The sequence below is a fragment of the Zootoca vivipara genome, chromosome 11 (genome assembly GCF_965207765.1).
Source record: "Zootoca vivipara chromosome 11, rZooViv2.hap1.1, whole genome shotgun sequence".
Classification (NCBI taxonomy): Eukaryota; Metazoa; Chordata; class Lepidosauria; order Squamata; family Lacertidae; genus Zootoca; species Zootoca vivipara.
In genome coordinates, this window is record NC_142594.1 from 47,296,992 (window position 1) to 47,369,080 (window position 72,089).

A 72,089-nucleotide genomic window follows, 5' to 3' on the forward strand; every position below is an offset into this window, starting at 1 on the left:
ATGGCCAGGTTGTAAATAAAACCAAATATCCTAAAGACAGCACAGTCTCTGCTTGACCTTCATTCCAAGGAAACCAAACCCTGGGCAAGAGCAGGCATCCCTGGAGTCTCTCACTACTTGGAGATCAGGGTAATACAAAACAGTATTTTACAGCTGATGAGCAAGACCTTTTTTTGCTTGCCACTTGCTGGAGTAGAAGTGTGTATATAACAAACAACAGCCTTGCTCAACACACGCCGGACACAAACTTCTTAGATCTGTGACTGACGCAGCGTAAGAGTTGGTCAAGTATTTTGGGAGCTCCTGGATTTGGGGGCCCTGGATGCCATCCTCGATTCCTCTACAGGACTTTATTACCTGGCTGCTAGGTAGGAAAATGTGCGTTCTAATGAGCCTCCCCACAACATGCTCTGGAAATCTTAAAACAGGGCCATGTGCCATGCAGGTGATTTCACTCACCATGGCAACTGGAATTCCATTCTCTCCCCTGTGCTACCTGCTTGGGGCAGGAAAACAGGAGCTTTCCATTGGCTACCTGGCACCTTGTTTTTCCCCACATGGTGCCCTGTGATTGGTTCACTCCTTCCCACCCCCACCCCTCTGCTTCACTTTATGATAACAGAAGTGCTGGGAGAGCAAAGAGGCTGGTGACAGCTGCATCAGTGACAGGCTCAACTGCTTTACTGAGAGAGAGAAATGAGAAGATCTTTGTGCTGAAGAGGGAGGAGGGGAAAAAAAAATCTCTGGATGAACATCAGCTTCTTAAAAGTTACCCAGTCTGAAACTTACAGCCATACATATTGCAGCTTGGGTTGAACGGAGGCTGAAATCTTGCAAAGTAGGTAAGATTTTAAAATCCAACTGATGACTCTGAATAATATTTTATGAATCAAACACAGGAGCTTTTGGCTTATCTTCAGAATGGTTTTGTTTCGTTTGAGATCAATGAAGTCCAGTCCAGTTCAGTTTGGATTAGAAATATAGGGTAGAGACTTTTTACTCTAGGGTATTTTTGCACCTCTGCAGGTTTGTTAGCCTTTTGGCCCAGAACGAAGCTCTCCTTCTGCCCCCATCCTCACAACATTTATTTAATTTTAAAATGATATTTCCTGCCAGCATGACTCCATAGAGCCTTGAGGGAAGCTATATTCAGGTTCCTGAATTATGCTGTATTTGCTAAGGGACATAGCAACAGAAAACACTAATTTATTCTGCATCCTGCTACCAGGTACCATAGCTAATTTTAAAAAACAGCTCCTCTTCCTTTTCCCTCTCAAAAACAAGGTAAAGTTTTTTAAAAAAATGTCTGAACCCCTAGGACTGTCCTGAGTTCTTTAAACAGAAAGAAACAATTACACATATATTTACAGAAGTACTAAGTGAAATCTAAGATCAAAAAATGATAGCACTTGATTTCATGGGGCATTACAAACTAGAATGCAACTCCCCCCCCCCCCCCAATGTATCTTAGTTTTGCATTTCAATGGCAAGGCAACATTTGGGCTTTTTTTATATAAGAAAAAGTTTAAAGGTGCTTCTGCAAAGGTGCTTATACAAATTGTGTATAAGTTAAAAAGTTCATCAGTCCCTGGACTGAAGTATGAAAAGCTAGGCAAAAAATATCCCAGTTTTTCTTTTCTACTAACTATGTTCGAATAGTTTACCAGCCTTTGAAAAATCTAATCTAAATTTGCAGGGCTGCGTGCACAATGTCGAGCATTTATTTCCCACCTCTTTTTACATGAGATTATGTGTGGCCCCAGCACAAAGAAGCATAATGCAGAGTGAAAAGTGGGGTGCTATGTGATCACAATGTCTCTCTCCTTTCTCCAGTGGAGGCTGGTCCATTAGGGTGAATGGGGCTTGACTCCACCAACCTGTGCTCACTTCAGCAGCGCATATACTAAAGTTGGACCCCACCAACTCACCTGCCTGCCTCCTTACTTACAAGGCACCCAAGGGGTGGTGAAGCCAGTATTATTGTCCTCTTCTTTAATCTCAGTGTTGATCTTATAGAACTCAGCAGGGAAGGGGATACAATGAGAATTAGTTGGCTCCCTCTGTCATTGGCTCTGGCTCCACCTCCTGTGTCTTCCTTGCCTTCCACCCTACCAGTCTCAATGGGCACCAGCCACCACTGCCTTCCTCAATGGGTGCTCATTGTTATCTGCCCTGACAGTGTCAATAGATGGGAAGGATTTTCCTAGACCAAGTTTAATACCTACTCTCCCCCCCCCTCGCCAACATGGTCCATACTGTTCACTATGAGGGCTCTATTCATCTGCTAGTTTATGCCGTGCGGAAGTGTTGCATGTACACACACACACATGCTACAGAGTGAGCGAAGAGGTCCCATAGCACACCACACACTTTCAAGTTAGGTCAAGCAGAAACTTTCAGTAAGTGGCTCATCAATATGTGTTGTTCTTCATCCACCACACATGCAGTTCTGTTGTGTTTTTGTCTGTGTGTTGACCATGGAATGTATTAGTGCACTGAGAGGTAGGTGGATCTGTTCAATGAAGGGGTGTGGCCCTCCAGATGTTGGGGTTGCCAGCGGAGCTAAAGGTCAGGGATGATGGAAGCTGAAGCCCAACAGCATCTGCAGGGCCACAGGTTCCCACTCCCTGATTCAATGGTTCATATCCAGTCAACACAATCAGAACTCAAGAGGAAACAGTGGAATTCTTTCAGAACCCAGTTGCCAAAGGCTGGCTATTACATGGCAAAGAGAGACCTCTTCAGTTATTGACCTGGTGGAAGAGTCACCACTTTGATTTAAGTCTTTTAAAATAGTACAGAGAAGGGAGGCAGCAGGACCTCTGATAAAGGCAGGTGAGCACCATCCAGGGAAGAAGGATTCTTCTCCAAAGGAAAATGTGAACTGTGATGAACCACCTGGGACCCAGAAGGGGAGTGAAACTATACTCACTGCTGTGCAGGAGCCGGATGAGGAGCAAGGCCTCAAAGGAGAAAGGCCACACAGAGAACCAACTGTTTCTGCTGGTGGCTGCACAGACCAGCTGAGGTCTCTTTATAGAAGAGAACAAGGAGCTGTCCATTGAGGTCTTTCAACCAATGGTGCTGAAGCTAAAGCGTGGCTTGGACTTGTTCCAAATAACTAGAACAATGATACTTTGGAGCTGCTAGTCAGGACTACTAACTTGGAACTCCATACTGTACAAGAAAGGCTTTAGGGCATGGTTATAAGGACGAGGAGAGTTGCTAACAGTTGAGAGATTAAGCAGAATCAACAGGGTTGCACTCCCCCTATCCCTCTCCCAAGAAAAGTAATCCATTAGGGCAGGCATCCCCAAACTTCGGCCCTCCAGATGTTTTGGACTACAATTCCCATGATCCCTCACCACTGGTCCTCTTAGCTAGGGATGATGGGAGTTGTAGGCCAAAACATCTGGAGGGCCGCAGCTTGGGGATGCCTGCATTAGGGCATCCAAGGTTGATTCCATCCCAAATCTGAACCAGCATCCAGTCTGGAATGGGTCCCAATAATCACTTTCCTCCAAGAGCACCTGCAACTGATGAAGCAGTAGTTATCATAAACCTCTGGGTGCAGGGTGAGTTCCCTGACCCCCAATGTCCACACTACTGACTCTGTAAAGGAGCAGGTGACACTAGATTACAGTATTGCTGGCTAGTTTGGGTGGGAAATGCTCCTTGTCTGCTGAGGAAGCAATCTGTCTGTTTTGAAACTTGGCTGAGGCCAGCATGCGGGCAACCCCACCCCCCACAAATGGGCCCATGTCTCATTGGCTTTGCAGAGTTGTTATTCTTTGGTTTATACACAGTAGAGAAACTGGTTCCTGCAATGAAATTTCGAAGGGGGAGGGGAGAACAGCTGCCAAGGTATCCTGGAGTTTGAATCTGACTCAGTTAGGAAAGCCCCCAAGAGCGGATGGGGCTTATTTGTATGTATGGGATTCAAAAACATTTTACAAATAGTTAAAAGGAACTAATTTTGATCATCTGGGGGATAGGGAACTTTTTCATTATTGAAGTCTTATAACACAACAGTGCAGGGTGGCTTTCTCTGCCCTCACCATAGGGGGCAAAATATACAGATCTGCCAACTTTCACACTTCACAAAAGATTCCGAACTGAACTCATTTATCTCCTGTTTTCAGCTCTGATGCCTCCCACTTTGCCTTTGGTTTTGATTTTATATATATATAGATGTTAATCAAAGCTGTTCGAGAGCTGAGCTTGCAAAACAGTTTGCTACATAATTCAGGTCCTTTGCAAATCCATTATCCCTTTGCACTACAGCTCAGGTTCCTTGTATGGAGCTAAGCAGGGGGGGGAAACATTGCTTTGCTGTGTGATGCAGCAACCTCAGCTCTCAAGCTTAAAAGATAGCTTAGATTTAAGTCCTTGTTGATAGATGTTGTAAGGAACATCCAACTCAGAACTCCCGACATGAGAACATAAGAAGGGCCCGGCTGGATTGGATCAAAAGCCTACCTAGCCCAATATTCAGTTTCTGGCACTGAGGCTCAAACAAGCCGTGGCAAGGCTGAAACGGTGTGCTTAGCTCTCTCCAGCAAAAGGAGAAGTCCCAGGTGCAGTCCAGGGGGCATTTAAATATCAAATAAGGATGTGTTTGTTGCTGTAACAGAAGCGCAGCACTGATACAGAGAAATCTCTCAGGCAGAGGGAAATAGATCATCGCAACGTGACAGATCGATTATGTACAACACATCTTGTTACAGGTGCATCTTACAATACATTGCATAGTGATACGGAAGGATGGGCAGACTTTTTTGCAGTGTGGTTAAAGCATGTGGCAGAAGGATAATGTCCTGGAAATTCATCTGGCACAAGAGCACTTCTCAACAGCTAGCTGGTTTGAAAACCCATTTCAATATTTGTGATAAGAACATGGCACTATTAGAAGAGGCCAACTGGATCAAACCACAATCCTGAGTTGCCAGCAAGGTGCCTTTTGGAAGCCCATTAGCAGGGCCTGAGTGCAATTTATGATTCCTAGCAACTCGTATAAAGAGGCATTCTGCCTCTTGCCATGGAGGCAGACCCTAGCTATTATGCCTAGCAGTCATTGCTATAGCCTTATCTTCCATGGATTTCTCCAATCCAAGCTGGCAGCCATCGCTACACCTTGTGTGCATGACTTTGCCTACTCTCCTTTTTATACCCTAGAGGTGTGTCAGATTTTGCACCATGTGGGGAAAGGGCCAGAGCTCAGTGGGGGAGTATCAGCCTTGCACCCAGAAAGCCCCAAGTCCAACCCCTGACATCTCCAGATAGGAGATGTCTGAAACCCTAGAAAGCCACTGTCAAACCGTGTTGTCTTTACTGAGCTGGATGGACCAATAGTCTGACTCTGTATAAGGCAGCTCCCCATGTGCCTAAATTAGAACTTGGGGCCATTCAATGAAGCTGAATGGTAGGAGATTTAGGACAATGAAGCATGCAGTTAAACTATGGAACTCACTACCACAACACCAGTACAGTACTCACTTTTTAATTTGAAAAAAAGGTGAGTTATAACGTTATAACCATAGGGGATCTGCTCCACCTCCTTGATCATTTTGTGTTTAAAAAGGGTATAGATTTGCAACTTATTTATATAGGCTTCCGCTAAATCAGCCTTCTCCTAATGTACACATTATTTGGTTGGAGAACTGCTTCGCAAAATTCAGAAGGTTGCGGATTTTGAACTCTAGTCTGCATGTGGTTTTGCAAAGTGCAAATCAGATCGGCTGGCATTGAAATTTCTCCCCATCCCTAATACCCACGGTTGTTATTTAACCCTATCTGAGTGTGCCAGGCTATAAATGGCCACCTACAAAAAGCACTTTTGTGTTTTGCTAATGCCCTGTCTATCCCCTCAGATTGGGTGCGTGGGGAATGGCTGTGTCTCCCGTGACGCTGTTGCTGCCACTGCCGCTGCTGCTGCTTGTTCTGTTCAGCGATACCACCAAAGGACAGCGAGACCCAGAGCTGTTCTGTGGAGGTTAGTAGCCCAGCTGGGTATTTCCTCATGTGCCTCATTGACTTAGCGCATCGCAGGAGCCATGGTTGCCTGGAATTAGGTCAGTTACTGCTAATCCCCCAAAGCTCTCACCTTTGCGTATTAGCTCATGACCAGCAGCATAATGGGAGACGATGGGCTGGATCCAACTGACTTGCAGCAGGCTCATTTAAATCGATGACGACGTATTGGATTTGAAATTGTTTTTATATATTTCATTGTTTTGACTGTTTTTATGTGTGCAATTGTTTTCTATTTGGTTTTATTGTATTGTGACAGTGCTCTGAGCTGCTTTATGGGAAACGACCCATAAATCAAATACCGGTAAGCCATAATACAAATAATGCTTCTGTTGATTTCGAATAGTCTGCACTGAGTATGTCTTGTTGATGGCTCTGCCTGTCCAAGGCGGTCATGCTTCTGAAAACCAGCTACTGGAAACCGCAGCACATCTTGTGCTCAAATCCTGCTTGCAGGAATCTGATTGGCCCCTGTGAGAAAAGGAGGCTGGACGAGATGGGCCACTGGCCCAATCCAGCAAGTTCTTCTTACATTCTCAATTGGATGCAACCCCATGGGCAGTATTCAATTAAGTTTTTCTCATATTAGACCCACTGAGATTAATGAACCTAATGTGCATTCATTTCAATGAGTCTTGCCTGAGTAAATCTTAGTTAAAGCTGAGTAAAATGCTGAATACCACTCCATGTTCAGGGTCCCACCCTTTGGTTTTCATGTGGCTGCTTCTCCCACTGCTCCAGCAACATAATGAGAAAGACCCTGTTTAGGAGTGCAGAATTTGGTCGTTTATTTTGCTGCCGTCTCACCTACTCTTCCCACGTAATCCCCTGTTGCATTTCCAGGGCAGTGGCATGAGATGCCCCACAGAGAAGCACCACCAATGCTGCAGAGATGCCTTAAGAGTGGCCCTTGCAGTTGATTCACACATGGAGGCGCATCACACACCATTATTATTATTATTATTATTATTATTATTATTATTATTATTTGAATTTACATACCTCCCTATACCGGGAGGTCTCAGGGCAGTTCAAAGAATAAAATCAAAATATAAAACCACAAAATGCAAATGCACAAAATCTGCAATGTCTCCGTTGCTGGGACACTGTACCATAGGAGTTCTCTGAATATGTAGATCTGTTCCTGGGATTTATTTTGCATGACCAGCCTGGGTCTTAGTAGTTATAAGGAAAGCATTGCCGATGAATAAAGCATGCAAATTTAATACTACAACCAATAGTAAGTGATGCGTTCATATTGACCCTTTTATTTGCGCAAATTAGGCTGCAATCCTATATTTATTTCTCCGAGAGCCAGGGCCATTGAACACAGTTAATGTTCCCTGTGTTTATTTATTGGATACTTCAGTTGTAAACAGCTCTTAATATCAAACCAGCTTAAAGATGTTGAAATCCTTATAGAACTTCTCCTTGCTGGCTGGTACAGTGCATTCTGCATAACCTAATAGCTCTATGCAGGGAGTCGGTCCATTCAGAAGCACCCATGTTGCCCTCTCGTCCTCCTCTGCAATTCCTCCTGGTTCCAAAACAACAAGGCTTTGTCATCTATTGACAGTTGCACGCAGGAGGGGAAAACTCTCCATCTGTGGTCGCCGAGCAGAGAGACAAGTGGTTGTGTCTTTTAACAGATGGCACAATGAGCTATAAGAAACGTGCGTTCCCCCCTGAGACGGATAACCTGACACGAAGTAGTTGCAGCAACATATTGAAATAAATCCTCCCTTATGAGTGTCGGTGGCTGCAAAAGCCGCCACTCGTCAGTCCCCGGATCCCTTGACAAAAGTCTTGTTTGGGTGATGCAAGCGCGGCAGTTTTGAGAGACAGACCACCTTGTGTTTCCTGAAAAGTAGCAGAAGGAAACAAGGTGGCAAATGATGCGACTTACAGATGCGCATTGATTTAAAGGGACCAAGAGCTGTAGCAGCCATCGTTCTCCCACCCAGAATGAGATCTACGTAAGAAACAGAGGTGTTTTCCTGCTGTTGTTGAAAGCAGGTTGCAGCATTTCTCCTTTTTCTCCCGTTAATTTCCGGACTCTACTCTGGAGTGTATTTCAGTGTTTCCTATGCCACCACCCCACGGGAATTTAACCCTCTCCTTTTGACACACACACTGGTTTTCTGCAGATGGAACTGGTGGGAAGGGAATGCTGTAGAATTCCCATCTGTTGCTATGCATAAGGAAGGATGGAAGGCAATGCTTTTGAAAAGATTGTTGTGTCAAGTTGGTTCTTTTCCATTGCTATGTAATTCCCCATTAGGATAGGGATGGATGACCCCTTTTGGCCCGAGGGCCATTTTTAAACATGGCCAATCTTCCAATGTTGGGTGTGGCCAAAGCAATCAATAACAATCCATTCAGTGAAATAAAATAAAGAAAAAACAGTGCCACCCCGTGAATAATAATAATAATAATAATAAATAAATAAATAAATTATTATTTATACCCCGCCCATCTGGCCAGGTCTCCCCAGCCACTCTGGGCGGCTTCCAACAGAAGAATAAAACACAATAATCTATTACACATTAAAAGCCTCCCTGAACAGGGCTGCCTTCAGATGTCTTCTAAAAGTCTGGTAGTTGTTTTCCTTTTTGACATCTGTTGGGAGGGCGTTCCACAGGGTAGGCGCCACCACCAAGAAGGCCCTCTGCCTAGTTCCCTGCAACTTGGCTTCTCGCAACGAGGGAACTGCCAGAAGGCCCTCGGTGCTGGACCTCAGTGTCCGGGCAGAACGATGGAGGTGGAGACGCTCCTTCAGCTATACTGGACCGAGGCCATTTAGGGCTTTAAAGGTCAGCACCAACACTTTGAATTGTGCTCGGAAACGTACTGGGAGCCAATGTAGATCTTTCAAGACCGGTGTTATGTGGTCTCGGCGGCCGCTCCCAGTCACCAGTCTAGCTGCCACATTCTGGATTAGCTGTAGTTTCCGAGTCACCTTCAAAGGTAGCCCCACATAGAGCGCATTGCAGTAGTCCAAGCGGGAGATAACTAAAGCATGCACCACTCTGGCTAGACAGTCTGCAGGCAGGTAGGGTCTCAGCCTGCATACCAGATGGAGTTGATAGACAGCTGCCCTGGACACAGAATTGACCTGCACCTCCATGGAGAGCTGTGAGTCCAAAATGACTCCCAGGCTGCGCACCTGGTCCTTCAGGGGCACAGTGACCCCATTCAGGACCAGGGAATCCTCCACACCTGCCCGCCTCCTGCCCCCCACGAACAGTACTTCTGTCTCGTCAGGATTCAATCTCTATCTGTTAACCGCCATCCATCCTCCAACCGCCTCCAGGCACTCACACAGGACTTTCACTGCCTTCACTGGTTCTGATTTGAAAGAGAGGTAGAGCTGGGTATCATCCGCATACTGATGAACACCCAGCCCAAACCCCCTGATGATCTCTCCCAGCGGCTGCATGTAGATGTTAAAAAGCATGGGGGAGAGGAAAGAACCCTGAGGCGCCCCACAAGTGAGAGTCCAGGGGTCTGAACACTCATCCCCCACCACCACTTTCTGAACACGGCCCAGGAGGAAGGAGCGGAACCACTGTATAACAGTGCCCCCAGCTCCCAACCCCTCTAGATGGTTCAGAAGGTTATGGTCGATGGTGTCAAAAGCCGCTGAGAGATCCAGCAGGACTAGGAAGCAGCTCTCACCTTTGTCTCTAGCCCGCTGGAGATCACCAACCAGTGCGACCAAGGCAGTTTCAGTCCTCCAGTTCAGAAACCTCCATGAGGAAAGACACTTCATGGATAGGGAAAGGAGGAATCACAATCCCACTTGCTGGCTCCACCCTCAAGTCTATGTTTTCATCCTAAGCTGCCAACGGAGTCTAGGCACGTAAGATCTCCTCCCATTTCTCTTTACCCTCTGACAGATCCTGGCAGGATCCTGTGGTGCTGTTCCAAGTGGGGCTCTGTGTCCATGGCAATCAGGTGAGAGGGAGCCCTGCTTGCCAAGGAACCATCTTCAAGCTCCCACTTGTTTGTTTACCTGTCCACACCTGAAGTCATGAAAGATGTCGGGGGAAAGACAGGTGGACCTGGTTTGGGGAAAACAGGCATGTGGGCCAAATTAGGACCCCTACTAGGCCTACTTAGGCCCCCATGGGCCAGAGGGTCCCCACTGCTATTTTACCCCATAGCCACATCCCCTCATTGCAGGCTTGGGTGCCTTCTCCATGGTATAATGGTTAATTTGCACGAGACCCAAGTTGCTTTAATTCAGATGACTTGGGATTGGCTATGGTTGGTAAAACCTTTACAGATTCCAGACTAGGCAGATTTCCGCCTTGTGGAGCTCAACAAGAGGGCTCTGGTTCTGTGTAATCATATTGTTAACAGCCCTGCTTTGCATGTCAGATATCAGCCTGCAAGGCTGCCTAATGAAGCTGGGCATCCCACTGATTTATTGACAAATGCCACGGCATAGAATTGATCCAACTTTTTCCTTAGCCTAAAAATGTTCCACCAAGAGGAGTATTCAGTGCTGAGCAGCAACAAAAGTGCTTAAGACCAGCCAAGGAAGTAGGCTCAAGATTTAGGTCATAATATACAATTTGAAGATTGGGAAAGGATGTGGAAGGCGAATTTAAAATTTACAGACTGTATTTTATTGAAAGAGAATTATATGAAAATGATGTATAGATGGTACATTACCCCAGAGAAAGTGGCTAAAATGTATAAGACGGGATCAAAAACTTGTTGGAGATGTAAAGAAAAAGATGGTACATTTTGTCATATCTGGTGGGAATGCAAAAAGGTCAGAAATTATTGGGAAATGATATATAATGAATTGAAAAAAATGTTTGAAAGACTTATGTTAAGAAACCAGAAGCATTCCTCCTAGGGATTATAGAACAAGAAATAAGAAAAGACAACTGGAAATTATTTATGTATGCAACAGCAGTGGCAAGAATTATACTAGCACAAGCTTGGAAGACAGAAGAAACCCCAATGGCAAGAGAAACTCATGGAATTTGCAGAATTAGCAAAATTAACAGAAAGAGACAACAAAGACTTTAAAAGAAAATGGGAACCATTAACAATATATATGAAGTGACAACATGAAGAGTTGGACTCATTGGCAGGGTTTGAGTAAACATTCACAAATGTATATATTAATATTAATATTAATAATAAATAAATAAATAAATAGATGTAAATGTATTAAGAATTAATTGGGGAAATAATAGGCAGGATGAATAAATTGAAAGTAAAACCAAGTGGAAGTACGAGGAAAGTCCAGGGGATGGGGGCAGGGGGAAATGGAAAATTGCTAGAGAGAGATTTCATAAAGGATGTATATATCGAAAAACCAATAAAAACTCTATATATAAAAAAAGACCAGCCAAGGAACACACAGGGTGGAGCAGTGTGCCGTGAAGCAGTGGAGCCAAAATGCCCCTCCAGGAACCCTCTCCAGCTGATTCCTTTGCCACGGCACCTGCGTTCATCTGGAGTGAAAGGTCTGCAGGTTACAGCCAGTTCTGCGCATTCACTTTCAGTTCATGCAAGGGGATGGTAGCCAGTTGCGGAGTCTGCAAGTGCTTCCTAGAAGGTGCCCAACACTGTCTGCACACGGCAACATGGCAGGGAAATATCCATAATGACAGTCAAGCCTCCCCTTGGGGATGCTGCGCATTGGAAGGCAGTTGTTAGGCGTTCCAGATAGGAATGGCTGGATCCAGTCCAGGAAAGAACGAGAAAGGTGAAATTAATAGCCTCTCCAATATTAAGGTGGGCAACCAGCATCTGTGATATAGGGATAGAATTTGGTTGCAGGTGATGAGAAACACTGGGGATGCAATCATACACCCACCAACTGAACTGTGTCTAGGATTGCACTGTGAATCAGGTATAATCTCTCTGTAAAAGATGATGTTTCAGGGCTGAGGATCTGCAGTGTATGTGTGAACGTCTGTACTGTGTTGCCGCTGGTGCCGAGTTTTATATGTTGGACCATCGGTTTGCCATTTTGGAATCACAGAGTTCTGCAGAGCCCTGAAAAGCACTGAAGGATGTGACCTTCCTTTAAAAAAACCAAAAAACCCCACCTCAGCTACCTAATGACGATTCCAATAGGGAAAGGTGGATAATAATAATAATAATAATAATAATAATAATAATAATAATAATAATAATAATTTATTATTTATACCCCACCCATCTGGCTGGGTTTCCCCAGCCACTCTGGGTGGCTTCCAACAGAAAAATAAAACACAATAATCTATTAAACATTAAAAGCCTCCCTGAACAGGGCTGCCTTCAGATGTCTTCTAAAAGTCTGGTAGTTGTTTTTCTCTTTTACATCTGGTGGGAGGGCGTTCCACAGGGCGGGTGCCACCACCGAGAAGGCGCTCTGCATGGTTCCCTGTAACTTGGCTTCTCGCAATGAGGGAACCGCCAGAAGGCCCTCGGTGTTGGACCTCAGTGTCCGGGCAGAATGATGGAGGTGGAGACGCTCCTTCAGGTATACTGGACCGAGGCCATTTAGGGCTATTAAAAGTAGCTTGTGGGGTAGTGGCTGAAATATCAGGCCTGGGGCCTAGGGAGATTTAAGGTTCAACACCTCCTCAAGGCTTTCTGGCCTTGTTCACACTTCACAGAAGGGAGCCTCCAGCTTGTGGCCAAATATTGGCCTGCCAGGCCATTCCCACCCCACCCCCCACCACAGCCACAACCACCTGACTCCCACCCATAGGAGCCAATTCCTAGGAGCTGAGGTCCCTTCGCCCCCCAATAAAATATTTGAGGGGCCGCCCCCCAAAAAAAATTAAATAAGCATTGCCGTTCAAATGGTTTGTGATAGATTATGCGGGGTAGGGCTTACCTGAACCCCCCATATTTTATTCAAGTTGGCACCCCTGCCCCCACCTGATGGCAAGTGTGGGGCAGGTAAAGCTGTGGCTGCAAGGGAACAATGGTGTTCCTGATTGCTCTTCCGCAAGTGGGATTTGTGCCTGCTGCCCTTTAAATGTTGTGAACTACCCTGTGATCTTCGAACGAAAGGAAGTATACAAATTTAATAAATAAAATAATGGATCGAATAATGCAAAGCCCCGCTGGGAATTTTATTGTGTTCTTAATATTTTGTTGGGAACTGCCCAGAACGGCTGGGGCAACCCAGTCAAGATGGGCAGCATATACTGTAAATAATAAACTTTTTATTATTAAAAAATTATAATGGTTCTGCTTGGAAGTTCCTGATCAGAGCTGAGTGGGCCCAATCCCTGCCCAAGCAGAGCTGATCCCTGTCCAAAGTGGGGCAGGAATCTTTGGCACTGTAGCTGGAATTTAAGCCAGGCTCAGCAGCAGATTTAGGGGAACTGAGCCAAGAGGGCACCTCAACAATAATGCAGAAAAGAAGGCGAGAGGAGGGGGATTGCTGAATTTTGGTGTCGCATAGGGTGCCACTGGTATTTGAAAGCCCAAAGTCCGCCACTGCAGGGTTGCAAAAGAAGACTCAAATGGGGACTTGAACCATGTGACTTGTACCATGTGACCCACCCACCAGCCGAAAAAGCCTTACCTTTCTGTGCCTCAGCCCTGCAGTAAATCACAGGTAATGATTTGTTGTGATTGCGTCTTTCCAGTCTGGAGGGATGAAAACACCGAATCCTGGCTTAGCATTATGCCCGAAAAAAGGGATTGCGGGGTTTTCACTGCCAAGAAAATGCAATGTGCAGCTAAGGTTTGTTCTCAGCTTACTGGTTGTGGGTTTCGGGAGCAAAAGTCTTGGAGCTCTGCCCCCCGCCCCCCCCCCGCCCCGGCTCCGTGTGTGCCTCTTTGCTGCATCACCAGGTACCTCCGGAATTTGCATTTGCAATATGATGCCTTTGTGTGGATATTTGCTTTGGCAAATTCAAGGCAACTGCTTTATTTATCAAAGGAATTGCTGGCCAGTGAAGAAATGTGTGACAGCAGGTTACACGCTGCATATTTGGTCCTGGGAGTGAGTCAGGCATCCAGGCAATTATCTTCCATTCAGGATGACAACTGAGAGACGTGCTCATTCTGTCTTGAGGAATAACCCTGTTATTTTAGTATTTATTTCCAGGCTTCTGAACCAGTGCTAACTTGTCAGGATACAGAAGCCCCCTTTGCTTCTGCTTTGGTTTCCTATCTGGGCTGGATTATTCAATTACTGGCTGTTTGGCCTCCTCTCAACCTTTCTAAATCATTTCCAGCTCCCACACAAGGCCTTGGCAGGAGTTGAAAGATGGTTTCAACTGAAAATTTCACAGCTTCATCAGCCCTTCCCGGCCGCCTGATCTCCGGACTTAATTAATTTTAGAGGAGGACTGGAACAAGCGTTCAGACGGAATGGGACTCATCTGTCTTCTGGGGGCACTGAGGCAGTGGGGCAAAAGAAACATGCAGAGCGCCCTCTGCTGTAGGTGCAAGGGAGTACCAGAAACACAGTCCCAGTTCTGCATCAAGCACCACTGATGGGCCCCAGTCTGTGCCAGGATCCTGTCCATCTCAGACCCTGAGCAGTTTTTCTTTGGAGGCAGTGATATGGGACCCCACAGAGACATTTGACACAACTGGAGGGCCCAGAACAGCCTTCTCCAGCTTGGTACCCTCCAAGAACTACAGTTCCCATCCCGTGCTGGCTGGGGCTGATGGGAGCTGTAGTCCAAAATGTCCAAAGGGCACCTGGTTGACTAGGAGTGCCAACTTGACTAAAATATTTGGGGGCCCAAGTAAGCCCCACCCTGCATAATTGATCATAATGTGGTGCTCATACACCATTTGAATGGCAATGCCCATCAACACTGGGGGGCCCTCGTCCCCCTCAAGTATTTTGTTGTGGGGGTGAAGACCCCTTGGCCCCTAGGAGTTTGCTCCTACATGGTTGACAAAGGCTGACCTCCAAGAACCAGCCAACATCTCAAGGTAGCCTGGAAGGACTCTGCGCATGGATGCTATGCCTGAACACCCCAGTGTCTCATCTGAGCACAGCCTTGATTCTCAACTCTTCCCCTTCACCACCCAGGCCTCAAAGGCGACAGTGGCAGCAGACCCAAAGCACAGAGTTCTGCAGGACTTGAACCCCAAACCCTGAGATTGAGTGTCTTGGCCCCATCTTCTTTCCTGTTTCCTGCTGAGCTCCAGAAGGGCAACACCAGGACAATAAGATACAGGATGCTGACTGCCAGGACCACCCTCTGAACCACTTGTCACTAGGAAAGGCTGGTGTTGCCACTGAAGGCTGGCTGGGGACAGATTGATGTGGGCTGGGCACAGCCCCATTCACTCTAACAGACCAACCTCCACTGCTACTGAGCAACGCAGTGCCCAGCTCTTTTATTCTGGTCAGCTTGCCCTGTGTTCCTTCCAGCAGGAGTGGAAGGAGAAGCAACCTTTAAGGTGGTGTTCAGAGGGCTGCTGGAGCAAGTGAACATCATTAAAGAAAGTAAGTGCTTCATGCAGCGCGTAGTTAAACTGTGGAACTCACTGCCACTGGAGGCACTGAGGGCTACCAACTTGGATGGCTTTAAAAGAGGACTGGACAAATCTATGGAGGATAAGGCTATCAGTTGTCGCTGCCAATGATGGTTCTGCTCTGCCTCAGCGGTCAGAGGAAGTAAAATCTCTGAACTGACCAGTGCTCTGGCCCTGCTTGCAGGTTTCCCACAAGGATGTGGTTGACCACTGTGGGAACAAGATGCTGGTTCAGGTGGCCCATTGGCCTGATCCAGCAAACTCTTCTTAATGTTGGTGCAAGGCTGTAATATCCTTCCCTGCCGACCCCCTTAAGGTTGGCAGGAGAGGATCTCTTGGTAGTTCCACCACCCACAGCAGCAGTCCATATCCTAATTAACATCAAGTATAAATAAATCCTGACTGAACATAAACTTGATCTTAATTTGTCAGAAATGTTTCAGCCATATGGTTTTCCTGCGGCTCCTAGCTGCAAGAATGTGTGTGCATTTAAAGACAAAAATACACACAGCTCTCTGAGTTCATTAGAACAGCTAATGCATCTTGAAAGCATGAACCTAGCAAGCTGTTTCATCGCTGGAGAGCTGCGAAGGAGGTGGAGCCACCTTTCTTGGCAACAGCTGAGAAGTTTTTAGTGAGAATTGTGTGGAGCTCTTGGTAGAGAGCTTTTTAGGGTCGAGTTACTTTGTCTGACGGCAGCTATGTATGTGAGGAGTTAACCCTTTTTAAAAGAAGATACAGAGCTTGTATCAAGGTGAAGAACCTGTGGTTGCCCAGATGTTGTTGGACTACAACTCCCATCATCCACCGTCCTTGAGCCTTGGCCATGCTGGCTGGGGCTGATGGGAGTTGGAGTCCAACAGCATATGGAGGACTGCAGGTTCCATATCCTAGACTCCCATGTTTGTGGGATAAAACAGGTATAACTTCCAGGGCACACACACAAAAAAAAGTCAAGCATTTGTAAACCACTTTTGTTTTGAACTCCTATAGCATTTCTGTATAAATGAGAGCCAGGCAGCCAATAGCAGCTCTGACTTGTAGCAAATTGTGATTAGCTGACTAAACAGGGGCCCTTCCTTGCAGGAACAGCCAATGCCTGATCAGCCAAGGGCTCCCCCCAGGCACTAAACAGATGAGCTTAGTTGTAACAGACTTTGTTATCTTTTGACACTTTATTGGGAAATCAGTTTCTTCTGTGAAGGGGGGAAAGGGTGTTTGTATTGGAACAGATGGTATTCCCCTTTGAAAGGTGCCAAATCTCTAACTAGACAGGAAACAAAATCCTCCCCTCCCCTCCAGGAAAGGACCGCCCCCTCCCCATAGCACCTTCACCATAAGGTAGAACTGCTCAGTTTAATATATTTGCTTTGGGTGCTATTTATTTGCAAAGATGCTGAAGTGTTTCACTAAGCTTTTAGGACAGCCTTCCCCAACCTGATGCCCACCAGATATTTTGGGCTGCAGTTTCCATCAGCCCTACCTAACATAGTCAATGGTCAGAGGCAATGGGAGCTGTCACCCAACAACATTGGTCAAGGATCAGATTGGGGAGAGCTGCTTGAGGAGAGCCTAGCTGCATCTTAAACCTGCATCCCAAGAGTCTTGGGTCCAGTTTTGCTGAGCAGTTCAACAGCAGAGCATCTGCTTTGCATGCAGAAGGTCCTGGGTTCAATCCCTAACATCTCCAGGTTAGGGCTAGGGATGTCTCCCCTGCCTCCTTCTGGCAACTCCTGCGGCCAAGCTGGTGCCAAACATATAGCTCTGCTCTCCTTTGGACCACACCAGCAAGGCCGAGAGAGGGGTCTTGTCATCTGGGCAGCCCAGGACCTCCAGACACATTGCCCACGCTTTTGCCCCAGGGAAGTCACCTCGGTGCTGCTAACACAGAGGTTTGACTTCACCCCTAGAGGAGCACTCCATTGTCTCTTGAGACAGATGGATATGGCAACCATCTACAACAGGCATCCCCAAACTGTGGCCCTCCAGATGTTTTGGCCTACAACTCCCATGATCCCTAGCTAACAGGACCAGTGGTCAGGGATGATGGGAATTGTAGTCCAAAACATCTGGAGGGCCAAAGTTTGGGGATGCCTGATCTACAGTGATCAGCAGCTGAAGTATTTCATGCTGCCAAGATATAAGCATGGTCAGCCCATGTCTGCAGACCAAACAGCAGTCAAGGACCACAGAAGCAGTGTTGGTGAAAAAAGAAAAGAAAAGGCTGGTGGCAATCTAGTTTTTGAATGGCTCATGGAGTGTCATGTAGGAAGCTGTGTGCTTTGTAACTTGTACTGAGTCAGACCATTGGTCCATCAAGGGTCCTGTTGTCTATATCAGGGGCCTGTGAGCATCTACAATCCCCATCCTCCCAGAGCATTGGCCCTGCTGCCCAGGAGTGATGGGAGCTGGAGTCCAGCAGCATTTGAAGGGCCATAGGTACTCCATCCCTGGTCTACATTTACTGGCTGTGGCTCTCCAGGATCTTTCCTAGCCCTGCCTGGAGATGCCAGGGATCGAACCCGGAAACATTTGCATGCAAAGCAGATGCTCTACCACTAACCTGTTCCACTTGTGTCACTGGACTCACTTTAGCCTACTGTTGGGCGGGGGGGGGGGGGAGAAGGCTTATGTGCTGGTCCAGTTGGTCACCATGTAGTTCCCTCCTCTGGCCAGAGGTGGGGGTGGTGTACAGGTTGGCTTTCCCAAGGGTCAGGTCCCACTGCAGGCTTGATCTCTGACACACACTAGGGCTCCAAGTTTCAAGCCTCCACTAGCACATCACAAGAGGCTACACCAAACCTTCCTCTGCAAAAGGCTAGTTTGCAACCTGCAGGAATTTCTTTTTCACATGGGGAGCCATTCAAAGACATGAAACGGTACAGCCTGGTCTAAAGTGGTACAAGCTGGAATTTCGGCCATTCCATTCTACTGTCTCGTTCTGTGTGATGGGTAGATCAGGTCTGAAAGTTCTGAGCTAAGGAGAACAAGGAGGAAGCAGCCGGGAGACATTCACAAGAAAGGTGTACAAAAATGCTTAATGCTTGGGTAGCGTCCAACATATGAATTCATATATTACTGAAAATAGCATACAGAAATGTTTTATGTTACGTGAAATTGCTTTGTGAAAATGTTTATAGTAGGCACAGTTGCATTTAAAAAGTGTATATTGGGAGAAATTCACACCGAAATGCTGGTTTTCTTTCTTTCTTTTTCTTTTGCATATATATAAGTTTTTATTACTTTTTTCAAACATTTTCACAATAACCTTCAAATCAAATACAGTGGTGCCTCGACTTACGAATTTAATCCGTTCTGAAGGCACCTTTGTAGGTCGAAAAATTCGTAAGTCGAAAAGCGCCATTGGAAACGTGATTTCCCATAGGAATGCATTGAAAACGGAAAAATTCATAAGTTGAAGCAACCCCATCTAAAAATTCGTAAGTCGGAAAAACCCTATCTAAAACCACCGCGGTTTCCGTTTGGATGTCGAGAAATTCGTAAGCGTGCGGCCATTTGCCCCATTCGTAAGTCGAAAAATTTGGTTGTGAGTCGTTTGTAAGTCGAGGTACCACAGTACATTGCTTCATAAGTTGACTCCCACCCTCACCACCACAGCATTTTTACCCAAACCTTTTCCACTGCATTATATTACCTATTACCAAAAGTTTCTCTATTACTTTTATTTTTGAAATGTTGATTTTCATGAGGTTTTTTAAAAAGAAAAAGTGATGTGATGTGATGTGATGTGGGAATGTGGAGAATAGAACTGAAGACTGGAAAAATGAGAAACTTGAGAAAAACCAGAAATCGATTGATCCAACCATCTGTGGCTGACCATCACCTCCATGGGACAAACAGCACCTTTGGGTGCTAGTGGATTAAAAACCACGTCTGCTGTGCTACTTCCCTGAAGTTACCGGTACTTGCTTCCCCCAGCTGCTTTGCATTAAAAAAAAGACTTCACAAGCCATGGGAGACAGAATCCCAGCTGTCCCCTGTCCTGTCTTCTTTGGCCCTGAAACCAGAAGAAGCAGGCGGGGCAAATAAATTGTAAATAACTTTTTTTAAAGCAAACAAACACATTTACGAATAAATTGTGAGTGGGACTTTTGATCTGCCTCTGCATTCAGCCCAACCAGCTCACAGCACACAAGGTCCCCAGGTGCTGCCATCACAGGCATAAGCAGCGTTAAAAAGTTGGCTTCTCTCAATGAAATTGCTGTTGTCATCTGTGCTGTAGACTTTTCAGATGCTGCGTGTGAGACTATTCTCATGCTCATAGCTTCTTTCCAAGAATTATTCTCAGGAGGAGGTACTATGGAGGCACCCAGGCCCAGCTATATATTAATAGTTTATAGCAGGCATCCCCAAACTGCGGCCCTCCAGATGTTTTGGCCTACAACTCCCATGATCCCTAGCTAGCAGGACCAATGGTCAGGGAAGATGGGAATTGTAGTCCAAAGCATCTGGAGGGCCGAAGTTTGGGGATGCCTGGTTTATAGTGACAAAATGTTATTCTCTCTCTGTGTGTGTATGCATATACTTTGGAATGCACTTTCCATGTAAACAACTCTCTTAATATTTCATCCCCCTCCTCCCCCCCCCAGTGCATTCTACTGGCATGTTTTTTTATGATATGCAAATACATGATGGAATAGCCTGGGAAAAGATGCACCACCTCTGTACTGAGGCTTGGAGTGGAAGAGACCCCAATTTTGAAGGATTATTTGTTGCGGGGAGGGAGATGTTAAAGACCATGCATTTAAAGGAATTATGGAGTGCACCATTCCACAATGGAATTATCCACCCTTCCTCTGGATGCAGCTGAATCTTTTCCAGCATAGCCCTGGGAGCTGTAAAAATAAATGTTTTGGCTGATCCAAACACTGGATTCGGTGCCTCGGTGTGCTATTTCATGGGCAGAATTGGCCATAAAGCCCGGTTTGCATGCCTGGCGGTGCTTCTTTCGCTTCTTAATTCTAACTTCTGCATTAGGCTTTTGTTTAAACGGGGATGACAAATGATGAAGAGAGTCCATACTCCTTAACATCCTTAACACCTGTGAGTCCGCAGCTTGCTGGCAACCCCCACGATATTGTATTTCTCATACAGCCACAGCTGGCAGAGGTATCTTGTTTTGTGAGAATTTCATTCCTCCTTTTTATGTCTTTAAAACACACAGAGACACATACAGAGGGATATATTTCTTGCCCCCATAATTTTTCCAGAAAACTCTGGATATATGTTCTGTGTCTAAAAAGTGAATTTTTAATATTGCTGGCAAGTGAGAGAGAAAGATGGTCGTTCACTATTGTTTATCTCCAACACCTGGTCATTGCTGGGATGGTGCCTCTGACTGGGGAACTTGGAGGCAGATCATGTTAAGAGCTTCGCAAAGTAAAATTAAATAAAAGAAGCCTTCAGTTGTGCCTGGAAACTAGGTAAAGGTAAAGGGGTAAAGGGACCCCTGACCATTAAGTCCAGTCGTGACCAACTCTGGGGTTGCGCACTCATCTCACATTATTGGCCAAGGGAGCCGGTGTATAGCTTCCAGGTCATGTGGCCAGCATGACAAAGCCGTTTCTGGCAAACCAGAGCAGCACATGGAAACACCGTTTACCTTCCCGCTATAGCGGTTCCTATTTATCTACTTGCATTTTGACGTGCTTTCGAACTGCTAGGTTGGCAGGAGCTGGGACCGAGCAACGGGAGCTCACCCCGTCACAGGGATTCAAACCACCGACCTTCTGATCAGCAAGCCCTAGGCTTAGTGGTTTAACCCACAGCGCCACCTGGGTCCGTAGCTAATTCAGTTCAGTCAAAACTGGGGAGATATTCTAGGAATGTATCAAACATAAGGACATAGCATACCCTCCAACAATTCTCTGATGAAAATAGGGATGTCGTAGTCCATAAGAGTTTTATTATTTATACCCCACCCATCTGACTGTGTTGCCCCAGCCACTCTGGGAAGCTTCCAGCATATATAAAAACATTAAACTTAAAAAAAAAAAAACAACCTCCATCTACAGCATGGGCATTCAAACTAAGGCGTAGGGGCCAGATCCAGCCCAATCGCCTTCTAAATCTGGCCCGTGGACGGTCCAGGACTCAGCATGTTTTTACATGAGTAGAATGCGTCCTTTTATTTAAAATGCATCTCTGAGTTATTTGTGGGGCCTGCCTGCTGTTTTTACATCAGTAGAATGTGTCCTTTTATTTAAAATTCATCTCTGGGTTATTTGTGGGGCATAGGAATTTGTTCTTTCTTTTCTTTTCTATTTTCAAAATATAGTCCGGCCCTCCACAAGGTCTGAGGGGCAGTGGACTGGCCCCCTGAAAAGTTTGCTGACCCCTGCTCTACAGGGCTGCCTTCAAGTGGCTTGGGGTCAGGTCAGATAACTCCATACCCTTCAACATTTCTCCAATGAAAATTGAGATATTCTAAGGAAAAGTAGGACATTTCAGGATCAAATCAGAAACTGGGATGGTTTCTTTAAATCTAGGACTGTCCCTGGAAAATAGGGGCACTTGGAGGGTCTGAAATAGGAATCTGTCTTAGACTGAATCAAACCACTGGTCCACGCAGTCAACATTGTCTCCACACCACTGGCAATGGCTCTTTGGCATTTCAGCCAAAAGCCTTTCCCCCGGCTCTGCCTGGAGATGCCATGGATTGAACTACAGCCTTGTATTTCTACACAACCATCATTGGTTAATGAATCATTTTAACAGTTCTGCCCCCAAATAAACTTGGGACTTGCAGCATGATGAGGTGTTGAGAATTCTCTGTTAGAGCCCTACCCCCAAGCCCCAAACTTCAATCCTCAGTGCTCCCCGTGAAGGCAGAATTTAGATTGGTGAACTATGTGTGGTTTTAGGCATTCGGGGCCCTGTTCAGTTACACATGAGCCCTGCTGGATCAGGCTAACCGCCCATCCAGTCCAGCAGCCTGTTCTCACAGATGCCCATGGGAAGCCCAAAAGCAGGGCTGAAGTGGAACAGTAGCATTCTCCCCACTTGGGATTCCCAAGCAGCTGGTCTTCAAAGGCATGCTGCCTCCAGCAGTGGAGACAGGACACAAGGGGGAGTAATGTGCGACATCTGCCTCCGCGATTGGTAGGCTGCACGAAGTCTGTGATTGGACAGGCCTCACACATGCACTCCAACATTCCGCATGAAAATAGGGACATTCTACACTAAAGCAAGAGAAGGTCCCTGTTTTCATGCAGAGTAAATAATAGGGGTTTGGCCTTCTGCTCTTGTCTTCTCTGTACTTATCTCTCTGCCTACCTATTGCTGGAATGTAGATTTGGCTGGAACCAGATGCGGTTGGTCTGCAATTCTCATCCTCCCTGACCATTGGTCATGCTGGCTGGGGCTGATGCAGCATCCAACAACATCTGGAGGTTCACAGAGGTCAACCTCCCCCCTTAACCCCATACTTGATCTATAGCTTCTGGTTTCTCCATTACTATGCCCTCTAGGTCTAGATTTGGGTGTGGTCGTGCACACATAGCTGAGTGATGGTTGTGTCCAAACTTTTTTCAAAGAGGGCCAGATTTGATGAAGTGAAGGGCCGTGGGGGACCGACCAAAGTTGTTGAGCTTTTTGTTATGATTTTACTCCAAAGTTGTTCAGCTTTTTGGGGGGTTGGAGTTGTTGAGCTTCTTTTAGGATTGAAGTTGCTAAAAGTTTTTTTTTAGGATTTTACCCCAGGAAATAAACTGCTGCAGGGGCCAGATTAAACCGACCAGCGGGCCGGATTAGGCCCCCAAAACGGACTTTGGACATGCCTGTAAATCTCTCCTTAAGAAGGCAAAGAAGTTCAATTCTAGCAGAGAGGTTTCTATTCCTAACATTTGAGCAAGGCTGGCATAATGTGATAATTTTCAGAAGGTCTGATTGCAATAGTGGGTGCCTACACGGCTTGTGGTTTATCAAGGCAAATGCAGACAATCGCGCTTGTATTATATGGCTGTTTACTTGACAACCTCCCTCCTTTCAGGGTGCCAGACATGCAACAAACCCCGAGTAGGACACAAATAGGTGGTCACTGTTAGAGCTATCCAGGATCAGGTTTGCAAGCCACCATCCAGTTAGAAGGGCCAGAGGTGAGTACATAGTCCAGATACAGCTGGACTCAAGCTCCAGGGCAGCCCACAAACATCAGAGGGGCCCGAGACAGGTACACAGACGAGGCTAGCTAGAAGATCAAGTCTCAAAGAGAAGGAGCTGATTAAAGGATAAGGAAGAGAAGGAACTGTCTAGGATAGATGAGCAAGAACAGGAAACTTCTGTTTGAATAGGCCCTGTTCCACTGCAAAAATGTGCATGCTGTATTTTTACTGCTGCGGTTTCCGCAGTGGTAGTGATGTGTCCTTTTTGTATGTGTGTTTCTGTTTCCCACCCCAGCTTGCAAGGCCCTTGCTGACGAGCTGGCCTACGACATCAAGAAAATAGGTCCAAAGAGGACTGTGAATTCGGGGACATTTCGGCTCAACCCTGATGGCACGAGAGGGAAGAAAAAGGTAAGAGGGAGAGGTACAGTAATAATTGCCAGCATGTGCAATTACCAACCACTTATCCAAACAGCGGTTGGTCTCTTAATCTTCTAACCTTTTCCTTGGTAAGACCAGCAGCCAGTAAATTGCTTCTCTTTCCTCTGGGAGCCAAAGTAATCTATGAGCTTGAAATTGAGGTATTTTTTCCCAGGACCTTTTATTTTTGGAGGTGGGCTTTTAAATGTTGAGAGGGTAGTATTGTTCCATTGCTTGGCTGTTTCTTTTTTCTTTTTTAATATAGACAATCAGAACCATAAAGGCACTGAGGAGAGAGTGTGTGGAGGAGGGATGAGATGGAGTAGAAGTCTCTCCTCAGAGTCAGCTCTCATGGGCAGCTTTCCCCAGTCATGAGAGTCTTAAGATCTTATCCCTGGGCAATTTGTTCAATTTATTCTGCTCACCATGAATGTCTTCTCTTCATGCACCTCTTGAAGAACGTTGGTTCAGAACTGGAAGCAAGGCCCCGAATTTGCCCCAGTGGGCAAGAGGGTTATGACCAGTTTATAAAATGAGTTGCAAATGGCTGGTTCATTTCAGTTTGTGAAAGTTGTAATAATAGCAACAATATCAAAGGAAATCAAAAGAAAATATGCATGGCACATCATAACATTTTTGTTGAGACGAGCCTAACCAGACATGGAGACTGTTTACGTGTGTGTGTGTGTGTGTGTGTGTGTGTATACATTCTTTAATGAAAGATAAAAAGTAATGTGTATATAATTGTAAGTGCACAGGGTAAAATAAGACATGAAAAAGGGGGGCAGAGAAAAAGAAAAAGAGGGGAAGAAATGACACCCATATACAATACAAAACAAAAACAGAACTTATAAATATTACAAGATTGTTATTTTACAGTGTTTATAGAAATGAATTCCAAATATCAGTTTTCGCTTATCACTGATTTGAATGATTATTCAAATGTTTAAAATACCAGTAGTTATATTGTTTCGTTCTTTTGGTAAACTGCTTGATGTTTCGTTTTGCTTTTTTTTTTCAATCAAGTGGTATATAAATTTTATGAAATAAATAAATACAGTACCAGATCTACAAATTTTGCCTTAGGAGACAAAGGCCTGCCCTGACATCCCCCGCTCCACTGCTGAGAGCAGTGTTTATGCCAGAGGGACAGGAGATGAAGGCAGTAAAGTCTTACTCCTCTTTGTGTCCCATGATGTCATGGACTGGTTGGACACAAAGGAATGGTGGGAGGAACCAGCTGGGGAACCACCAAGGGAAGAAGGCTCAGAGGCAGGGGATTGGTGGTAGGACAACAATGAGTGGTCAGAGAGAAAGGAGGGGAAAGACTGCGAAGAGGGGTTGTCAGAAGCTGAAGGGGGTAACAGGGCTTAGTGAGCTGGGAGTGTCTGTGGCAGAAGTTGAAGCAGGGGAGTAGGGAGGCCAAGAGGCAGAGGTGGGTCAGGCTGGTGAAGAGTCATGGGTGTCTCCCCCTCCTGATGTGACAAGCTTCCCTCCCCACTTGTCTCCCAGAACCAGAAGAGGCATAAAAAAAGGTGGAGGAGAGGTTGGCTTCAGGCAGGCACAGTCTCCGATTGCTTGGGGAAAACCCTGGAGAGGAGGGGACTTAGACAGCTGTGGAGAGGTGGGGACTTTCAGTCTTGGCAACTGATTCATGGGGCAAGACCTACTGGGGATGAGCTACTGTGCTCATTAGGCCTGACACTCAGCCAAGTGTCATCAGAGTGTGGCTCCTCTTTATGTCCCTGCTGTTCAGTGGGAATACAAAGAACAGCCAGGCCCTGATAATGATGCAAGCACTCTGTAGGCCTATGGCACATGCTTGGTGATTCCCTGGTGACATTCCTGGCCTGGTTCTGTTTATCAGAAGTGGTGGGTGGGTTTCAGACAGGGATCTCTCCTAGCCTTACCTGGCTAGGCTGAGGATTGAGTCTGGGATCTTCTGCATGCAAGACAGATGCTCTACCCCTGAGCTATGGTCCTTCCCCTAACTACCAGAGGTTGCACCAGGCGCCAGAAGCTATTTAAGAAATTATCTTCTGAACTGGGGAGACAGGGGATGGTTGACAAAAGCCAAGGATGTAGCAACTGACTCCGTGTCTGCGTTGTTGGAGTTTGGTGTGTGTGTGTGTGTGTGTGTGTGTGTGTGTGTGTGTGTGTGTATTACAAAACTGTGGATTCAAAGAATAAAGAAACTTAGGTTTTATTACTCCTGACAAACAAAGGCGTTCAGAGTACAAGCTGACATATGGCCATCATGGAGTCATGAGGTTAACCAAAGAAAGGTCTGATACTAACTGGCTGGAGGAGGAGGAAGGAAGGAAAACCTGAGAAAAATAATCTACAGGTAAAAGAAATCAGTGGGGGAGGAATAAGTTGCCTTGCTGTCTGCCCCTCCCTTCCCCACTAGGTCAGGTAACTTATTGCGGGTCTTGTTGTTTTACTTCCAACATGAGTATACATTTGTGTGACTGGTATGCACATGTCTAGCAGATTATGTGTCCCCCAAAAGAGATTGCAATCCAATATTAAGCATGCAAAAGAGCCACATGGGACTGTGTTTTTTTCTCTTCTGCCCAGGACCTACCACCTACCTGTCAATCCACCCAGCCCTGTTTAAATGTTTGTTATGTTTTATTTGATTTTGTACCTGCTCGTCACAGTGAGGTCCCAGGGTGTGCTATAAGAATAAAATATATACGGATAAAATAAAGGCCCAGTTTCAACATTGTATGGTGCAGACCTCCTGATAAGAGACCTGCTTCTGTAGGGCACAGTGATTGATTGGGCATATATGGGGCAAAGCACTCTTTGGGGTATCCTGCCCAAAGATGTGCTTTGCACATCAGGGCCAGCACCTTGAACTCAGCTTGACAGCTAAATGCTGACATGCTGGAGAGAGTTTGGGTTACATCCAACCAAATTCTACTCAGAGGAGACCTATTGAAATTAATGGACCTATGTTGGTCATCACCACTAATGTCGCTGGGTCCACCCTTTGTAAGGCTAACATTGGAGGCAATTCTGTGTGTTTATAGGAAATGTGCTCACAACCTAAAAAGTACAGATAATGCTTGTTGTTTAGTCATTTAGTCATGTCTGACTCTTCGTGACCCCATGGACCAGAGCACGCCAGGCACTCCTGTCTTCCACTGCCTCCTGCAGTTTGGTCAAACACATGTTAGTAGCTTCGAGAGCACCCAAAACATCTCTTTTATTAGAGGCAGATGTAAGGCATTCTTGGCAAATCCCCATCTAGTTCTGGTGCATCCTAAAACCTTTCACTGGGCATGGCATTCTGTTTCTAGTGTTCGGGTGGGATTGCATCATGCAGGTAGGAGATGATGAAACTGAAAGCTGAGAATTAAGCTACATCCGCAACAGGGCTAACAACATCTCTTTAAAACTGGAAGCGCCTTCCAGCAATACATTTCATGTTGCCCAATGCCTACGTCTGTGAGATATGAGGGGAAGTAAGCAGTTTGACAAATCTAGCTTCTGCCAATCTAGTAATATTGGCCAAAGTGACATTTATGATTGTCCCCTCCAGATTCAGCATTCCTGATAGGGAGATGTCTCACACCATCTAGCCCACGTATGTCTCATCTGACTGATGGTGGCTCTTCAGTCTCTCAGGCAGATCTCTCTTTCCCATCACCCGCTCTCTGAGTCATGAACTGAACCTGGGACCTCCTGCTTTCGGAGCATGCACGCTTTTGCTGATCTATCGTTGTCCCTCTCTTACCTCGAGAGAGGATCAGGATGAGCCTGGGTATGGTGGGACAAAGGCCAGTCTATGCCAGTGTTTCCCAACCTTGGGTCTCCAGCTGTTTTCGGACTACAATTCCCATCATCCCTGACCACTGGTCTTGCTAACTAGGGATGATGGGAGTTGTAGTCCAAAAACAGTTGGAGACCCAAGGTTGGGAAACACTGGTCTATGCAACCTATCACTCAAGTAGCATCTTTTAAAGCAACCTCATACTGTTTTGCCAATTAACTCTGCAGCTTCTTTAAAGAATCTTCAGTAGTTGAGGGAAAATAAATTTTTATTTCAACAGAATAGGACCTCCTTAAAACAGTAACAGAAACAAAACCCCTCAATCAGTAAACCTCCTTAAACCTTCTTACGGTAATACAAAACCCTCTACCACCAAGAAATAACCCCAAAGGAGCAATTTCAAAGGAACAATCCCCCCCCCCACCAGACCTTCACCCACACACAACAGCAGATCTAACCGTGGGAAGCCACAGCCATAATCCTCTTCCTCCTGACCACATTGCCCTCCACTATCTGTTCCTGCCTCAACCAGGTGGGCCACCTGTGGCAATTGGGGCTCCTAATCAGGGCAATCAAGGCCCAGCTGGGCCACCGTCAAGGCCAGGAGTGCTCCTGCAAGGACTCGCAGGAAGGGTTGGCAGCATAAGGCCAAACCTACACCTCCTCAATTTTTCCTTGCGCATTTTCCACTACGCATACCACTTTTAAGTGTCATGGCCTCCCCCAGAGAATCCCGGGAACTGCACTTTGTTAAAGGTGCTGGGAGTTGCAGGGTCTCCTAACATTTCTCTCGGTGAGTTTTGTCCCTTTGTAATGTAACTTTTTTGAGGTTCTTTAGAAATAATCAATGTCGATTATGGTTCTTTCTCCCTCTCTCCTCTTTTTTTTGCTCTGTTTTTCCTTTTTCTAAAAAAACAGTTTTTCCTTTTTCTCTGTTTTTCCTTTTTCTAAAAAACTGTAAACTGCAGCAGAAAATAAAGTGAAGGCATTGCCATCATGCAGCCCACCTGAGGTCAGGCCCCACCTGCTGAAGACCACTGAGCAAAACCCCTGCCTGTCAGCCTTCAGCATCTGGGCCCATTGCACTCCCAAGTCCTCATTCTCCTAGCACAGGAGATGTAGCAAAGGCCATCGCTGCTTGACATTCAGGGTCAAGTCGCAAATGGGTTGGCCAGTGCTTCCCACTAGTGGTGAAAGTGATTCTTCACTTTGAAGTTCAGATAAAATCCACTTGCAATGCTTGAAGGCAGTTCGGTGGTACCGATTTTAAAAATTATTTGGTGTGCTCCAGAATTGCCAAAAAGTGTTTTGTTTTGTTTTGTTTTTAAAATTGTGATTGCAGGCATATAGGGATCTAACTCTATAATTAAAAATGGTTTTTACAAGATGCGAATGAAATTTCTCACCCCGTCCTTCACCATAAAGCCCCAAGGTGGGTTATAACATTAAATATACAATTATAAAAACAGATTAAACCATTCCAGTGATAAAATGAGTGGATAAGACATCTTTAGCTGCTGATTCATCACAACTAAAAGCACATTTAGAGCAAAACAAAACCCAAGCAAACCCACATAACAGACACACATGACAGCACCCGACTGTAATGAGCTACCAAATAAAACCAGTGTCGATTAATTCAACTCAAATTTGAACAAACAGCATATTTTGTCTTTCTAGTAAGTTACTCAAAGTTGCTTAACTCCCCTAATTTATTAAACCCTTATCCCCACAGGAGGTATTCAAACAAAAACAAATGCAATTCAGACACATTTGAATCCAGGTATTTATTAAGAATAATGAACATTTGGATCTGCTGGGAAATACGAAATCCCCCTGCCACTTCAAATTCTACCACCCACATTCTATTGCGTGAGTTTCCCAAAGGGCTCACTTCAAACTTCAGCATTTTGGGGAGTGATGAGGCAAACAAACATTTTATCTTTTAGCATAAATTACTAATGCCAATCTCAATTCTTTGAGTAGCAGTCGTTATGTATCCCAAACACCACCATCGCCGCACAAGAGGGAGGTGTCAGCATGCCTACAGGAACCCAAGCCACAAGGGAGGGAAGAAGGGAGGGAATGGAGTATCCTGCAAGTGGGCTGAACAGGAGCACTCAATACTCTGCATCAAAAACCCTAAGGGTGGGAAGAACCCCAAACAGCCCAGTGGGGGCCGAGCATGCTTAGTGGGCAAGAGGAATGCTCACTGACTGGTGGGTGGGGGTGGAATTGAGTGGTTGGAGTGGCCCTTGTCATCCTCCGTCACCCCATGAGTACTTCCTACACCAACCTCTCCATCCCCATTTCCAGTTTTCCCCAGTGTGTCCCAGTCCCAGCTACACCCCTCGCCACGATCCTCTTTCTCCTCCCCGTTGTCCTGCCAGTCCCTGACAATTGTTCCTTACACTTGCAGTCCATTGCAGTCCTCATCATGCAAACATCATGCGGCTGTGGTCATTGTACTGTGTGAACAAGCCAGAGGTGGCCGTAGGCAAGAGACTCCAGGACATGAGCAGAAAATTCATGGTCTGAGGCTAGGATGTACGGTAGTCCAAAATTACAACTCCCATGGAAAATATGATGTGGGAGTTGTAATTTTGGACTATGACTAGGGATCCCTGGATTCAAGAACCCAACCCCAACCATAAATAGGTTGAGCTAGTGAGCTCTGGCTGAAAAAAGGGAGAGGTTCATGGTGAGCTCTAGCACATCTTTTTCTAGAAAAATAGCTCTGCTAAGAGTCCATGCCTCTTGTGTGTGGGTGATGCTCTTTTGACTACACAAGCAACAGCATTCACACACAAACCACATTACCTATAACAGTAATGTCTCACTCTGAATGTAACCAAGCTGTATGAAGGACTCTATTTTTTAAAAACAGAGACACCATATGTACTTTTGTTACCTAAGAAATCCTTTAATTAAAACATATTTTTAAAAAAAGAAAGAGAGGAAATGATTTGTTTGTCCATTTACCAGTGTTCTCTCCCTCTGTCCCTCCCTCTCATTGTCTCCTTCATGAAGTTGTTTTCAATGTTTAAATCAATCATTAGACTCTGTTTATTTCAGCAAAGGACTTAATTCTTTAGAGATATGTGCCTGGTCCCCAAAGGCTATGATACGAACATGACCTTTGGTACCTGTAAATGTTGTGCGAGAAAGCTGCCTTTCCTGACAGCTGTGGCGATAATCCCCTTTGTCTCTCTTAAGTGATAGCTGATAAGTCCGTGCAGAATTTGTTTGCTGTATTTCTTTCTCCACAAGGTTAGATTACCCCAAAGAGGGGGGAAATGTGGAAAAATACAAGTTTTTCCCCCAAAAAAGAATTTATTTTGGAAGGAAGTTGAGTAATTGTTTCAATCAGGTTTATCTAAAAGTGAGGGAGAGGGAGAGGGAGAGGGAGAGGGGAGAGAGAGAGAGAGAGAGAGAGAGAGAGAGAGAGAGAGAGAGAGAGAGAGAGAGAGAGAGAGAGAAGAGAGGTTCACAGGCCTGCTTTTGAAAATAAAAGTCCTTTCAACATGAGAGGCTAGGAGTGAAATGTACCACAGTAAGTGTTCAGAACGCAAAGTGACATTTTTTGCCATTTCCCCCACACAGCAAGGTGTTTACCTGAATAGTTGCTGCTAGAAGAAAACACACATTTGTTTGTTTGTTTGTTTGTTTGTTTGTTTGTGGGAAGGATTGTAGGAATCAAATGTCCTTGACACACATTATGTTCTAGGTGTGGTAGAAATGCCTCTGCCATGCTCCGCACCTGCCAAAGGTGTATGCATAGAAGGGTCACTTTAACTGCCTGCCTGAAGCAGCTGAGAATTAGTTCCCAAGAACTATTGTTGGGGTTTTTTAAAGACGCAGATTTGTTCTGTTTTTTCCAGTGTGATGGTTTCAGAGTCCACGTCTGAAGACTTTTCTAGGTCATACTTATTCTTGTTGGCGTTTTTTTGGCATTCACATTTGATGGCAAGACATTCCAAATGAGAATATTGTGGCAATAAATGCGCGTCTGCTCTGTGTTTGGAATCTGAGGCTCTGGCGAAGAACGCAGGTTACAGATTAGTCTTAAAGTATGGCCATTATCTGCCCTCTTCCAGTTAATGGTATGCATTGCAAAGTCCCATCCTGGCTTAGAATGTGGAAGAACCCCTTTGTTGTCTATTCATATTTATGTATATATATGGATGGGATATGTATTCTCTTTTCCACCCTGTTCTGTTCTTCCACCTGAAGCCCTTTTCCATCCATCCAGAATAGCTTTAAATGACAGAATCCACTGCACTGCACTTTATTGTATCTCTCTCTCTCTCTCTCTTTCCCCCTCCACCCACCCCCAGCTAGTATAGAAGGACGGATGAATGGGGTCATGCGCCAAGTCCCCTGCAGTTAACCATTATTTTTGGTGAATAAAGGATGGTTAAGGTTGAGTGGAATGTCAGCAAACCTTTCATCCCTCTTCCTTTCAGCTGTCTGTGTTCATACCCACAAGCCATACAAAGTTTCCTGGCTTGGTGTTCACATACGTGGCCAGCTGGCTCCTTTTGCACAATGCCTGCGAGTTTTCTTGGCAGGGCCGGGCACGTTTTGGACTCCATAGCTGCAGAGATTTCTACTTTGGTGCAAGTCACTTTAGGTCCGGCCTCTCTCCCCTTGTGTTTTAGAAGGCAATGCCTGTGACCACTCATACATCGTTACAGCGCAGACATTTGATTTCCAAAATAGTGTTCCCTTCAGGCTGAAGGTGGAATTGGATAGGGCAAGGCCAGGCTGAGCCTGTCAGAATCAGGCCAGTCAGGTCTGGGTGGAGTCTACATACATGCATATATATATATATATATATATATATATATATATATATATACTGATTCTGAAGAATGCTGGTTTTCCAGTACTAGTCAGCTGCTATAATGAAGTTTTATTTATAAAATAATGGCTGAGCATTTTAGATAAATAACACATTTCAGCTGTCTGTTTCTATCAGCACTGCCCCAACATGGCATAAGAAGAATGCATTGTATAAAAGGACTAGTTGCAAAAGGGATGTGGGTTAGTTTGTGCACTCCTTCTTTACCACATACAGGTGCTGAATTAGAGAGCTTGGCCGATGTGCAACATTTGCAATGCAAAAAGCACCTGGGAATTACCACCAGGAATGGTGTTTGTGTGCTGGGGGAGCTGCAGGAGTCCTTACTGTATTTTTTGTTCCATAACACACACTTTTTTCCTCCTAAAAAGTAAGAGGAAATGTCTGTGCATGTTATGGAGCAAATGCGTGGTCCCTGGAGCTGAATTGCCCAGGGGCGAAAAGCAGATCGTGCATTTTTTTTTAATAGAAAGAGCTAAAGCAGACATCCCCAAACTTTGGCCCTCCAGATGTTTTGGACTACATTTCCCATCTTCCCCGACCACTGGTCTTGTTAGCTAAGGATCATGGGAGTTGTAGGCCAAAACATCTGGAGGGCCATGGTTTGGGGATGCCTGAGCTAAAGGCTAACAAGAGGGAAAGAGGGTGTTTAAAGGAAGCTGCTCAACAGCTGATTGCAAGAGATCGGGGAGGGAGATAAGGGAGGCTAGCTCCCTTCCCGGCCTGCCCCCTTGCCCCGTGCTCCATTGTTGAATGTTCTGCAGAGGGAGGCTGTTTGTTTCCCCAGCACATGTGACTGGCTGATTAGATTATCTGTCTGGAAACTGTAGAAATGGCTCTCTTTCCCTTCCTAAAGAAGCTGCAGAACTGTGACAGTTGAACCCTATAAAACAGGATTTTTTTCCTTTGCAAAGTAAGCTCAACAACCTTGAGTTGATCCTCAAAAATGGAGCTTTCCCCCTTTGCAAAAAAGCTGCACAACTGTGAACTGATCCCCCAAAAATGGGGCTTTTCCCATTTGCAAAAGAAGCTACACAACTGTGAGCTGATTCCCCCCAAAATGGGGCTTTCCCCCTCTAAACATTAGGTGTGTGTTACTGTCCAAAAAATACGGTAATTTGCGCCACTTCCAAGATGAGTAAATATCCCAGCTAAAATTGGATGCGATACCAAAACATATGAAAAGTGGGAGAAGGAACTGTGGTTCTAGGAATAGGTAGCACTCCCACCAGACTCTGTGCTTACCTGTCAGTAGTCTGTCAAATCTTGGGAAAGCAAAAAGACTTTCCTGGTGTGACACAAATAGTATTCCTTGCTGAATACCAGCTCTTCTTCCTTTGAAGTCCCTCAAAAGTGATTCCTCCTGCAGTTTCACAAACATACATTTTTGCACAGTTGTATCTTTTCCTGTGAGAGTCAAACAAAGTAATTTCGTAAAGGACATTCTCTGAGAATGACAGGCAAGCACCATCAAGCAAGGCCTTGGGGGGGGGGGGAGCCTCTTTGGTGGGGGACGGGGATGGTGCAAACACTAGGTTTACGTCTGGCTTGGCAGCAGTTCAACAAACCAACAGGCACCACTGAAACGACACCATTGCTCTGTAGGCAGGACCTAAGGCTACCTCTGCATGGAAGCTTTTTGTGTTTCTGGTTTCGCTAAATAGGATGTCTCATCACCTGCAAACAGGTACAATGAACGTAGTACGGGAAAGCATGAGAGAGCCGCTCTGAACATGGTTTCTTTGTGGGAATATTCTACAAGATGTCATTGATGCAAAAGTGCATTGATAGTGGATTTCTACTAGTGTCCACACATTCCGCTTTATTAGTTTTGCAATGGTTCTTCAATTATTGCATTATTGCCACCTGGACAGGCAACCTTGCACTATACTGCACCAAAAACAGGACCAACCCCACGCCACCCACCAATACAAACCTGGAACATTCGTGCTTTAAGACATTGCAGAATTTCAGCAGGAAGTTAAGGTACACGCAGTGACTGGAAACACAGACCCTCCAAGTGTCCCTATTTTCCAGGGACGTTCCTGATTTAGAGAAGCCATCCTGGTTTTGGATTTGATCCCAGAATGTCCCACTTTTCCTTAAGATATCCCTTGGAGAAATGTTGGAGGGTATGACAGGGGCGTAGCCAGGATCAAAATTAGGGGGGCAAGGGGCGGGACCAAGGCATGGGGGAGGGGCCACAGTGGGGCAAGGAAAGCCATGGTCATTCAGGGGCGAGGGGCCGCCAGGATCAGCCCGAAATTGGGCTGCTCCGACCCCCTCCGCAACCGGCAGGGGCGAGGGGCCACCAGGATCAGCCCAAAATCAGGCTGCTCCGACCCCCTCCGCGATCGGCAGGGGCGAGGGGGCACCCGGATCAGCCCAAAATCGGGCTGCTCCGACCCCCTCCTCCCCCTCCGCGATCGGCAAGGGCGAGGGGGCACCAGGATCAGCCCGAAATCGGGCTGTTCTGATCCCCTTCTCCCCCTCCGCGATCGCCAGGGCGAGTGGAGGGAAAGCTGGCTTTCCCTCCACCCGCCCCACAGCCAGCAAGGGAGAAGGGAGACATCCCTTCTAGCCAGCTGGCTTTGGGGTGGGTGGAGGGAAAGCCCCAGAGCCACGCAAAGCGTTTGGCTGGCTTTCCCTCCACCCGCCCCACAGCCAGCCGGCTAGAAGGGACGTCTCCCTTCTCCCGCGGCGGGCAGCGGGGCAGGCTGGTCAGCGGCCCTGCTTCTAGGGGGGGCAACTGCCCCCTCCTGCCCCCCTGCCTACGCCCATGGGGTATGGAGTTATCCAACCCTGGAGCCATCTGAAGGAAATAGGGAAGGTGTTTTGTTTTTTTTAAAAAAAATGTTTAGTGTTTTATTATGTTTTTATATATGTTGGAAGCTACTCAGTGTGGCTGGGGCAAGTCAGTAAGATGTGTGGGGTATAAATAGTAAAATAATCGTTCTGGAATGGGACATCCCTATTTTCATTGGGAAAATGTTAGAGGGTATGGAAACGAAGCAGTATGTCTACCCCAAAACTTTTGCAGATGCAAACAGTCTTGAAAGCAGAACTGGATTCCATCCTTTATTCCATCACGAGCACATATGATCGTGAAAGCACAATAAAAAAAAGACAGCTGGAGGGCCCTTTAAGTGTTCTAGAGCAAGTGCTATTTTCGTTTCCTGTTCTAGAAAGAACCAAATGAATCCCTATACCTGGCATCCCCAAACTTCGGCCCTCCAGGTGTTTTGGACTACAGTTCCCATCATCTCTGACCACTGGTCCTGTTAGCTAGGGATCATGGGAGTTGTAGGCCAAAACATCTGGAGGGCCGCAGTTTGGGGATGCCTGCCCTATAGAAACTGAGATGGTGCTCCTGAACCTGCTACTATAAAATGAAGAAATTGTGGATAGAGCTATAGTGTCTGTGGGGAACAGGTACAATGACTTCCCTTTGAGCTGTCCTGTCCTGCGGTCTGTCTGCATGGACATCCTGCCCTGCCCACACAGGACCTTCTCATCTTCAGGGAATACAAATTCAGGGGCAACGGGTATGCTGCATAGCTTCCAAGGACCACGAAAAGGAAACCCTTTTGGTTTCTTAAAAAAAAAAACCACTTGTGTGCCATTGTTTCAAACTAAAACTACTTGAAACATAATGAGATGTTGCTGGTTTTAAACATCACGTGCTGCCTCTCTTGAACTTCCTTGCTTGGGGGGCAGGTTTGGTCTAGCAGCAGTTCTTGGTGGGGATCCGGGAGTGGCACAGCCACACCAGAGACTGTCATTTTTAGGCACTCGGAAGAATCCCAGGGATTCAGCACATCTGCTGCTCCCCCCGAAGCCTCTGCTTGGAAGCACCCTGACGAGGATCTCAAGATGTCAAAAATCACTTTCCTGCATTTGAAGGTTGCTTCAGGCCTCTCAGAGAAGTTCACTGTTATACTTCCAGGAGTGGAAAGAAAGAAGCGGGGTGGGTAGGGGGCAGGGAATAGTTTTGTATTTTGATTGCTTTGCTTTTCCTTTGATTGTCTGCTTATTATTCACATGTTGGGCAATTTTAGAATGTCCATTAGAGAATGTAAGCAATATGTTAATCAGCCAATGTACAACACACAGGAAAGGAGCCGCTAACTAAACTGATTTTTAGCTGAAGTAGACAGTGCTGTGTATAATTTAATTGGGGGAGGTAGGAGGTTATGTTGGACAATACTTTTGGGGGGGTTTCAGTGACTGAATACATAAGATTAGCTACAAGTTTAGAAAATGTTCTAAATGTATTAAGTAGTCAAAGGGAAGCACCTTTAAGTTTCAACGATTTCTGCAGCGGACGTAAAAATGACTTCCTTCGGTTGAGATCAACTTAACTTCAGATCGCTGTTCAAATTCCAAGTGCGTCACACCTCATAAATCCAAACGCTTCCAGCCGCACTCCGATTGTCCAGTTGGAGGGGGGGCCCTCTCTTCAACAGTTTTACAGCTTCTAACCATATCATATCAATAGTTTTATAGAGTCTAACTCACACAGTTAAGTTCCATTTCTCATTTGTTCCAAACAAACAGGACATCACGTCCGGGAAGGTATAAAATAACTCGTAGAGTGTATGAAAGAATAAAGAAGACTCACTTCCCTTCTCGTGGCGTCCCAATCAATCTTTCTTGCCGATGATATACTCCCTCACTCCTCACGCTCAGCAGCGAAAATTCCTTGGCAATAAACAGAGCTTCTGCCCTTCCTTTCTGAAGCACGTCCATGAATTTAAGCCCAATTATCTTCTTTGATCATGGAGATCCCGCTACGCAGGTCGGCGTCCGGGGAGCTCCGCTCCTCCATAAGTGCTTTCAGCCCTGGCCCCTCCGCCCCTTGAACAATCGGGGCGGGTTTAGGGGCATCTGCGGGCCTGCGGCCCTCTCCGTAACCCCCGGAGAGGTGGGGAGGTTGCCATTTACTCCCCTAGCAACCGCCAAATTCCTTATGAAGGTCGGAAAGATGGAAAAAGGGTCAGCCATTCCTGCGACCGGAACCGGAACTCGAGATCAACAGGATTTAAGCAAACTTCACTTCAGCTGCCTATCGCCACTTTCTGAAACTGGCTTGTGCAGCCTGATCCTATCGGTTGCCGCACTGGGACAATGACTCATAGGATCAGAAACTAGGAGGATCCTTGGTGTTTCTGCTGTGGCTGAATCCTGGTCCGAGTCCTGGCACAGCAGAAGCCACCATTATCACTCTGGTGACATTGCTGTTCCCCATTACCCGTGTAGGTGACTAGCAAGACTTAACAAGAAGCTTTGATAGGACAGGGGACAAGAGAGCAAACCATTTCTGGAACCAGGTGTGATATTCTGTGGACTTCCTTCGGTGGGCGCAGCCATGCTAAGGGCTAAAACAGTTGTGATGATAGCCACACAATTAGCAACTGCATTTCCCCCCAGCCACAAAGTAAATAGCTGCAGGATGGGAGCTGGTGTCCCAATCCATCAAGGTGTAAATCCCCTTCTCCTTTCCCTTGGGCCTGATCCGGATTCCCTCCGTAACTGCTATTGACTCAAAACAACAATGACAAGGAGGCAATCCTAACCCTAACCCTAGTTTCTGCCACACACACACACACACTACTGGGTGGGGCCGAGGGGAGCTGGCCATGCACTTGGAGATGAGCCCAGTTTGGGCCCCTGTGCTATGATAGCTAGGAGCTGGCGCAGCAAGAAAATGCTGAAAATCCACCTCCGGGCTGTCACAAGCAGCAGACTTGTTTTACGTGGTAGTCTGTACTGCCTGGCATTAGTTCTCCAAGGTTTTGGCCACTGCTGTCCAACCCTACCTGAAGACGCTGCAGAGTCAACCTGGAACATCCTGCCTGCAAAGTGTGCACTTCACTAAGGAGCTGTAGCCCTACCAAGACAGCTTGCCCTTCCAGTGGCACACCTTGAGTGGATTTTTAGTCACCTTGTTGTTGTTTAGTTGTTTAGTCGTGTCCGACTCTTCGTGACCCCATGGACCAGAGCACGCCAGGCACTCCTGTCTTCCAATGCCTCCCGCAGCTTGGTCAAACTCATATTTGTAGCTTCAAGAACACTGTCCAACCATCTCGTCCTCTGTCGTCCCCTTCTCCTTGTGCCCTCAATCTTTCCCAACAGCAGGGTCTTTTCCAGGGAGTCTTCTCTTCTCATGAGGTGGCCAAAGTATTGGAGCCTCAGCTTCAGGATCTGTCCTTCCAGTGAGCACTCGGGGCTGATTTCCTTCAGAATGGATAGGTTTGATCTTCTTGCAGTCCATGGGACTCTCAAGAGTCTCCTCCAGCACCAAAATTCAAAAGCATCAATTCTTCGGCGATCAGCCTTCTTTATGGTCCAGCTCTCACTTCCATACATCACTACAGTACTGGGAAAACCATAGCTTTAACTATACTATAGCTTTAACTATTCCTAGTCACCTAGGAAGGCTTAAAAATTTTTTTACAGATGCATGCAATGAGTTCCATGTAAACAAATTCACACTGTCCTATAATAAGAGCTTGATTCACTTCACCAAGCAAGCTGTTCAGCTCTCCTCCAGAAGACCAGAGGAAGTATTCTATACTGATTCAGACCACTCACAGTCCATTGCACTTTCTGTGGCCTGCACAGACTGGCAGCAGCTTCCCAAGGTTTCAGCTGGCAGCCGCCCCCCCAGTTTTACCTTTTATTGCCTTCATATCTCACCTTTCCGCCAAAGGAGCTCAAGTGCCATCCATGGTTCTCCCCCTCCCCGTTTTTGTTCTCACAACAACCCTGTGAGGTAGGTTAGGCTGAGGGAGAATGCTGGGCCCAAGGTCACCCAGTGAATTTCATGGTTGAGGGGGGATCATAACCCTGGTCTCCCCAGTCCAGCACTCAAAGCACGGTCTCACACTAGCTCTCCCTGCAGATTTTTAAAGGATTGAATCCAGTACCTTTTGCATCAACAGCATGCATTTTATTACTGAGCAACAGTCCTTGTGGTATTTGCAAGACTGGAAATGATCCACAGAGATAGAAGGAACAAAACTCAGCAGTGTGCTCTTACCAAACTACAGTGGTACCTCGGTTTACAAACTTAATCTGTTCTGGAAGTCCGTTCTTAAACCGAAACTGTTCTTAAACCGAGGCGCACTTTCCCTAATGAGGCCTCCCGCCGCCAGTGCCCTTCCACCATTCAGATTCCGTCCTTAGTCCAAGGTAGAGTTTGCAAACCGGACACTACTTCCGGTTTTGCGGAGTTCGTAAACTGAATCATTCGTAAACAGGACTGTTCTTAAACCGAGGTACCACTGTATATGGGGACGTGGGTGGCGTTGTGGGTTAAACCACAGTACCTAAGGCTTGCCGATCAGAAGGTCGGCGGTTCGAATCCCCGTGATGGGGTGAGCTCCCGCTGCTCGGTCCCTGCTCCTGCCAACCTAGAAGTTTGAAAGCACATCAAGTGCAAGTAGATAAATAGGTACCGCTCCGGCAGGAAGGTAAACGGCGTTTCCGTGCGCTGCTCTGGTTCGCCAGAAGCGGCTTAGTCATGCTGGCCACATGACCCAGAAGCTGTATGCCGGCTCCCTTGGCCAGTAAAGCGAGATGAGCACCGCAACCCCAGAGTCGTCCATGACTGGACTTAATGGTCAGGGGTCCCTTTACCTTTACCTTTTACCACTGTATATACAAAGCTGGCATCTATGAGAATCACCACAGAATGGGAAGGTGTGGCTACAGTATTGGGAAGAAAGGCATGCTGAGGATGGCTTTCCCTGGAGAAAAGTCAGAACAGCCAAGGAGAAGGAACCTGCAGGACTGAGACGGTATAAACAGCAGGCCAGAGGCGGCTGGTGATGACCATTGAGGCTGGTGGCATAGAGAGGGCAGGGCAGCAGATGTTTGGCAGACAATAAGTGGCTCTAAGGGGAGGCAGAGCATTGCTTGGCTGCAGTTCTCTGCACATTCACATGTGTCTAAGCCCCACAGAACGCAGTGGCCAAGCAGGCTTGGATGAAGCTCTTGTTATCAGTTGCCCACATCCTTTTCTTCTAAAAGTACACAAAAACCACACACAACCATATTAACAAATGTCATCCAGGTAATCAGTAAAAGGAAAAGGGAAAAACATTCACTGAACATGGAGTTTTATGTTGAATAAAGATGCTTTGGCAGGGCCGGCTCTAGGTAGACCCCCGGTGGCGCGGTGCATCAGGGCACCGGGCCGGCACCAGGGTGCACGACCTGCTCGAGACTGCCCTGTGCTTTGGGTTGGGCCTTAGGTTAACATTTTTCAGGCCACAGTTCTTAACCAAAAGACAACAAGCTATGCATCATCATACAAATACGATATATTTTGGGAAGTTGCTTGTCTGTTCACTGTTCATTTGGACGCCTCTTAAGAATTGTAACCAGATTTTGCACAATGGTTCCTGAGATCGAGGAGCAGGTTTTAATTTATGTTTGGATACCATTGGACACCATTCTGAATCAACATGATGTACTGATCCATTCCAGAACTTTCCTGATTTTAACCACTAATCTTGTTTACGGCACTGATATTTTTCAGCATCGTAGATTTTCCAAGTAGGGCAGGGTACGAGGCTGCTAGTAAGTTATAAAAGATCAGACATTACAAAGTGTATTACGAGTCTAGCTCTATGTTTTATTTGTGCGGGGGTTTGGTAGCAGCACCCAAGGCAAAAGATTCAATCCTTTCTATTTTCTATTTCTACTGGATAGCAACAAATCCATTTTATGCTGAGAATCATCAGCTCCTTGCTGATAATTAAATGATCCAGTTGTTGCACTCTAATTTCTATGGCTTGTAGTAGCCAGTGTTACTCCCATTGAAATTAATGGACATGACTAACGTAGCTAAGTATAACGGAGTTGGACACAACCTTGTGTTTGTATCTCAGTTGATCAGGTAGAACACTAGGTCATCGGTCAACTCTTCCCTCCATATTCTGACTCTCATAGGTTCCCACCCATCCCCCGACTCCCAAATCGGCCATCTCACTATTGCGGAGGCTTAGTACAGGTAAAAACAAAGGCAGATCGGTGCTCTGTTAACTTGATCGTTTTTATCATGAAAATCGTTTTACATGAAAGAATACAATATTCAATATAACATAGCATACGGCAGTTGCTGCTGCTGCTGCTGTGCTGTTTGAATGAGCCTAGAATTACACACTGGGTATTCTGTCGCTGTTTCTTGGTGCAATGAGCGAGCATTCGGGAATGGACCACGAAAAAAATTGTTTTTAGGGTTGGCATTGCTGGTGGTCTCACACGAAGTGGAACACAACTGTTGCCTATGCAGCCAGCTCTAGAGTAACAGAGCCTGCCTTTCTTCACTATCGAGGAAGGCTTTTAATTCCAGATGTTAGAATGTCAGTGTTTGTTACTGTAAATGAAGTTACGCTGATTAGTTACAGCACAAAAGCTAAAGTACCTTCCTCTGCTCGGATCACGACTCTTAATAACGATGATGGGGGGGCGCTTTCTCCATGAATTTGCCTCTCTCATATACATCTCTACACAAGGGACCACAGTTTTGCATTGGGAAAACTTTTTTTAAAAAAATAAATAAATATGAGTGAACAATGTTCGCAGGCTAAAACAGGGAGCAGGATTTATGTTTCCATGTGAATGAATGTTTCCTGCTCAACGTCACATTTTCGTAATAAACTTGTGTTTTTTTAAGCATAACTTTCTTTGAAATTTTCCTGTTGGTGAATAAAGTCTCTTCCTCTCTCTCTCTCTCTTTTTTAATTAAGCAAGCCCAGGTGGTAGAGCCACACAGCAAACACATTTTTCCAACCTTTATTACGCCTCGTTAGAATTCTCTCCTTTAAAAGGATTTCTAATTATATTGTCTAATAAAACTAAACCTTGGAGATCATTTGCATATTATATGAAGAAATCTCATACAACAAACTCACAGTGGATTCAATTAACATAATAGCTAATTATATATCCCATCAGCCTTTTGAGTAGTAGTTCGGCATTCATGTTTCTCCTCTTCGTAGCCTAGAGCAAAGGGGAAGGGGGACGGGCTTTTGGAGTTCTCACTTTTAAATATTGACTCTTAATAAATATCGGAAATGATTGGAATACTTTCATCAATTATAAAGCTTGTGATTAAATGACATGAAACGCTTTTTTTTAAAAAAAACACTTGTTTCCAAATTCCTGGAATCCCACTCCTCCACACAGTTAAGTCACTAACTTCTGAATGCTTGTTAGACGTGAACTTACTCATATACATGGGTGGTTGAACATACATAAACATGCTTGCGTAATTCATACATACTGCAGCACTGATGGAGGAAGTGGAAGGCAGGGGAGGGAGAGAGAGGCTTTCACATGGAAAATACTTGATTGGCACTCTGGATTTTGGAAGATGTCCATCTGCAGCCGTTACATTTTTATTTTTCTTATCCCATGCCCACAACCCAATTGCATTCTTGGCTGGTTATGGTCTCTATCAAGGCACAAATTTACAACGAGATTAGCAGAGACATAGTAATGAACTGGCTCATGAGCTTCCTTGTAATTGACTGTTATGAAGGTGTCATCGCTGCAGCCTGTAATGAATTCTCCATCGTGGGGCTTAAAATTGGCTAAAATATTCTGGAACTGATTTGCCTCTCTATGTGCACATGACCATGTGTGTTGTAGCAGATATTAACTTTCTCTCTCTCTCTTTCTCTCTCTCTCACTCGCTTTCAGCATTTTGAAATATTGGAAAGATCAGCTTACTCTCCCCCCCCCCCCCATGTCAGACATGCTTTGAATGATCAGCAGCACTGTGGGATTTTTTTTAAAAAAAAGAATCTGGAAAATGCTTAGAGTACTCCATGCAGTGCTAAAATTTCCAAAAACAACAAAAAACCAATGGGGGTTAGAGGGATTTTGGGGGGGGGGAGATACCATGTTAATTCTTGTTGTTTTGCAAAAAATAAATAAATGATAAGCTAAAAGTTTGATACAAAGTAAGATGCCTTTCTCTTCTTACAATGATGGCTGCCTTGTTATTCATATTTTAATGAGCTTACTATCTCTGCGACAGCTTTTTCGGGATGGAGTGAGGCCCACATCTCCGGTGTGACTACAATGGGAGTTGCTTTATTGACAAGTACCATTCAAAATCTTCAGAGTCTCCAAAGAAAGGCTTTCGTTTTCTGCCACATGCCTAAATGCTCCCCCCCTTTTTTATTATTGAGGCAATTTTAAAGCATCCTTAACTTTGGGAGGAAGGATGTTGCACTGGTAGTGGTCGTGGCTGTGATATATTTGTAGAGAAAGTCTATACGTCAGGGAAAGACATTTGGTTTAAATGGAAATTGCTGTTGCTTACTAATCAAACCTGGTTAGCTAAAGAACTGGCAAAAATTGTACCTATTTCATTTGTGGGATTTATGCTTGTGTGTGTGTGTGTGTGTGTGTGTGTGTGTGTATTATATATTTCTATATAATAATAGCACCCACATCTGTGTGCAAGGGTAATTCAATCTCCCAGCAGTTCTGTTTTTTTGGGGGGGGGGAGCTAGTCTCACACTGACTGAACTCTGTTCATTTCAGAAAGGGGTGGGGAGGGAAAAGTGGTTTGAGAAAAGGAAATGTTTGTAGTAACTGTGATCAGCCACTGTGCCAACCCTACACAGGCAATGGGGGTAACTGGGCTGTTTGTTTGTTTGTTTGTTTGCTTGCTTGTTTGTTTGTTTTGTCTGTTATCATATTTGTTGTAAACTTAGTTTTTATGTCATAAAAGTGCATTCCAGTGTCATAGGGCACAGACCAGCTCATGGCTAAGCATGCTTAACTGTCACTGGTGCCAATGGGACAGAAATATGCTTACTGTATGCTGGCATTGAGTTGCTGACTTTCATATTTTCGGAAGTTCTAATTTGTATGTCTCTAGTCTGAATCCCCTTGCAGTCCATTGTGGGATATGCTGCTTATCTGAGGTGTGTTTTTGGTACTTCATTGGGTTGGATTTAACCAACTGAGGAATATCTTCTGAAATAACTTTTTCCCCACTCCAAGCTTCGCAAAATACCCATCCTGCTGTTATGAAAATGCTACAGATCCTTTTTTAATCAGTCGGTTGAGATAGAACTTGTGCATAATTCTTCCTGCATTTTTATTTAGGCTTGAAAACTAACTATTAGTTTCATTTCCTATGTACTATTTTGTATGATGCCCTTTACTCAACCCAACACAGAATTAAACAAGCATTGAAAGCAATGACCTGGAGCACTCTTAACCCTGTATGAGACTGTAGCCATGGCAGCTATATGATGGTATAGTTGCGTCAGAGATAATAAAAACTCCCTGGACTTTAACCCTCATTATATCATTGCATCATGTGCTACTTTTGGCCAAATCCTTAGGCTCTGTAATAAGTTTTAGGCAAAGTTGTGTCTTGAAAAATGAAGACATTGCAGATTTCTAAAAGATGTGAAAGTAGCAGAAGAAAAGAAAAGCAGACAAGAAACCCCTTGTTTTATTATATCCATCTTGATTCTAAACATAATAAAGGAAGCTCCATTGAAATAAATGGAAATTACTTCCAAATAATGTCAGCGCATTTGACTTTCTAACCCCCAAGCCATAAGCGGGGGGGGGGGCAGTGTTGCTGAATTGCATATTCCACTTAATCTTTTGGGAACCATGCTGCTTGGTCACTGTTTATGTGCAAGTGTTTGTTTCTGTGTGAGAAAGGGAATGAGAGAGGAAGAGAGAGGGGAAGTATAATTCCATGTGTGCGCAGAACCACATTTTGGATAATCTGCTTAATTTACGAATTGGCCTTCAATATGGCGCTTGAAAATTTGCATCCAACATTTGCAGGGGGATAAAACCCACATCGTTCACTCTCCCGCAACTCACCCGCCCCCGCCTTAATGAGCAGCATTTACCTTTTTGTTGCTCCCAGTTTCCATCTAAAAAAAAAGAGTTAAGATTCCAAATGCAAAACGGGGCTGAGGCTGAAGGAGAACGTCTCATAAAAGGGCCCAGTTTAAGAAGCACAAGAGGTGGGGAGCGGAGGGGGAGGGGAGGAGGAGGAGGGGGAAGGAACCCTAAGCTTTAATTTTAATTCTTCTGCCTTTATTTATCTGATTTGTAGCCAGATGGTGGTGAAGCAAGGAACTCCTTTGTGTAAACGGAGCACACATATGAAAGTGCTTCTGTAATGTAATCATTGAGACCGGAAGGCTTCATACCGAGCCTGAAAAGAGACAATGGAGACTGGATATATCAACATTGCAGAAATCGAGTTCATTTGTGATTCAGTCCCTTTGACTATGGTTGTCATGATAACTTCCTACTTTGATCAGCAGAGGGTGGAGAGGGGGGGGAGAAAGATCTTCTAAAGGCCCAAGGATGCAGCCCTGTTGTTTACTGTGCACTTGGCTTCAATTCACGCCCCCTTCCGGAAGAAGCAACAGGGATAGGCGCATCTTGCACCTTGACCTGTCTAGACGGGAGAGAAGTTTTTTGTCCCGGTTTCCAGGGATGAGGGCTGCTCTTTGACCCCTGCAGCACTAGCTGTTGAGACCCTCGCTAAGTATGTAGGTAGCGTCTAAATGTTTTCCCCCCGAATTCTTGCTTAATTCTGAAGGAAGAGGCATGGGCGAAGACATGGGCCAGCTGCTGGAAAATAAAGCTTGAAACAGTAGAACCTGGGAGAAGCTAAATTTTGTAAGCGGCTATTTTCTTTCTGCACACCCCTGGGAGGCATTAAACAGCTGCATCTGAGTTGACGAACAGCAAGTAAGACAGACCAACTGAAGGACTTGGGGGGGGGGGGAGAGAGAGAGAGGGAGAGAGACTTTTTAGAAACTGCTCCCGTTAAAGAAGCAAAGCTGATTCCAACAAGAAATCTTTCAAGGGTACGTCAAGAAAACATGGGCCATGGAAAGTTGATTTTTCTCTTTTGATTTGCTGAGTCTTATACATCTTCTTTTAATAGCAAAATGTGCTTGCAAATCTAAAAGCTTATAATGGCACATTAGTCTATAAGGAATGCTTTATGAGAACCGTAGATGTTTAATTTTTTTTTGCAAGTGTCATCGTAGATTCAGCTGACATTTTTAATTATGTGTGTAATATAATATGGGTCAACAATTATGCAGATATGGAGATCTGCTGACATTGCTCTGTTTCTTTGACCTGTGTAAGAGCCCTGTGCTTGTAGCCTTTTGCTTTTGTAACATTTGGAAATTTCGGTGTATACAGATATATATATATTGAAAGAGAGAGATGTAATTTTCTCCTTCCCTTTAGGTTGCTTTTACAAAGTCAGAGACCTTCTTAACAGACATTTTGGAAAAGATATGTGATCGGATGAACGACTATCAACTTCAAGACGACCCAGTCACTAACAAAAAGATATTCAAGAGATATGCTCCTAGGAAGGATGAGCCAATCTACGCAGAATATAAAAAATACTTTTTTTATTCTGATGCTTATAAGCCCTTGAAATATGCGGTAAGACAACATAATAAACTGGTGACATTTCGGGCTGAATTGCTATTAGCATAATGTTTGATATTGTATATTAAATCACTTCACTCAACGTAAAGCCAGGGCTTTGATAATGCTACGTTGTTTCTGTAGGCTCTTTAGTACTTTGTAATTTATAACAACAAATGGTATGGCATGGTCTAGAGATGCAAAATCATGGCACACAGCACCTGTGTTGTCTAGATAGATGCTGTTGACTCCATTTCTGTGTAATTGGTTGTTTAAACTAGAATCTTTTTTTTTAAAGAAAAACCATCAGCTTTACTAGCAATTATTTTTCAGTGGTATAGATCAATACTATGTTGCGGCTCTGTTTTTTTAAGAAGTCGGCAACTGTGGTGATAGGGTAACAATCCAAATTAATTATAATGTAATTTCAAATCTTTATTTGCTGTTCAGAGTGGGAAAGGGCGCGTCTCCGGCTCTCCTTTCCTTGGGCCTTGTTGACAGGGTCCACATATATTTTTGAGGGCCTAGAGTGTGTTGAAGCAAGAGGGAAGGTCCCAAGATGGCCTAGCGCCAAGTTGTTCGCTTGTGAAAGAACACATAATTTTTTCCTGTACCAGGCATCATTGTACATTAGAGAATGCTCACTGTTCTGCTTTGTTTTTAAGTATTCAAAGCAAAGTGGTGGTGGCGGCGGGAAGCAGGAACCTCAATCCGAAACTTAGCCTGTGGAAGTAAAACTCATTGTTGTCAAAGGAATTTGCTTATAAGTACCAATGTCTTTAGATCTGGGGTGCATATGCAATTGTAGTAGCCACACTAATGTGAATTGCTCTTGTTTCCTGTGACATGTTGAAGCAAGTTATTGGATTTCAAGATCCTGTGTTTAAATTAATGTGCTAAAACTTTACCCCCCCTATCCCCGCTGTGACGTATTCTGACTCTAACCTTTGGCACTGGGTAAGAGTTGGCCATCCGCCACGGTGGATACTTGGCCTCCTGGTTAAACCCATTTGTTGTTATTATTTTTAAAGTGTATATGTTGGGGTTCTTTCCGCTTTTTCCGCAACCGATTTTGGAGTTTTGGGGAAAGAGGCATTTATACCTGTAAGTTTCAGACAAAATGGCCGAGGAGAGCTTTACTGCCTACCGCCCAGAGATTTTTCAAGTACAGCGCCCTTGTCCCTTTTGTACCATTTTGCAAAACATTAGCATTCTGCTAAAATGGAAAACCGTGTGCACAAATATGTGTGTGTGTGTGTATCTATACAAACACACATATGTACACACCCATAGCGAGAATGCAGGTATAATCATTTTTAAAAAATATATATGTATTTAATTTAAACTAGTTGTATCGCCATTAAAGCAGCTTGCATCATGAGGAAACAAAGTATAATCCTTAACAAAATATCATTATGCAAAGCATTGTTTTCTTTCTTTCTTTTTTAAAGGAACCTAAATAAGCATATATTGAAATTCAATATACTGTTAATTATATGGGGGGAATAGAACAATTGATCAGGGTGCTTCACAAGCAAACAATCCCAAACAGTCTTTGTGAGGCGGTTCTTCCCTTTCTGCTCTGTGTAAATGGTCTTGTTTAGTTCTTTGCTGGAGAGCTGCTATTTTTCTCCCTTTCAGTGCGAAACTATCATAGAACAGTATGAAGATGAAATATACTCACTTATCGCCCAGGAGGCAGACTTTCTGGCTGACAAGCTGTGCATTGAAAAATCAGGTACTGTGTCTGATGTAACATGTGCTGTTTTCTCTCAACAGCAACTCTCCCCCCACCTCCCCTCCCCTCCCCTCAACCCAGTTGTATTGCTTGGGTGCAGCAAAAGCGCTTGGGTAGGGGGGAGAATGTTCTGTAGATGGAAGATGCACTGACATGAACTGGGGGTAGAAAGTGGGATCCTCTAAACAGATTGAAAACCTGCTCATAAATTCTGTCATGCCACCATTTTTAAAAACGCCAAGCGCATGTGCTACGAATTTTCATCAAGTATTACAAGTGCCAGATTTCCCCCCCCCCATATGTGTGTCCATGTGTATGTAATAAATAGACAATCAGGTGTGTGTGTGTGTGTGTGTGTGTAGATAAATAGAGCCACATTTTGTATCACAACATATTCCTTACATACAACGCTTGAGGTTGCCATCATGAGCCAGTTGAGGCCAATGGCCCCAGATTTTAACGGTGCTGGGATGCACCCAGCTTTTATCTTTAGCAGTTGTTTCTTTCTGTGATATCCTGGGAGGTGGGGTCAGTGGAATACCGGTAGGAGCAAGAACAAATAAACACTGCAGCACTTCCAAAAGTATTTTGGTAGGCCACGTGCCCTTAAGCAGTTTCAAGATTGATTCCTGCTCAAATCACATTTTGTGGACTTCCTTAACCAAGAAAAGAATTGGTACTATTGCTTCATCGTTTAAATAGCAAATACATCATTCTGTAGTGTGATCCAGAAGTTTCTAACTGAAATAATGCCCAGATAAATTATTCCCTGTTAGGAATATTCATTCATGTTTGTCATGCATGCACCTTGCTTTTAGTTTTACATATTAATATTTAAGGCCAAGAAGGCAATTCTGTTTAATCCATTTCTGTCAAATTCTAAAGAGATTTAGACCAGGCTTCACTAACCTGGTGCCCTCCAGGACTCATGGGTGTTGTAGTCCAAAACATCTGGAGGGCAGCAGGTTGGGGAAGGTGACATAGCCTTTGGATAGAAACATTTTAGGAATAATGAGTGAGTGAAAGAGTATGGGTGGAAATGTACATCTAACAATCACTACTATAATATTTGACAGGCTTTTAAGGTTCAAAATAACTATTATTAATTTCCAAATTAAGGGATATTAAAAGTTAAACGTTGATGGAATTTAGGAAGTGTTCATAGAAGTTTCTTTTCTGTTTTTAAGTAAATATGTAGGAGGACCAGAAAAGTGTAACTGTTAAAAAGTCTCCATTGCGACACCCACAGATAAATCATTTAAAAAACAAAGTATTCCAAGATGTTTCTTTTTATCAGGGCATCGTCTATATTGCTTTTCTTAAAATATTAGAAAGGGCAAAGATTAAATGTTGTGTTCAGAACTCTGCATGCACTTCCCATAGTCTGTTATTTCCCTACCTCCAAGCTATATGGAGGTGAAGAGAAAAGGGCATTGAAGAGTAAGTGGGAACTGGGTGAACGGTCTGAGCAGATTTTCTCCGACTCACTGATCTAACTCTCAAACTGGCCCGTAGTTTTAGGGTGAAGTAATTTGCTGTCACACTGATGCCAAAAGTATATTGCAAGTTGTGTGTAATGAATTCTGTTTCCTGGGACAACTGGCAAAGTAAGCTTTTGCTTATGAAAACCCATGCCAAAGTAGGTTAGTAAACCTGCAGCCTGTGCACAATTACACAGGTGTCAGTCCTATTGAACATAGTAAGATTTACTTCCAAGAAAACTTGCACCAGGTTAGGCATCGGGTTACAGTAGTCTTTAGTCTTCTTTCTCGTCTCTTCTGGCTAATTTCATAAATCACAGCCTCCTTGGTCAGTTATGTAAATGTATATGTATACAGTATGTATATGTATATGTATACACACTTTTATTTCATTTTAATAAAAGTGTATAAAGTTATCCTCGGCATTCTGATTTCCTTTAAAGAACCCCCGGGAAACTGACTTGCCTCATGAGAACTTGGGTTTACTATCATCGCACTCAACGGGACTCATTTCCACATAATCCTGTTTAGAATTGTGGCTTTAGATTGCAATTCAAAGCAGGCTTACTTGGAAGCAATTTCTTCTGAAATCAATGGGTCTTCAAAGAAGGCACAGTTGGGACTGTGGCAAAATACAACCAACGCCAGAAGGGAAAGGGGCAAGCCTTCACATCGGCTGGAGAGATTCAAATGTTTGGATCCTGCGGAACCAAATAACTATCAGAAGTGTTTTCTGAAATAAATATATGAGAACAGCAGCGGTAGTTTTGCTGTTTTTGGCTGGACCTGGCTTGAGAGGGGACAAGAAAATACAGTGCTAGAACAGAGCAGTCCTTGTGCCTGACCTTGTAAAATCTCGCAGGACTGCAAACATGGCAAACATGCTAAAGAGAAACTCCAGAAATGCAAAGGAGAAAGGAAAGCAGCCAGCCATACTATCTGACTCCCGTTTCCATATGGGGAAGGAGAAAAAGGAGTTTGACATTAAAGAGAGCATCCAAACACATTTCTAGAGAAAAACGTTTAGTTTTAAAGAAAGAAAGAAAATAAGAGAAGCCATGGCATTCAGCTTTCAGATTAATTCAGATCTACAACATCATCAACGGAGGGAGATAAAACTGCTTAGCTTTAGGGAAGCCAGAAGCATCTCAACTTAGCTTCTGGTAGGGAGGGAATCTGATTCCAAATTGGCAGGAGAATCACATCTGAAATCAGAGAAGTATAAAAGTAAAGTTCTCCGGGAATCACTGCACAGAGGCACTACATAGAACGGCCTAAGTGCCAAAATATGGGGAAATCCTTTTTATGCTTTCCCCCAGCTCTATTATCACTTTACAACTTTGTTATAAATTTGTTTTGATGCTGGCAGCCATTCCCATCTGCTTGCAGCTTGTGTAGAGGTAAATATACTCAAGAAACTGTTTTCGGTGTGTGCAGAGCTTTGTGAAACATGAGCGCTTTCAGTCAACCAAATGGCCCACAAAAAGACTTTGCCCATGGCAGTTCATGGGGCTGTAAATTTCACTGGAAAATACAAAATATAAAAAGACAGTGCAGAAATATTTTGAAGTGTAGCACAAAGCAAAATTCAGAGAATGTGATGTTATTTTGAGGGGCCCAGAGCAACGATAGCTTGTGTTGATATTACTGTGTTATCTTTTGCGTTGTATGAATGGAAAATATTCAGGGTCCTCAGTCTTGATGCAAGGGGTAAAGAGGGAAAATGCGCAGACTCCCTAAGAATTTGTCCACTTGATGCTACTACCAGTATGTCAGATTCAAGAAACATTTGCTGTAAAGATATACTGGCATTTCTTTGCATGTTTACATGACATTTGTGTTCCTTGTTGACTAAAGAGAAAGAAGAAAAAACCTTTAATGAAGTGTGTTAAAATGATGAAACTGTTTGATATAGACAACCGTGGATCAGTTATCTGTCAAAAGTTTTCTTTGATCTCACTCAAAATCTCTATACTACACTTTTCACAGATAGGGAATTAAAAAGAATGAAACACACAATGTGTGTTCTTTTTCCTGTTTTAGTCTGCCACTCCCTTCTACTTAAGCAACAGGGAGCTGTTTCTCAGGTTAATACTTGTTTTCTCTTTTTTCCATAAACTGGAAGCTGAGATTTGCCACAGGACCATTGGTCTTATAGGACCTTATGATCTTATCTTGCAATGAGTAGTTGTCCCTTTATGTATCACAGTCTAGAAGATTTTGGAAAGGCGGTGGATGGAAGGTTTACGTAAATGACAACCTTTGTCATATCCTTGCTTTCCTGTTTACCCCTTTACAGGGAGCCAAGCTAATTACACTGTTTATTGCAATTCAAATTAGGAGACTGGCCAAGGATATTCTCTAGGTTAAGCTATGGACTTTCATCAGTAGATTTACCACGGCAATATAATACACTACTCTAGATTTCAATTGCCCCCCAAAGTTATCATTAAGGTAACATAGAGACTTCCGTTGTAATAATCGCCTTCACATGCTCATAGCTCTGCAAAATTATTCTCTTTGGCTGGAGTTTTCCATTCTCATCCCAAAGGTGAATATATTTATGTATGTAGAAAGCTTGAGCAGAAACCATTCATGCATTTTTGAATTGCACAAGGGTAGAAAAATACATCCATTCTGCTACAGAAGCTGGATGTTTCCACTCCCCCCCCCTCTCTACCTCATTCCAACATGTCTATTATTCCTCTAACAGCAGAGCTTTGAAAGTTGATGCTTTCCAGGTGACTAGTCCTCACTGAGAGTTGCTCTTCAGGATGATTTGCCAAGTCCAAAGCAGTAAGAGAGAATTCTAAATAATACAGCTCTGTTTTTGTACCTGAATTATGTTCACGTTTCCGCTGCACTAATATTTTTTGGGACCGGAGAATAAAGAAGATGTATTCACTTCATGGGTGTAATTTTTTAATGAAACTTTAAGGAGTTGCATAATTATCTCCCCTCGCCTTTTGGAAAACAGTTTGGAAATGCCCAGTAAATGAATACAGTGTTTAATTATAGTCCTGTTCTACAAACTCAAGCTTTGCAGGAACAAACATTACGGTCCTACCCTGTTTCCCCGAAAATAAGGCATACCCATAAAATAAGCCATAGTAGGATTTTTACGCATTTGCGCAATATAAGCCATACCCCGAAAATAAGACATAGTGATAGGCGCAGTTCTGGAGGGCGCCAAGGAAGAGGCGAGGCTGGACGCGTAATAAAAAATAAGACATTCCCTGAAAAGAAGCCATAGTGTGTCTTCTTGAGGAAAAATAAATATAAGGCAGTGTCTTATTTTCAGGGAAATACGGTACTTGAAAGACCTTAGTATAGCAACAAATCCATTGTAATTGGTTTCATTTCTTTTTCTTCTGAACTAGTAACCATTTACTTATTGTGTGACACTGAAATTTCTATTTTGAGTTCTTGCAGGGGAAAATTGCTTGCTTCAGTAAACCAAACATACCCATGTAGTTCGCTGGAGTACCTGTTGCCAAGTAACCTAGGCAATAGGACACATTCCAAATAATTAGGTTCACAGTGCAACTCTTTACATGCCTACTCAGAAGCAAGCCCCATTTAGTTCAATGGGACCTACTCCCAGAATCTCTCAATTCTGGTTTCGCTTTCATTTTTCCAGTCTTAAGTTCAGATCTTTATATTTCCATATCAGTTTGCAATTTTAAAAAAAAGTTCTCACGAAAATTCATCAGTGAATTTGTCTTAATATGCACATTTTGCAAAGAATTTTACCCTAATATAATGCATGTTTATACATTATTTTCACTGTATACATTTTTATGCACACTTTGCCCTAGTATATGCATTTTAGTACACATGACTTAGCTGGACAGCTGCATCTCAAAATTCAGAGAAGTGCAAATTTCAAGGAATGGCTATGTTTCAATTATTGTATTATTGTTATTTTTTGGAAACTGAGATTTAGGCAGGTTCACCTTTAAATGCGAACCAAAAAGAATCTATTTCCCTATCCCAGATAAGTGTGTCTTGGATTGCAGCCATAATTTTTAGATAACTTTCATATGTCCACATCTAAAAAAATTCTTCGTTTTCTAAGCTTGATCTTCTTGATATGTATTTCAAGGCAATTATTTTCCTTGAAGAAGTTTGTGCAGTGGGAAAACACAGAATGGGACAATGCTGTAGAGTTCATAATGGAAGGAGGGAAACCCACATCAAATCAAAAGAGTTTTTTTATACATCCCTTCACCTGCCGTTTGCTCAAAGCTCAAAACGTCCAGAGAGCTACACACCTTTAGAAGTACCAGTAGTTTTTTTAGTAATATACCCATAACAAAAGTAAAAAGGTTGTGAAGATTTGCCAACGTGAATCAATCAATATACAAACTGGGTTGCTCTGTTTTATGGAGCCATGCCAAATCAGGCAAAAAGATCCGTCTGCTATCAAAGTAACATTGACAGATTTCTATGATACCTATAACCTGCCATCGTTCTTTGATCAAAATGTATGTCAGGATTTAGCATATTCTACATAGTTGTAACCCTGGCAAGCAATTTATTGCAAAGTCGTGGCCAAGAGATTATGCAGCATGAAAAAAATGAGGAAGTTCTGCAATTGTAAGAGAATCGAATTGCTGAATACTTTAATGACACGTAACATTGTCCTTTCTCATTCAGGTCTTTGTCCCAACCCCGAGATGCACAGTGAACTCTAGAACTGCAGTTCTGCTGCTATTACAGATGAAGAACGTCAAGTGAAATATCCCTACAATTTCTGCCTTCCATTAACCCTTATCTTTGTTTATGGTGGGTGTTTTTTTTAAAGGACATCCACCTTGATACTGATAATTTAAAGTTGCCATATGCACCATTTATTGAAGACACTGGACTGGGACCTCCTTAACTAGAATGGTCAGTGGTGAAAATTATTCCCAAGACTGTTGTGTCAGTCATGCTCTTTTTCAAGAACCCCAATGCCTCGTAGTAAGAGAATTTGTTAGCTCATTGGTAGAATGGTAATTCTTGATTAACAGAAGATGGCCACATGGATTGAAGCAAAATTATGGTGGTGTGTGTTGTTAATATCTTGTTTTAGCCGGTGTGGTTTTTCCAAGTCATTGTGAATATATGAACCAATAATAATAATAATAATAATAATAATAATAATAATAATAATAATAAGGTTCAGGGCTCATCTTAGACTGCTAATGACACTGGTGTTGTCACACTGAAGTTAACAGAACTGCGCCAGTTTAAGTAAATGTCAGCTGGTTCCTGTTGCTATAAATCAACTCTTTGGCAGAAGCTTTCTCAACACACCATCCTTTAGAAGTGATCTGATTTAAAGAAACTTACTTTGTTTAGAAGAAACCATTGACAGAATTTTGGGTGCTCTAGATATTGGAAGAGATTACTGAGCAAAAAGTCTATCAAATAGCAGAATCTCTTGTCTAGGGGTAGAATCCAGCCAGTCCATATGGCAGTTGCTTCTGTTCCTTGCACGCAAAACCAATGAAAAGGTGGAATTTAATGTGATCACCGTAAATTGCAATCAGATTGTAAAGAGGTTGCTTCAAAATGGGAAAATATCAGTGTGCCCCTGACGCTTCTTGCACCAGTAAACCGTGTCTAATAATTTTCTTTGATTGGATGGTATTTTATTACTAACTCGCACAATATGTGTGTTTATGATTTTCAACACTTTATAATGATAAAAGCCTCTTGTTCAGTAATTGTTGCTTATAGCTACTCTCAAACTTTTTTTCCACTATTTGGTAAATTCTTACTGAAGTTTGTTCTACTCATGGATCAAACCACATCCCTCCCTTAGTTTTAAATAGAAGGGTTAGTGTGCAAAAATATTGTCTATATTTTGAAATATGAGGTTTCAAAGTATGAAGTTTCCCACACTGGAAAAATAACTTCGAAAAATATACATTGTGTACAGTTTTGTTTGAGGCCACTGGAAAGTCAATCAAAATCCATTCCCTATAAACTTAGTAGAAAGTTGATAAAGGGATTTAAAAGGAAAATGGTCATGCCTAAAACAGTGCATGCTTAAATGGAAACAGCTCGGCATTGAAATTTTAGTAAGGGAGATGTATAAAATGTCACACTGTAGTAGGATGAAAAACCTACATATGCCTGCCTTAAACTTGGTTTATTTCAAGCAATCAACTTTCCTCTCATTCCATTACACATTTTAATTCTTTTCAAAATTAATGAGTTCTTTTGAAACCAACAGAACTTAACAACTTTTTTTGTTTAGGAGTGAAATGTACATATGTTATATCTGAGCCAGGAGAAAACTCTTGATGCTTTTTGGTCATTGTGAATTTTTATTAATTTTCTTTGAATGGAGTCAACAATTCACTATGTATCTTTCCCGGTATTCTTGTTGTGTGGTTTACGTTCCTTTCCACAAGCCTTACATGTCACAGGTGGTGGGTTTACAATGACTACCTGACCCTGATATTACTTGGAAGTAAACACCATTGATATCAATGGGCATCCTTCTGAGTAATGTGCTTAGGCCTATGTGTCAGTCTCATGGCAGTGGATATGACTACACTGGCTTACATTCAATTCTACCTATCTCGGCTTAACTGGATTGTGCAACATCAGAGCCACCAGCCCCGACCCTAAGTCCAATTACTTGGAATTATAATCCATTAAAGTCATTGGAACTTACTTCCAAATAGATAAGTTTAGAATCGGGGCAATTGCCTGTAAACCTCCACCTACACCCACATAAACAGAAACCACTGGGTCCACAAAGGGTAGTTAAATATTATTTTTAGCAGCATGTTTTATCAACAAGATTTTCCTCAGTTTTATATTCATCCTTTGTCTGTGTTAAGTAGTAACAGTCTATTGTCTATCTCAGCAAATGACATTAAATTTCTTTCTTTCATTTAAATAATACATTTTATCTAATTAGTATGGTTTCTAGTCTGTTGAATAACAAAGGTGAATATACCAGTCAGTTTGAGGACTTTCATTTTGACACAAAACTATTATGCTTAGCAAACACCCCAAATATGAAGATGAAACAGAGAGGTTTCCAGTTGGCTTCATTTAGACAAATAGAGCTGGAAACTCTGTCCCTATTCATGGTGGATGGAAAATTAAATGGAAAGGGTCAAATTGCTTCCTTCACACTTCATGGAATCCTATTGATTTTTAGGGCAAAGATAAGGAAAGAACTTACCCAAAATCTATACTTTATATATATTAAAAGGGGGCATAATCAACTTCAAATCTCATCAGTTTATTTTAATTAGTGAGAAGTGGTCTCAGTATCCCAATTAGTTTGGGGAATGGTGAAATCATATATATACCCTCTCAAAGAAAAGAAGAAGAAAAATAGGTCTGGTGTTTGCATGCACTATTCAGATGCCAAGGGAAAGATTCGGGGTTGTATGCAAGGCTAGTCATATTCCATGTAGACCCATCAAAATTAATTGACATTACTAACTTACACACATTAATTTCAGTGGGTATACTTTGAGTAAAATTTAGTTGAAAAAAAACCCTCTATGGAAAAATCCAGTATATATGACTGCACATCAAAAGTCCTTTCAGACTTTCTGGTACAAAGTTAACCAATTGACAGTGTAAGCACTTCAAAACACTACTTTTTCCTCCTATTTCCATCTATTCTAGTAATCGTCAACATTTCAGTTACAGCTGTCAGTAAAACTGTATCTGACTGAAGTATTTTGTTTGTGTTTTCTTGAACGCCTACTTTTAGCACTTTGACACTGGGTTTATACTTCATTTATTGAGTAAATAATCTTTTGTGATATACTGGCACTCTCACAGGATATGGATGAAAACCTAACTGCGCCCGCTTTGCTTTTTGTTGTGTCTCCGGGACCCATATGTTGTCTTGAAGCCAGGCCTCCAGTGACAAGCTGGTGCAGTTTTGATTGGGTTAGAAGGCAGGAACTTATGAGCAGCTCTTTAGAACTGATGGTTGTGTCTTAAAGATAATTTTGTCAAGTCCCCTTTTGAAACATTACTAAATGACTTCAGTTTTATACGCTGAAGTATATAAAAGGGCCTTATCACAAACCCATTGATTCAGTCGATGTTACTCCAGCACAGATCTGAGCCAAATTGGTTTGCATAATTTACAGGGCGATTCTATACAAGTCCACCAAGACCCTTTCAACGGGACTTACTCCTAGGTAAGTGGGTATGTGATGGGAGCCTTGGCATGAGTATGGGCCCACATGTGCCTTAAATAAGGTTGGGACTTTTAAACCAGGTGAATTATGGACGGACAAAATAAGTAGGGCACCCAGAAGCTTCTATTGCAACCGTGTGAATATGACATTTAGAAATATTGTTAAATAAATATAGAGTTAGAAAATGGCTCAGTGCTTAACAATAATCAATGCCTTTTATTATACTATACATCACATTACCGGTATATTTCTACCAAACAACATACCATTAATGCGGGTGGAGGGGAGCTTGGAGGGGGAGTGATTGTGCTCTTTGCTTCTCCTCTTCTTGTCAAACATGTTTTCAAAAATGGGAAACTTCCATTTCACTGTATCTGAAGAAGTGTGCATGCACACGAAAGCTCATACCAAAATAAAAACTTAGTTGGTCTTTAAGGTGCTACTGAAGGAATTTTTTTATGTTTTCAAAAGTGATGGCAGGGTTGACTGAAGCTTGTTTTGTTCACATCATTTTGCCTTCATGAAGAATCTGGACAAACTGTGTCCATAATAAGGCTTCTGCATAGAAGAGCTACCAGGTTTCTTTCTGACTAGGGAAGGACAAAAATAAAAGGTCAAAAATAAATAGTGCAACCAGTGCTTTTGTATGTGTAATGGTACTCATTGTGTGCTGGCACACAGGGCACTTTTATCAAAATATTAGCACCTTGATAACGCACCTTTTACAAATAAAAGCACTGAGCTTCTGTTTCCATGCATCTTCAAACTTTGGACATGCCTAGAGCTTCTAAAAATTATATATATATATATATATATATATATATATATATATATATATATATATATAACCCCATGGCAGAAGTACATCAGGCAGCATTATTACTAGGAGTATCTCAAGAGAAGATTTTTTAAATAAATAGATATGAATGTTTGTTCAGATAGCATTATAGAGAAGTAAATTAAAATATTGGAGCCATTCATTTTAAAGCAGCATTAATCAGTGAAAAAAGTTAAGCATCACCAGCCTAAAATGAATGCTAAAGACGTATCAACATTACTTGAGTGAATCTCAGTCATCACTGAATATTGCAGCCCTTTACACAATTCCTTGGAAGCAGGTATTATTGGAATCAATAAGACTTGCTTTCATGTCCATATATTTAGGATCAGGGTTATAAGTACACTTATTTGGAAGTAAGTTCCCTTTGTGACAGTTGCAGTTACTCACTTGCAAGTGAATGTTTTCAGGATTGGCTTGCGTAGCATTCAGTTCCATGATATGCCGTTGCTTTGCGAAATATTTCTGCTTAATTAGTACTTAAGGGCAATCCACTCTAATTATTGCAGATAGGAAGATGGTTTTGACCTCTGACAGTATTTATTTTACTAATGCATACATAAGCGTGTCCATTTAATTCACCAGAATTTAATATATATGTTAGAAAGATGATCTGGAAAAAAAAATGAGCTAGTTGTACAAAATATACAAAATGTGTGTTGCACATATTTATAAATTAGAAGTAGTGGTGGCCACCACATTTGGCTTTAAAAGAGAATTAAATAAACTCATGGTCGATAAGGCTATCAACAGTTACTAGCTCCACTGTTGGAGGCCATTTGCCTCTGAAGACAGTTACTGGAAATAACAAGTGGGTAGAGTGCTCTTGTGCTTAGGGCTTGCTTGTGGACTTCCCCTAGGCATCTGGTTTGTCACTGTGAGAACAGATTGCTGGTCGAGACTGGTCTTTGCCTGATCCACCAGGCCCTTGTTACGTTGTTGTTTTAACAGAACTGTTCAAGGCAAGAGAGGATGATGTAACAAAGACCACCATTCTTCTAAACTCAAAGGAGCAGCACGCATTTGCAGCGGCCACATTCCCAGTCTCCGTTTTCCTTCAAAACAAAGATGGCACCCGTGTTAGAATTATACACTTATTTTTTAATGGTTGATTTCATTTTCCACATCAGGTCTATCAGGCATAGAGCTCAGGTTGCTGTGACTGATATTATATTTAATGTGGATTGATACTGTTTGCTAGGAATGAGCTGCCACTACTACATATCACTCAGGGACGGATAGTGGAATTGAACCAAGAGTCCCCAATGGAAAAGATCAATACTTTATTTACTAAGATAAGCCCTAAAAACAAGATTGTTCAATAACAAGTCTTTTTTTAACTCATATTTGTCTCCCGGTGAGCGCTCTCTCTCTCTCTCTCATCACACACACATTCAGTGGACCAACATACGATAGGTAGAATATTAACTCATACAGGAGACATCCTGCACTCATTAAGTTCATTGCAAATTAGGGAAGCCGCATCGAAATGTAATGAAATACTATTAATCGCACTTCTTGTGAAATACTCTGTAATTATACTGAACACAACCATATACAGCATGTTTTGTTATGGTAGCTTAACTAGATAATTAGAGCTAAAGTTATTCAGTTGCTGGATATCAAATGTAGATCTCTAACACAACTCTGTCGGTGCTGATATGCTACCGCTTAAATGTAAACCCAGGCCTGCGTGCGCTTAGGCGTTGAAAAAGAAAAGGAATCTATGTGACAAGGTAGACCGTATCCTGTGCAAAGAAAAACAGGATTCGACACACACAGCTACCTGTGAGGAAGCCCTGTGGGCTTTACTTCTGAGTAAACAGCTCTCCAAGGTTGCAAAAATCATTCTGCTTCTGGTGGTTTTAGATAGGATAAAGGAGCTATGTGTGGCACACTGAAGCTGTAGCCCTAAATCCCATTTCAGGCAGTGGGATTTGCTTCCAAGCAAACAGGCATAGGATTGCACTGAGACTCTCCAGTCCTGACCTTGGAAATACCACAGCTGAGAGTCTCATGTTGCAGAATGTTGCAGGGTTTCTGTGTTGGCACAATGGTATCTATTTATTTATCTATCTATCCAGGTGCACACTGTGTGTGTGTGTGTGTGTGTGTGTGAGAGAGAGAGAGAGAGAGAGAGAGAGAGAGAGAGAGAGAGAGAGAGAGAGAGAGAGATATTCAGTGCCCACAGCAGTGTTTTTTGTGAACCTGTGATGCTGCACAGAAAGCCACCCATTATGCACTGAACTCCTGGTAGCAAGCTTCACAAACTGAGCATTAGCTAATTTGGGAAGTACGGGGTGAGATGCCCAGTGGAAAGGCATTCGATGTCACAGATCACAAGCCTGGTGCACAAAGTACCTTTCTTCAGCTCCTGGCCCAAGACTGTACTGCAAGACAAGGAAAGTCAATCGTTGGGGCCCAGAGGTGGGGTGGAGAGAAGGTCATTTGATTTACCTTTGATTTATCACGCTGGAGTAGGAATGGTTTAAGATTGCATTATTCTGCTAGGAAATAAAGTATAGTTTACAAATTACTAATCACTTAGGAGGGGAACAGAAAGGGGCCCCGAGCCCAGCTACTCATCTGCATTGCCCAAATATACATTCAAAACCAAACCCAGATACATATTCAGCTGCCCTTTCCAGAGGTTGAGTTTTGTTTTTGTTTTGTTTTAAACAGCAAGGTCAAATTACCTAAGGCAAGGAAGCACAGACCTAAGTATTGAGCTACCCTGCTTACAGGGGCTTCTCTAGGTCACACCACACATTGCTGCAAGGATCTTGATTAATGGCAGAACCACCTTTTATGTATTTTTACAATAAAGGTAAGTGCGGCGCTTTTTGGAGGCATATTTTACCGAGGCTTTGCACCAAGGAAAACGAAGCAATTCACAAAGCTCATTTAAATGGAATGGAAAAGCAGGGGTCTTCTTTCCCTGTGCCTGCAAACATATTTGCAGGATAGGCCCGTCTAATGGCATTCAGCAATGAATTCTGTTGCCTTTAGGAACAATAGATAAAGAAGCTAGAAACCGCCTTCTCCACTCTACTGTGGGGAATGTTAATAAACTAGTACCCAAGGACTCTAAAGAGTGTGCAGTGAAATATTGGGAACTAAATGTCATCTAATTAAGTCAGGCTGAGACCCTGAAAGATTGTGCACGTTAAAAGTTAAATATTAATATTGGTTTCAAACTTTAGGAGGAACCAGCTTAGTGGGAGAGGAGCAAGAACGAGAATACATCCTATAGTCGGGTGACATTTGATATTGCTAGCCAACCACGTTGCCTGAATTCTGAACCTGCTGGAGATTTATTTATTTTAAGTACATACTGAAAGAACATCCAATAAAGAATTATAGCAAACCTGGAGGTGACACGCAAATTAGTGAAGGAAGGAAAGGGAGAAAAAAAATCCAAGAAGGCAATATTTCTTAGATTTATTACTATTTTTTACAGCTTCCTAATTTTATCAAAAAGATAAGTGAGGATATTAAGAACTTTGGGACATAATAAAGGATCGGTTGCCCATAATTTGGATTTCATATCAGACTGATGCATAGCTGCTCTAAGGGGCAGTTGTTACTTTGAGGGGTTAATGGTGAACAGTGTTGAAAAACGTCTTCCATGGTTGGCAACATTTGACACCCCTTACAAAGGTTGATTCCTGGGTTTAGATTCAAATCACTTTATCCTCATTCTCGGTTGCTCTTTTTTGCCCTCAGGGACTCCAATTATTATTATTAATTTATGTATTTATTTATTTATTTATTTATTTGTACCCCGCCCATCTAGCTGGGTTTCCCCAGCCACTCTGGGCGGCTTCCGACAAAGATTTAAAATACATTAAAATGTCACACATTAAAAACTTCCCTAAACAGGGCTGCCTTCAGATGTCTTCTAAATGTCAGGCAGTTGTTTATCTCTTTGACATCTGATGGGAGGGCGTTCCACAGGGTGGGTGTCACTATGTAGCCAGGTGTGTGTGTGTGTGTGTGTGTGTGTGTGTGTGTGTGTGTGTGTGTGTATGTGTATGTGTGTGTGCACATGTAGAAAAAGAGAGAGAGACTATACCCTCCAACATTTCTCAGATGAAAATAGGGATGTCCTATTTATTATTATTAATAATAATAATAATTTTATTGGCGTGCGCCAATCGAGGCGGGCGGTGGGGGCGGAGCTGTGTGGCTTGGTGGCTGGTTGCGCTCCACCGGCCATCTGGCAGTGTGCAGGGAGGGAGGAGGCCGGCCGCGCTCGCTGGGGCGCCCCTGGGGGGCTGGCGCCCTGTGTTTGAAATATGATTGGGCGGGGGGGGTACCAGAAGGTGATCTCGCCTAGGGCGCAAAAAACCCTAGCACCGGCCCTGCCGCGGAGTACTTAAATTGAAAGTACTCAACCTGAAGCGTACTTAACCCGAGGTATGACTCTATATGGTGTTGTCATTTCACTCTGAGATTCCTGACTAAGATTATACCCATGTAAGAAAATGGTGGGAAAGAAGCAACATCTGGGGAAAACAATGGTGTTCCTGAGCAGGGTTTTTGGTTTATTTTTTAAAAAGGAATATATAAGACATTTTCAGGTGGATATTTTTTTTCCTGTGGAAACTCACCAGTTTCAAAACCAAAAGTAAAACTTACTCTTCAGTTCAGCATTGTAGCTTCTTCCTCTTCCAAAGTAAACACACAACTAGCAAAAGGCCAAGCTGGCTCACCTAATTGCCTGCTCCGAACATAGGAAGTGCCAATGGAGAAAGTCCCTGACTGAGTGGGAGCAGACAGAGAAGCCACCACAGCAAGGCATGTTCTCCAGTAGACAATGTGCATGTGCTGTTGTCAGTGTAGAAGGAAGAGGGGCAAGAAATACATTGTCTTTTGCCTCAGGTCCCAACTGGCTGCCTTCTCTTACCCATTGACCAGCAGTGAGCTCGCACCAGTGTGCCCATCGCACAAGATATAAAGCCACCATGAGGGGCCGCAGCTCAGGTCTGCAGCAAAGGCCAAATAAATCAGGTGAGCCACAATATTGAGAACTCGTATGCTGTATTTAGACAGGTAATAATAGGTACTTTGTTTTCAGGATACTTTTTGGGCCTAGCTGAGAAAGAGAAGTGAAGCCAGGCAAAATAAACAAGGGCAATCGTACACAATTTCTCCTCCGTGCCTTCAACATAACAGTACGTAATTCCTGGCTTCTGCCCAGATTATCATGGTTGTGACATTTATTGGCACTGTGAGCAAAGAGGGACTTGAGTTTTACCTTCCCTTTGAATCCTTGCATACAGTATGTCCAAAATCTTCATGCAGCTGATAAAGTGAGCTCCATCCTATGAACGGCTGTACCACAAAACTTACAGGATTCCTCATTGTGTTTACTCTGACCTTGCCCTCATATGGCTGCCTGTTGGCATTCCCCATCCCACCCCAATATTATTATTATTATTATTATTATTATTATTATTATTATTATTACTACTACTACTACTACTACTAGTTGTTGTTGTTGTTGTTGTTGTTGTTAATAAAATAACTCCACCTGAGGCCTTGAGTATTTTATCACAGTCAGTTCAGACAGCAGGACATAGATGAACCAGTGGCATAACTCAGGATACAGCCACTTCTTATATTCATAGGGGAAAACTGATCAACCTGGTGTCTGGCTCCCAAGATTTTACCAGGTATTTCCCACCTGGTTCCAAGCCTATCTTCACAGTCTTTTAGGGTAGTGATGGGGAAACTGTGGCTTTCCATATATTGTTGGACTACAGCTCCCATCAAAATGGATGTTGAGCTTTACGGGTGTTACATCCAATGCCAATATCCACTAAATCTACCAGTTAATGCAGATCTTCTGCTGATGCCCTTCCAAGCTGCTCCTCTCTTCTGAAGTCCAGTAGGTGGCTACCAGGAACAGAGTGTTTTCTGTGTTGCCCCCCAAATTAGGAAACATCCCAGATATGTCTACATGGAAGCATCTCTTCCAGGCACCAGGCAAGGTCTTTCCTTCCTTCCTAGGTTTTTACAGGTGCCCAAGATCCTTTGGATGGTTTTTCTTTTACCTTTTATCTGCTACTTCTGTTGTCTTTGTGGCTGTGTAAAATTCTCTCTCATTTGTTTTGTTGCTGAAAACTGTTGCTGAGACTGTTCATGGTGAAAGGTAGGATATAAATTCAAGAAAAAGAAAGAGAGAGAGAGAATAGATCTCAGTGTTGCACATCATCTCACCACTTAGGCCTTGGAGCAGTGGTTCCCCATTGGTGGTCCACAGACCCGGAGAATCTGTGTAACCCACCCAGGGGGTCCGTGGCACCACTCACATAACAAAATAGTGGTTAAGAGTGGTCGACTCATAATCTGGGGAACCGGGTTTGCGTCTCCGCTCCTCCACATGCAGCTGCTGGGTGCCCTTGGGCTAGTCACACTTCTTTGAAGTCTCTCAGCCCCACTCACCTCACAGAGTGTTTGTTGTGGGGGAGGAAGGGAAAGGAGAATGTTAGCCGCTTTGAGACTCCTTCGGGTAGTGATAAAGCAGGATATCAAATCCAAACTCTTCTTCTTCTTCTTCTTCTTCTTCTTCTTCTTCTTCTTCTTCTTCTTCTTCTTCTTCTTCTTCTTCTTCTTCAGTAGAGGGTCCATGGCTTGGTTTTTTTAAATATAAGGAGTCCACAGTACTTAGCTAATTGAGAAACACTGCTCCAGAGCATAAGAGAATAAGGCAGTCATACTAAGAGTATGTCCAAAGCGAGCTTAACCTAAAAGAAGCTGCTGCAACCCTTTGCTAGATGAGCCACTGTTTTTGCACTGTCCAGGATATTTGACCAGCTGGCATTGTGACATGTGGTTGCTGTTACCATTTTCTTAGAACAGTGTTTCCCAACCTTGTGCCTCCAGATGTTTTGGGACTACAACTCCCATCATCCCTAGCTAGCAAGACCAGTGGTCAGGAATGATGGGAATTGTAGTCCGAAAACAGCTGGAGGCACAAGGTTGGGAAACACTGTCTTAGAAGACTGCAGTTGTGATCCTGCTTCCTCTAAGGCTTCTTAGATCCCATTTTGCTTCTGTGGGATTCAAGCCCCCAAACTGTGCATGGGACTGCAACCTAGAAAGAAGGAAAATATAGACAATGGCAAGACAAAGCTTGGTTGACATCTGGGGGAGGATCTGGTGTGTGTGTGTAGATTTGTCCTTGGGATGTGGGATGTGGTTTCCAACCTGAATGTTGCAATGCCCTTGAGCAGTGCTGCCCTGCATTTGGCTCAGTCAATAAGGATCCCTGAGGAACAACATCACAGTTATCCTGTTAGCCTCAGACAAAGCATCGCGTAACAAAAGGAACTGAGCTTGAGAGATTTTTTTTCTTTTTACGTTTAAATTGATGCATGGAAGGGGACCAGCAGGAAGCCCTGTGTTAGCCCCCCAAGTCCTATGTGCCTGAAGCTAGCTGTGTTTAATATTAAAGCTTAAATACAGTAAGCTACACATTTCACTACCTTACTGTCAAATTCAGAGGTTATAAACGCGGCAGAAGAAAAGGCTTTGGAGCCTTGGATGGGCAAAAATCTGCCTTCTCTTATGCTCCTGGATTTAACCTGCCTCCACCAATCCCTCTGTCTCTCCACGGTGGTACAAATAGTGGCTTCCCTGGAGAGAAATATGCAAATACTCTGGTGTGTATGTTTTAATTTAATATTTCTTTCCTGTCCTATAGGTGGGTTGCTGTTTGCAATGCCAACAGATTTAAGCCCTCCACCCCCGTTGATTAACTGTCTCGTTTTTTAACTGATTAACTGGTTAATTAATTCAGTTTGTTTACTGTCCAGTTATCAACTCGTGAATCAGTTCATTGATTGATTGAACAAAGAGATCCATCAGCCCCCCTCCTCCTTCCTAATGGCATTTCATTGCTTGCTGAATCTTTTTTTAAAAAAAAAATACATTCTGGCAGGCCTTTTGTCTGGTCAGTAGATGACCTAGAGTATATTCACATTGCTCCACATCTAGTGCATTCTGATGCAAACCATAACAATCCTGGAGTTCCTTTACAAGTTCTGCTGTTTGGTGCCGTTTTTTTTCTCAAACCAGCTTCAGCCTGACTAGAAAACATAAGGCAAATTCACTTGGTACTTAAGAGTGGCGTGAACATACGAGATAGCGGCTGTGCATGGCATGCACACTCTTAAGTACTCAGAAGTAGGTCCCACAGAATTCAATGGGGCATAGTGTGCTTAGGGTTCACTTCTAATGCCTCATGATAGTAATACCCAGGCTCAAAAAACTTCAAAAACAAATATGCCCTTCAGTCTCAGCAATTTACCAATTAAAGTTGTAGCTAATTAATCTAACAAATCTATGAAAGGCTTCAGCCCTCATACCTATGTTCTCCCATAAAGCAGACATTCCTTGCTCCATAAACCATTAGTGGAGCTCTCCCCTACTCCAAGGATCGCCATCTAGCCCATCACAAAGTTTTGCTTTCTTTCATTGTTTGGAGAAACTTTGATGTCTCTCATTGTGTCCCTCATTTCATGGTGTTTTGTCCGTGATTGTCCATCATTCAGAAGATTTGCCCTTCATTTTTAGAGTTCAGGGGTTGAGAGGTGCAATGCAAAACAAACCTTGTTCGGATGCTTTTCTACCAACATGATTTAAATGGGAATTCTTTTGCTATCACATATCCAAATAGAGCAACCAGATCATGGCTACAGAGCAGCCTGTCGCTCTTGTGCCATTCATGGAAATGAATGAATGAATGAATGGAGAAGCCCCTATTGCGTACATATGACATCATTGGTATTTTGGTCCTGCAACTCGTATACCCTGATCCTACACATGAACCCTTGAAAATACATCTCACTGTGTTCAGTTGAGTTTACTCCCAAGTAAAACTGTGTACGACTACAAGGAGAAATTTCAGCCATTCCTGTGGTGCAATTTAGCACACAAAGAGTGAGCATGGATATCTTAATATGTCTTAGTTTTCAAATCACCTTGAAGCTGGTTTGCGGGGTTATGCATCAACATGTAGCATTTCTCAAATAACTACAGGACAGATGTAGGTAGATGTAGCTCGTGGCTAATGTTTTGTGTATGCTCTAGATGTAGAGTAAGGTCCCGCTTGTAATAATTAAAAGAAAACAAGCTATACAAAGCGCCTTTACTGCAAGGAACATGTTTCAGTTAAGGCTGGAGAAAGATCTAGAGACCTGGAGAATCAGCCATTGTGTGTTTCTTATATCCCAGTATCTCAAGGTATAACCTAATCTAGAGTTGGTCAATGGTGTAACCTCTGGATGTGGTTCTACTACAACTCCCATCAGCCATAGTCAGCATGGCCAATGGTCAGGGATGATGGGATTTATAGTCCATCAACATCTGGAAGGCACCACCTTGACTACCTCTGGCATAATCTATTATGTCTGCTGCCTTTTTACACACTCCATTTTACAACTGATAGCAATGCAGACCTCATGGCAGGCTTTATGTTTTGTCTCTCTCTTCTAACTCTCTATTTTGTTTGACACCCAGTCTGCTGGAGGGTTCTGGAGATTGTGGAAAGCTTGCTCATTATTTTGTGATATCTTGATTGATCTAATAAAGATAATGCCATAGTATGGATTTTGGAATCATTCTAACAGTGATATTTTATAGCTATTATGAAATGGTTGTAATCTGGCAATCTGAATGTCTATAACATCCTGCCAAGCACAATGAGGTTTGTTCATTTTTTAACCTTTCTCCTGCTTCCCTGGTGTGAATGTATGTGTATGTGCGTATGGGGGCAGGCAAATTCTCCGTTTCTGCAGAGAATAATACAATTAGCAAATCTCGCTCTACAAGAAGAGGCACATATCTGCTACAGGTCAGATTTGTCTGTCTTCTCGTGTCCTTTTGACTGAAAAACAACAACCACAAATACAAATAAATCTTAGCACTGAGCATGGCTAGGATCTCGACAGAAGTGGCAGGTGGCAGGATGGCTATGAATAGAACTAACAGTATGTTTTTGAGTATCTTGGCTTGGCTGTGGAAGAAGATTGAAAAACATGAGCTGGATCAAAACAAACAAACAAACAAACAAACAAACAAACAAACAAACCCCTCACTGTAACAATAAAAAGCATCAAAACAAAACAAAAATCTTTGATGCCCATCTTCAAATGATATGTCTGGTTGGTAGACCAACATCAACATGTAATGATTAAGCAGTTGTATAAAACTTTAAATTACATGGCTCTGAAATGAAATGGCTAAGCAACAGCTTCAGCAGATATTATAAATTGTAATATAACCAGAAAGATAGGTGAAACATCTATCTTCCTATATATACATTTAAAATGCATGTTATCATGTTGCAGTTCACATGGCTGCCAATAGGGGCCACATCAACTTGAACATAATTATATAATCTAGGAAGGGGAAGCCTGTCGCCAGAGGTGTAGCTAGGGGTTGGCAAAATCGACCCCCACTGGGGGAGGAGGCTCAGCCCCCCTCCCAATCACTTTTCAGGCTATGGAATGTACTGTATTTGTGTGCGGTGATGCGCTGCTGCTGTCATGGCACGATCAAACGGAGAAGCTTGCTGTCCTTCACTCACTTTGGTAAAGTGATGTTTTTCGGGAGGGCACCCGATACAGCTTCTTGTGTAAGGGACTCTAGGTACGCGTCTGTCTGTAGCCCTTCAGATGTTGCTAAACTCCAGCATCGCTAACCATTAGCCATGGTTGGAGGCCACTGGTGACAGCTGTAGTCCAACAACATCTAGAGGGCACCATATTGATGAGCCAACTGCTCTAAACAGTGGCTCTGAGCAGCTATCCACAGAGGTGCGGTTTTCTAGTTCTGCCCCTAGCAGCTCCTCATACAAACTAAACCACAAGATTCATTTGGGCTTGCAGCCTGGAGAAAGTCTTTTCCTATAATTGAATATACTGTACTCTATAGATCCATGCTTGCCCTTCATGGAATGCCTTGAAGTTGCAGTGGCCCATATTAGATGTCAAGCATTTGAGGGCAGTGTCCATGCGATAGGCTGTTTAGACTTCTTGCAACATCTGCCAGTGAACTCTGAGACAGAAAATAAGCCACAAGAACTTCAGCTCTTTTATTCACTTCAGCTCTTTTATTCACTGATATGTTCTGCCTTAGGGGGAGAATTGGACCTAAAGTTTGCTACAGCCAAAATTGCCTGGTGGTGCCATAACACTTGGATGAAAATTTAAAAAGCAGCTTCCCAGGCCTTGTGCATTTCACAGCTTCTAAGCTTCGATTTGCTTTTTGTCCTAAATGAAACTTTATTGCCACAATGTCAAACAGGGTATTAGTTTGAAGTGAGCAATATGCAACTTCAATGTCAGTTTCCCCGTTTATTTGTAATAACTGGAGCTACATAGATATAGGCTATCTGGATCTCTAGAAATTATTTGTTGTAGACGATCACTGGCCCAGCTCTTCACTGAGGCCAAAGAAGTCCACAGTCAGTGGAGTTCCATGGATAGTGTAGCTCCATAGACAGTGAAATTAGAGAGCAAATCTTTCAGCCGCAGTGCTTCTGTAATGTCTAGAGCTGTGAAGATAGCAAGGTCTTGGCAGGCTTCGCCTGTTGAAATGAACATTATTTGCATTTTGTCCTTCCTCTGAGGAGCTGAGGGTGGTTGATGACGCCAAATTGTTCAGGGTGGTTAAAAACAAAAAGGAATGCTGAAGAATTCCAAAGGTATCTCTCAAAATTAAGTGAATGGGCATTAAAACAGCAAATGTAAGTCTATGTAAGCATTGGTGCAAAAATAAGAATGATTCACTTCGCATGGACTGATCAGGAAAGAGATCTTGGGGTCTTAAATCATAAAAAGTATTTATGAAGCAGTCCAAGGGTTTCATGCTCTTTTCTTCTTCTTCTTCTTTTAAAAAAAATCTTCAAAATTTCTAAAGATAGGGCATCCAGCTGATGAATAGCATGACCCCCTGAGAGTGATGAGATTTCATATTCCCTCAAGTAAAAAACCAATGTCTACTCCCATATAAGCAGTGGGGACTTACTCTTCAATAAGTCTATATATGACTGCAGCCTAAGAAATTTATTTGAAAATAGCTTATGACATATTTCTGCATGACCGCAAGGCTTGAAAGAAAACTGGGTCCAAATGCACCGTTTTGCCACAAGGCACATACTGTACTCCACAGGCCATCAGGACTTGTAACAATTCGAAAAACCTGATCACCATGAGTCTGGTATCTGGTGTGTACAACATTTTAATTTCTGTTACGGTAAGTGTGATACTATGACCTGTGATCAAATACAAGAGGCAGACATTGGGCCTGGTGTGTGTGATCTTCCACACGGTAGAAACAACTTGGGCATCGCTGTCTCTGTATAAGTAAAAGGGCAAACACTCTGAAATTAATCCACCTCACATCCACATTGGCACTTCACAGCTGCCCTATGTTAGCAAAATGCCTTATCTGTTATGATAGTAGAGATGTAGAATAAGGGATTCTATTTATTATAAGAATTTGAGTTGACTTAGGTAGACCATGAGATTTATAGAACACAGCTTTTCCGACAACAAATGTTGAGTTCAAAGTCAATAAAGTATGATAGATTATGATAGAGATAGATGATAGATAGATGATAGATAGATAGATAGATAGATAGATAGATAGATAGATAGATAGATACCCTGTTTCTCATATTTTAAGACATACC

General features: G+C 43.5%; 1 protein-coding gene across 2 annotated transcripts; it reads left to right on the forward strand.

Moving 5' to 3' along the window:
• The first annotated feature begins 640 nt into the window (after positions 1 to 640).
• CNPY1 (canopy FGF signaling regulator 1) lies at positions 641 to 55,988 on the forward strand. 2 transcript variants are annotated; one of them, XM_035129686.3, is made up of 6 exons: positions 641 to 838; positions 5,871 to 5,992; positions 23,920 to 24,035; positions 46,964 to 47,167; positions 48,794 to 48,890; positions 55,031 to 55,988. In XM_035129686.3, exons 2-6 carry the CDS (start codon positions 5,887 to 5,889, stop codon positions 55,066 to 55,068), a joined length of 561 nt encoding a protein of 186 aa, XP_034985577.3. In that variant the 5' UTR covers positions 641 to 838; positions 5,871 to 5,886; the 3' UTR covers positions 55,069 to 55,988. The 2 variants fall into 2 exon arrangements, with proteins under 2 accessions (XP_034985577.3, XP_088510404.1); XM_088654278.1 differs by having other exon boundaries at positions 703 to 842.
• The last annotated feature ends 16,101 nt before the right edge of the window (positions 55,989 to 72,089 follow it).

Coding starts and splice junctions, on each gene's coding strand:
- CNPY1 (XM_035129686.3), top strand. CDS start 5,887: ATGGCTGTGTCTCCCGTGACGCTGTTGCTGCCACTGCCGCTGCTGCTG. Junction 5,993..23,919: donor CCCAGAGCTGTTCTGTGGAG/GTTAGTAGCCCA, acceptor TTCCCACCCCAG/CTTGCAAGGCCCTTGCTGAC. Junction 48,891..55,030: donor GCTGTGCATTGAAAAATCAG/GTACTGTGTCTG, acceptor TTTCTCATTCAG/GTCTTTGTCCCAACCCCGAG.